Below are 72,089 nucleotides of genomic sequence, written 5' to 3'. Positions count from 1 at the left end.
GCTGAAGGTTCAACTCCAGGAGCTTTTGGATAGGGGATTCATTCGCCCTAGTATTTCTCCATGGGGTTCTCCTGTGTTATTTGTTAAGAAAAAGGACAGCACCGTGAAGTTATGTATTGACTACAAACAGCTGAATGCAGTGACCGTTAGAAATAAATATCCCTTACCACGGATCGAGGATTTGTTTGATCAGCTCAGAGGTACATCAGTGTATTCTAAGATTGATCTGCGATCTGGATATCATCAGCTGAGAGTCAGAGACTCAGATATTCAGAAGACAGCTTTCCGTACTCGATATGGTCATTATGAGTTTTTGGTAATGCCATTTGGGCTTACCAATGCTCCAGCGGTGTTTATGGACTTGATGAACCGCATATTTCTGGAGTATTTGGATCAGTTTGTTATCGTTTTCATTGATGACATATTGGTCTACTCTCATTCCGAGGAGGAGCACGTACAGCATCTTCGCACAGTTTTGGAGATTCTTCGACGACATCAGCTGTACGCGAAGTTCAGCAAGTGTGCGTTTTGGCTATCCTCAGTCGGTTTTCTGGGACACGTGGTTTCTAGTAGAGGTATTTCAGTTGATCCTCAGAAGATCGAGGCTGTCACCAGTTGGGAACAGCCGAAGTCAGTGCAGGAGATCCGCAGTTTTCTGGGATTGGCCGGATATTACCGACGATTTGTCGAGGGTTTCTCGCGTATTGCTATGCCGCTGACACGCCTTACCAGGAAAGGCGTGAAGTTTACGTGGACCGAGGATTGCGAGACCAGCTTTCAGGAGCTGAAGCGGAGATTAGTGTCGGCTCCAGTTTTGGTTTTACCTTCTGGAGAGGACGGATTTGTACTCTACACCGACGCTTCTCTACAGGGTTTGGGTGCTGTTCTGATGCAGCACGGCAGAGTAGTCTCTTATGCTTCTCGTCAGTTGAAGGAGCATGAGAAGAACTACCCAGTTCATGACTTGGAGTTAGCTGCCATCATTTTTTCTCTGAAGCTTTGGCGATATCATTTATATGGTATCACATTTGAGATTCTCACTGATCATAAGAGTCTCAAATATATTTTCACTCAGAAGGAGCTTAATCTCCGACAGAGGAGATGGATGGAGTTCCTGAAGGACTACGATTGTACCATTAGCTACCACCCAGGGAAAGCTAATGTGGTTGCCGATGCACTCAGCAGGAAGTCCAGAGGGACTTTGGCTTGTCACCGGATTTCAGTCACAGACTTGATTCAGAGTTTTTCTGAGTTAGACCTTGAGGAGCAGGGATCTACAGAGCAGGGTATTCTTGTTACTATGATTGCTCAGTCGTCGATCAGGACGAAGATCCGAGAGGCTCAGGCTGGTGATCAGCATTGTCAGTTCATTAGTAGTCAGATAGCTTCCGGGCAGCAGACCGAGTTTACACAAGACGAGGAGGGTGTTATATATTTCCGAGGCAGATTATGCGTACCTCAGTCTCATCCGGTCTTACAGGAGCTACTTCAGGAGGCTCACCGATCTCGATTTGCGATCCATCCAGGCGGAACCCGTATGTATCGAGACTTGAGACGTTCCTACTGGTGGAACGGTATGAAGAAAGACATCGCGGATTTCGTAGGTAGATGTCTTGTCTGTCAGCAGGTGAATCGAGACCTGCAGGATTACTTCAGCGGATTCCTATTCCTGAGTGGAAGTGGGATCACATTACCATGGACTTTGTGGTAGGATTGCCGAGGACACGACGAGGCCATGACGCGATTTGGGTAATCGTTGATCGATTAACCAAATCCGCGCATTTCTTAGCGATTCGGAGGACTGATCCCCTGGATCGATTGGCAGATCTGTATTGTCGGGAGATCATCAGACTACATGGTGTTCCGTTGAGTATCATTTCGGATAGAGATCCACGGTTTACGTCTCGTTTCTGGCAGAGTCTGCAGCAGGCCTTGGGCACACAGCTCCGACTTAGTACAGCTTTCCATCCACAGACAGATGGACAGTCAGAGCGGACTATTCAAACTCTTGAGGACTTGCTGATATCATGTGTTATGGATTTTGGAGGCAGTTGGGAGGACCATCTGCCGTTAGTAGAGTTTGCTTACAACAACAGCTTTCATTCGGCTATTCAGATGGCACCGTTTGAGGCGTTGTATGGTAGACCTTGTCGGACACCCGTCCTCTGGGATGAGGTTGGAGAGGCCCAGTTGTTGGGACCTCAGAGAGTTCAGCAGGATGCAGAGTTGGTCCGTACTATCAGACGGAGGATGTCAGAGGCGCAGGATCGCCAGAAGAGTTACGCTGATCGGAGACGCAGACCACTAGAGTTCTCTGTTGGTGACCATGTATTTCTGCGAGTTTCACCCACGAAAGGGGTGAAGAGATTTGGCATCAGAGGTAAGCTAGCTCCGCGGTACATTGGTCCTTTCGAGATCTTACCGACTGGCACTACCACCGTCCCTGTCAGGCGTCCACGATGTATTTCACGTATCTATGCTGAGGAGATACGTACCTGACCCGACGCATGTACTGGCTGATATTCCAGTTCCAGTTCAGCCTGATATTACATATGAGGAGATTCCGGTACGGATTCTTGACCGGAAAGAGCGTCAGTTGCGGAACAAGACCATCCGGCTGGTTAAAGTCGGATGGCAGCATCATTCAGACGAGGAGGCTACTTGGGAGCTTGAGGATACGATCCGAGCTCGGTATCCCCATCTTTTTACATGAGGTATGTGATTTATTTACCGTTCAGCATTTATACTATATATCTGTTGTTAGTACTTGCTGATGGTAGATAACGAAATTTGGAGAGCAAATTTTTATTAGTGGGGGAGAATGTAAAATACCGGAAATAGGCGAATATTAATAAAAGAATTTTCCGAAATTTTTGGAAATTTTTCGGGAATTTTTCGGAGCTCGTATGGACGAGTTAACGGGGATGAAAACGGGGCCCGGGGAAAAGCCTGTTTAGGCTACCCATTTATGTGAGGAAAAGTTTATTTTCTTTTCTTTTCTAATTCTTTTTCTTTTTATTCCTTTTTCTGAATTCTCTTTCGTTTCCATCTCCTCGCGCGCGCCGAGCCTTCTTCCTCACGCGCGATCTCTGTGCCCTAACCGCCGGCCCGGCGGTTTTCCTCGCCGAAGCCTTAAACCCCTCGGCCACTTCCTCTTCTTGTTCTTCCTTTCCCCGAGTCGAACTTCTCTCCTCTTTGCCCTAGCGTCGGCCCGCTGTCGAGCCGCTCTCTGCCGATTTCCCTACTTTGCCCTAGACGCATCTTGTTGCTGTCGAACGGAGCAGCGCCGACCACGATTTCCTTCCTTCTTCGGCCTCCTATACACGGCAGAGCACCCAGCAGAACGCCCCTCTTCTGATCAGGAAATCGTGTCCTACTCTTCCTTCTCACCGCGAGCCCCGCCGACTACTAGATCTGATTTAGTGCTGCCGCCGCCCGTGCCTTATCATCACCAGCATCTGATCACCAGGTTCTGCCAAGTACTCAGTCGCACCTCCCGTGCCCTAGACTCATCACCGGGACGACCTTTTTGTCTACTGGTTGCCGGCAAAAGGGAACGAGAGGCACCAATTCAGTGCCGACAATAGATTTGTGGCAACAAAATCTTCCGGTTAGCATTGTCCCACATCTGTATCTCCTGGCAGTGTGTCCACAGGGACGACATTGTACTAGGTAAGGGTTGGAAATTTTATTCTGATTTAGCAAAAACAAATTAATGTTGTATGGTATGGGATAATTGACTCAGATTGAGGTAATTAAGGTTAAAATGTGGGATCTAACTTAAGTTCAAGTTAGATCCGACTTATGATGTTAACAAGAGGGATTAGCTAATCAATTAGTTATTATTTTAGAAATAGGATTTCAGTTTAGCTATTTAGTTATAATAGAACTTAGCTAAACTGTATGATTTATTTCAGGACTGTGACTCGAGACGAGCATCTCGACGTTCGAGTTGGACCGGACTGATCTTATTTTCCTATTGGAGGCGGGTACTTTGACTTATGTCTTTTGATATGCATGATAATATGTTTAACATATAACAATAATTGTGTTATCTGTTTGTTTGTTTAGCTACATGATTATACATGTTTGTTTGTTTATTTATGCTGCACTGCATGATATCTACTTGATCACATATGCTTTAGGTAGTGAACCAACCACATGCTATGATATGTTCTGGATCTAGGGTTTATTTGATACCCTATTTGATTGGTGTACCTTCTATTTGATACTTCTTCCAGTGGTACACACTTGTATCTAGTTATATGGACTATGCCATGTTTTTAGTGTCATGCATCATGATTGCATGCTGTGCGATTGTCGGCTCCACTTTGGTTGAGCCCATCGCCAGTTACAAGTACTGCACACACCACCCATGGATTAGTTGTATATCTGGCTGGAGTGTGGCGATTCTGCTGTTTGGCTCCGTTGGTCAGGTGACTCAGCGTAGTAGCCGGCAGTCAGTTCCGCTCTGTTTGGCTCCGTTGGCATTTAGGGTAGCAGCGTGGTAGCCGGCAGATGGTGGACTCTGTTTGGCTCCGTTGGTCAGGAGACTCAGCGTGGTACGTCAGAGATTTTCCTCCCCTCGTTGTCTCTGGGAGATGAGAGCATTGAGCTCCCCATTTATGATTTGGGGCGGAGGGCGGAGTACTTGACGACATTCGTCCACTCGATCCTTTGTCGGGAGCGGTGATGTCCGAGTGCAGTCACTATATGCATTTATTGCATTTTATTGTTGTGATTGCTGCACTTATATGCTGCATTTGTATGGATGCATTTGATTGACATGCATACAGGATTATGATTTCTTCGGTCTGACGACCTGTTACCTTTGTACCTTGATTCCGGTTAGTACAGTTATCTCCTGATTTCATTTCAGTTGCATTTATTCCTTCTCGTATTCAGGAGACTGTACGCATGATTAGTGTTGTCTGTTATTTGTTTTATTATGCATATCAGTTGTACCTGTTGAGTGTTGGACTCACCCCGCCTCCATTGTTGATATTTTCAGGTTGAGGCTGTCCGGAGCAGTTCCAGTCGCTGACCCCCCATCTGCACGTAGAGCTAGTTCTCTATTAGTTCGTTATTTGTTTTATTTTGGTCTTTTTCTATATCAGACGTTGTTTTAGTATTGTCTTTGGATTTTTCCTATGGATATTGTATGGAGTGATACCTTTTGATGGATTTTTTTTTATATGATATTGGATTTCATTCTACTACGTGCCTGCCTGGACGGCAGAAGAGGTGAGTTCGTTGGATTTGAGCTTTACGAGTGTAGTGGAGTAGGGTGGATTTCGAGTCAGAGTCCTATTGTTGTTGTTTACTATTATTAACTGCGTGGTTGTGACAGCCAGAGGCTGAATATCTTTATAAACTGCGTGGTGTTTGTTTTTTTTATTTTTGTTATCATTCCAGCCGCTTGTGGCTGATGTATTTGTGATATGTAGAAAGTTTCATATTGTCCGCCGTACAGGGGAGATGCTGCGGAAATTTCTTCGGACAGAGACTCCTCTGGGGCGTGACATTTCAGAGCTAGCTTGGAAGTTGGATGAGATACTCTTTGGGCATTGTTCTCTTGTACTCATCTATGTAGCATTTCATTATGCCCATGTCTTCCACATTACCTTGCTTTATCTTCCTTATTTCTTCTCTTACATTATCATTTGCTTGATTCATGTTTCTCTTACACAAATAATGCCTTCATTATTTTATTGTGCCCTCTTATGTATATACATTACATAAGCAAAGAAAGTATATGGTAGTGTATGAATCCATGAGTAGCTTGAGTGAGCTCCACTATTACATTTATATAAGAGAAGAGCCACCATTACTTATCTTGTGAGGTTATTTCGTTATCATTTTCAGTTTATCTGGTATGGATTGAAATTATCATGTTTGTCAATTAGTGTATGAATTGAATCTATGAATGATTGAGTCTTTGAGATTTGACAATCCTAGGTAACTATTTTTCACTATGTTCTAAAGCATGATTGAGAATAGCTAGGGGAATGCATTTTAGTTGTTTTCTTTTTTTGTTGATTTGCTCGAGACGAGCAAGAATAAATGTGGGGGAGTTGATAACTAGCATTTTGATGCACTATTTTGGCTTTTATACTTAGCATTTTTACCCTTTCGTATACTTAATTCCGCATTTATATCATGTTTTGTGAGTTGATATCTATTTAGAGTCTTAATATAATTTTTCCTATATTTTCTAAGATTTTATCTAAAAGGTGCATCTTGTTTTCTAGGGAAGCATCTAGGTCATTGATCAGGATCAAATAATCCAAGGGTTCATCCAGAAGTGGAGCTCCAATTCAATGTAATTCCAAGTCCAATTTCAAAAAACCAACCCAATCCTTAAGCCCACTCTTAAAGCCCAATTCCAAAAGCCTAATTTCATCATCTTAATGGATCCAGATCCCATCAAACAAAACCAAAATCCAATAACTCATTCCCCTTACCTCTTCTCTCACGGGGACGAACAACAACCCCTTTCTGTTCGCGACTCTTCCTCGCGTCGGCTAGGGCACGCGACACATCCCCACCGGCACCTCTTCCTCTTCTCTTCTTCCTCACCAACGGTCGGCGACCACTCTTCCCTTACCTTTACTGTCGTCGGTCGACCAACCCTTTCCACCTTCTCTTCTTGATTCTAGCGGCGACGACAGAAGCACACTTGGCAGGCAGCAGCAAGCTTCGACATCAGACTCCGACCATCTTCACCTCACCGGAGGGGTTCTCCGCTGAAATCCTCCACCTTCCAGCTTCTTTCTGGCAGCTTCACCACCTGAGGTTCAGGTAGCAGAGCAAGGAGGTGAGCGGCGGTGGTTCCATCTGCATTTTCGATCAACTTTCATCCGAGGGGGTTCTTCGGTGGAAGATTCATATCATCCTCGTCGTTTTCAAAGTGTGCAACATTCCAGTAGTGAGCTACTGTTCGCCAGAGTTCGGGGTTCGATCTTTAGGACTTCGTATGATGATGAGGGTAGTCCTTGGTATCGAAGTGGATGAACGGATTGTGGTTTAGATTTCGTAGTTTAATTCTATTAATTGTGTCAATTTGCTTGTGTTGATGCTTCTGATTGTGTAACGACCCGGCCCTTTGGCCTCTTGGGCGGCCCTTGCGGCGGCCCACTGGAGGCCCCTTATGTCGTCGGCCCATTTGGCGACCTCTAATGTCGTCGACCGACGACCCTTGGCCGTGCCGTTACTCACTAGGACTTTCCACCCCTGGCCAGTGGATTTTTGCCTCCCCCAGGATTCGAACTCTAGACCTCCAGGCTTAAGTACTAGAGTTTATGAATTTTGGTAGCCAAGTGACGCCTTTTTATTGTAACGACCCGAGGGCCGCCAAATGGGTCGGGTCGTTACACTACGCTTTCTTGGTTATTGGAGCAACAACCACTTTCTTAGACAAAGCCTCATAAGGAAATTAGCTGTTTAATTTTCTTGCTGAAAGTGCTAAGTCTAATTCATAGTTTAGGTTAGTGATGTTTAAATTTCCATTTTAGTTTGTCATAATTTCTCAAATTTAAAGCAGAGAATTTTGAACATGTGAAAAATTATATTTGTTCCTTTAACATGTCATTTTCTCTTGTTAGTTTGTCGAGATTCTTTAATCGGCAATCTGTTACTAGAGTTTCTTTAAACTCACTATTCTTTGTTTTATTTTTAATTTCTAATTCACAAAAATGTTTCGATAATATAATTTTTAACTTGAAAAATCTTTCAACGGTATTTAATCGAATTAGGCAATTGGTCAGGAGGTGGAGACCGTACCTGACTTACCTTGTCGACTTTTGATGCTCCCCCTGTTGAGCTGCTTTCTTCCGAAGACTCTCCTCCTTCATCGATGCTTATCTGGGATGAGTTTTCTGTGCCCTCGGGATGGAATTCGACTGTTAGGGTTGTCCCGACAATTTCCTCCATCTCGGATTCTTCTGATGACGGCTGGATGTCCATCGAGGAGTCGGCTTCAAATGGTTCTTCGTAGAGTTTCAAGAACTTTTCCTAAAGTTATTTTACGCTTCTGTATTTTCTGACTCTTTAGAGATCCTAGATAGGCAGTACACTCAGAAGGCGGGATTCAGCCTTACCGTTTGTCATGAATTCATCGCGCTGCTCGTTAGTCCATTGATGTTCCTCAAGTTCTTCTCCTTTTGTATCCTTTGGAGCTTCATAACTATACGTCATTATTAATAACATATTAAAATCAATTTTAAAATAAACTTGCATTCGTCGCTTCCAAAAAGCGAACTTCCCTCGAATGTTGGTGGGTAGATGTTCGTTCCGACCATCTCGTTGCTTCAGTCGGCGGTTAGTCCTCCTGAGGCGTTCTTGCTCTGATACCACTTATTGGACCGCGTTGGCTAGCTAGAAGGGAATTGCATAGCCCTGTAAAAAAAAACTACCCTTCTCGGACTTTCAAAAGAACACTTGTATAAAGTAAAAGCAATAAATTAAAAGAGTAGAGGCAAGAGAGTTTACTTGGTTACAACCAGGGAGGTTATTAATCCAAGGAGAATGAAGCGCAATTGATATCTCCTTTCGGGCGGAGAAGCCTCTTACAACATTCAAGTATAGAGAAAATAAGAAGCTAAACTAACAATGAAAGCATACAAGTGTTGTAATAAGAATTGCTTGTCTTCTGAGCTTCTTGAACCAAAGTTATATTTATAACCTTGGTCGGGGCGCTTGAAAGGGTTCCAGGCGCCTGGGAGGGGATAAAACTTTATCCCTTCTTGTATAGATCATGTTTGACCGTGATCTTGATAAACTCTAGGTCTAGGCGCCCGGACCAAGAAAGTCAATAGAGTTGACTTCTTTTGGTCCGGGCCCTCTGCTACAGTTCCGTTCACCTCAGTCTAGATCTTCCACTCCGGCTCGCTTGGGTGATTTCAGCCAACCGAAATAAGGCTCACCCGAACCCAATTTCGGCTTTCTCGAGCAGGCTTCCACTCAGGCCTCTTGTCCCTCAGAATCGTAGTGTGCTTCCTTCTCGTCTGCCAGCGTACTCATCCACAGCTCTTCGTCTCTCGATCGTACCCCGTGCCGACCTTCTCTCTAGCTGCGTCTCTTGCTCCCCGAGCAATCTTCCGCTCCGGCTTCTCATTCCTCGGAAACACCACACACTTCCTTCTCGTCCGCCGGTGTACTCTTTCACAGCACCTAGTCCCTCAGACACACTCTCCTATGTCGTCCTTCTCGCTAGCTGCGTCTTCCGCTCGACTCCCTGTGCTCCTAGGCTCCTGCACACTTAGATACAAGGTTAAAACACCACATGACCTAACTTAACTTGTTGATCACATCAAAACAACCTTTGGAGTTCCAACAAGAGCTCCTCGCTCTGGGACTTTAACCTTGTCAAGTCACACTTGGACTTATGTTGTCAAAACTACATGCTTGGACTTATACTGCCAAGACTCACACTTGGACTTTCTTCCTTTGCCAAGATCCCACTTGGACTTTATTGAACCTGCACACTCAAAGGCACATCAAATACAATTATAAATCTAACTTAAATCTTTCCCAAACATCAAAATCTAGGGCACCTAGATTGCTCAAGCATTGTAGTGTCACATCTCACCACATTCAAAGCACTTGATGTGTGATTTCTCGCTCTTCTTGGTAGTTGAGGTTGAGGGTTGGACTTTCAAGACTTGTTCCTCACTTCTCTTGGACTCTTCTTCCTCCCTTAAAGATGTGGACGGTTCCATTCTTCCTTCTCTTCTGATGTTGAGCTCGTCTCCATATCCGATTGGTCCTTCTCCTCCTCTTGGACCAATGAACCCTTCTCCTTGGGCTCCTCCACTTCTTGTTCTTGTGTAAGGTTTTCATGAAGAGCAATCACTTTGATCGATAGCTCATGAGCACACTTGTACTCACCTACACGTGACACAATATTAGGAGGTAATACATTAAACACAATTATGGTTACCTTCATATCTGTCTCCAATTGCTCCATTTTCTTCTTAGTCCAATACCGAGGTCGGAGACGCTTCCCCCTCTTGTCCATCGAAACTTCAAAGGGAACTTCCAGCGAGGTCTAATGGTCCCAATCCATTTGGAACCAAGTCTCCAACCGCTTCCTTCAATACTCGAAATCATCTCGATCGTATGAAAGTAGAATTCGGATATCCCATCCTAATGGTCCTTCTAACTCCATCTTCTTCATCTAGTGTTTTCTCCTTTAGGCAATTAGTCCTTCAAGAGCACTCCTCGCTCTAATATCAATTTTTAGGATCTTGATGCCCAGCTAGAGGGGGGTGAATAGCCAATCACTCATGTCGTTCACTTCCTACACTTGTTAGAATAGAGAAAATACCAAACAACAAGTATGAAAGCTAAAGACTATGAAAAAAAATACAAACAAACTGCTAACATGTTCATTTACGTGGTTCGGATATTAGGGTTCCTACTCCATGACTATCTGTAAGATAAACGATCCTGATCCGTCAGTGGATAACTCCCTGGAAAACTCCAGCTAGCTCAAGTAGCTCCTTATGGGTGGAAAAATCTCGCAACAATTTTACACAAGTACGCTTGATCACACGAGAGTTTGGAAGACTCTAATAGACTTTAACCAAGTATATTTCGTCACCTTAGCCAGCCACTCCGAGCTCTATTAAATAGAGCTCAGGAAGAAAATACCAAGTTATTTTCTCGCCACCAGTCAACTGCTAAAGTCACAATCGACTGGCCTCTATGGAAAAATTGACTGTTACATCCCAACGGCTCGATACTAGTCGACTGTTATATTTAACAGTCGACTGGTCTTCATGAGCTAATTGAATATAAGCATTCTGTTCACTACCAGTCGATTGCTAACTTTAGCAGTAGACTGCACTAGTTGACTGGTAACTTTAGCAGTCGACTGGTAACTCTACGACCACAAATTCTTCATCCTTCTGAGTTGTTGGTTCTCACCCACCAGTCGACTGAGACATATATCAATCGACTGGTAAACCCTAACTTAGGATTTTACTCCCGAGTATAATCACTTATGCACTCGTCCTTGCCCGCACAACTCTCGACCTACATTCAAGTCTCCTCTATCAGTCTTGCGTCCCTTAAATGTCTCCTCATCCTTTAGCTTACATTTAGGAGCTTTCATCGACCTTGTCCTTGTTGTTGGATCTTCCCATGACCTTACCTTCTAGCCTCCTTCGACCTCGGTCTTTTTCCTTGCCAAGTCATTCTTGGACTTACACTGCTAATACTCACTAGAAGAAAAACGCCCATAGACACCAGTGGAACAACAGCAGTTTAAGTAATTTTCGATGTCTTTAAGTATTTTAAGTTATTTTTTTTCAAAAAAATGGTGTCTATGAGCACATATTTTTGCCCATATACATCGATTTTTTAGCCGAGGTATATGAGGGACCTTATTTCGATAATAGACACTGATTTTAATAATATTTTTTAAAATCCGATGTCTATGAGCGCTTCCTTATCCTATCTACGAAATCGTATAGTAAAAAAAGCTAAGAATAGAAGTGATGTTAATTAACAAAAAAATAATTAATTTTTCCCACCTATAAAATTCAACTCTTCCCTCCACTCCGTCGTCTGCTACCCCGCCGCCATCTATCGTCACACCTCTCTCCCTCTCGTCTGCAACCCATTTCTCTCGCTTATTCTTTTGTTTTCTTGCCCTTTCTTCACACTCGCTCGCCGGCGAAGAGATCAAAGAGGGGGTGGAGAGGCAAAACCCTCGTCTGTGTGTTCCGATTCGATGCTATTCCTACTGATCCACCAGCATTTGCTGGAAGATGAGGTAGGGTAGAAAGAAGAAGGGGGGAGGGTGTAGATAGCGACGGCGGCAACGGAGAGATGTTGATACAGGAAGAGAAGTTGCTGAAAGAGGTGAAAAACTTCCATGGGAGGATCGACTCCTTCATAAGAATTGGAAGGTGCAAAACGAAGCCAACATCAATCTGGGTTTCAGGAGTCACAAATATAATACCAAATACCATGATACTTGAATTATTATATTAGATTTTTGTTGGCAACGCAGCGCCCACTACATTATTTGTGTAGCATTTATTCATTATGCACTTGCTAAATCAATGTCAAGAAAACTACTTTTGGAAATGTCATACCCACTGGCATTTGCTCTAATTAGATCTCAGTTGGTTAGCCCATAGAATGGGAGAGTTCATTTCCAGACATTTGGAGCAGAATATTTGGATTGGATTCCTTCTGTTCTGCATGGAAAGAGTATAACATGGGGTTGAGCATGGTAGATTAATAAAAAATCAGATTTTGAGTAGGGAGTAGATCAATTCTGAATTGTGTGAAGTCAGAATACCTTCCTACCCTAATTTGATTCAACATATTCGTATTGTGGCAAGCTAATAATACATTGATGATAGATCATGAGAACATGAATCATTGCGGCTTGTCAAGAAATGTGTCAACATGTAAGTTTTTTAGTTTCTTTTCTTACCTTTGTTGAAACATGGATTTATTTTGATGTGGTAATACAATAAACTCTTATATGCATGAAGGACCTTCAAAATGTATAATGCGGAGGCGGGAAGGAAAGGGGGAAAATAATCAACATTGGAAGTTGTCAAGGTATGTCCTTGTGATTAGCAACTGTTTCACTGTCCTCGAAGGAGTTATTTAAATATTTATTTTCTAACATATGCTCCTTGACAACCAGATGCGGAGCAATGTGATTTTTATATCATGTGATATATGAAAGATATAATTGAAAATTTCAGAGTTGGCCACAAGGATTCACTTCCATCAATGGTAATAATACAATATCTTTCATTTTGCATATTTGATTTGAAAACTAACTCATTAGTATCTTTTTGCAAAGTTATTAGTATCTACTGAATTTTGTTGGACTTTGAGCATTTCTTGGTGTTGGATCGAGAAGTGCTAGAGGGGGAGAGGGGGGTGAATAGCATTCGTGGCTTTCACTTAAAGTATTCGGAAAATGGATCGAGTAACGCAACGGAATAAGAAAATAAACACACAGAAAGACCCAAGTAATTTTACTTGGTTCGGAGCCTTGGGCGACTCTTATTCCAAGGCCCACGCTCCTTGAGCGTTTACTTTGGGCAACAACTATTATAGCGCAAAAGAGTACAATTGAATATTACAATTAATGCAGAAAAAGTTATACCGACAACACTAAATGGAAATCTCGAAGCTTCGGATCATCGGGGACTTGTCGTAGCTCAGCCGGATCGTTTCTTGAGCAGCACACGAAGGATGAATCACTTAGAATTTGATGATACAAGTTGTTGGTCGAATACCCCTTATAAAGCCCACTGAGGGCGCTTTCAACCTCCTTGAAGGCAGATGAGCTCTGAAGATGTCGTCGCTGATCCACTTGAAGGAGCCTCCATACCTCTTGAAGGCGCCTTCAAGGCTGTCTGAGGCGCCTCAAGCTTCCATGAGGGCACCTCCAGCCTTGCGCGCTCCTTTGCACCCGAGGCGCCTCCAAGTTCCATGAGGGCGCCTCGGGTACTGTTCATCCGACGAATACTTTGCTTTTTAGTTCCTGCAAAACATGTTAATTCACAAAATATCAACATATCCTGCAAAACAAAGTTAGCACATAATAAACATAGTAATAAAAATGTTTTGACAGTCTCAGGACTGTCCAGTTCTGACTTCGGATTTTTCACCGGAAACCCTAGGTCGAACCGACGCCTACTATTCCTTCTTCCAGGGAACGCGCCCTCACTTACTCTACTCAGGAGAGTATACCTGATGTCAGTCTGGTCCTCCAGACCGACCGAACTTTTCGTCTAGGGTTACCACCCCCTAAAACCTAGGGTTACCACCCCCTAGGATTTTTTGCCACCTAGAGTTACCTCCCCCTAGGACTTAAGGTTACCCCCTCTTAGGATTTTCCTCCACCTAGGGTTACCAACCCCTAGGACCTAAGGTTGTCACCCCTTAGGTTTTTCACTTGCCTAACCGCAGATAGGACTTTTGCCTAAAACACTTAAGACTTTCTTGCAAAGCTCATTCAAGCACATTAAATAACAAAACAACTTAACTTGAACCCTTTGACATAATCAAAACATAGGTTCAATCATCGAATACTTCCTGCAACAACAATCTCCCCTTTTTTTATTATGACAACACAGTTCAAAGTTAAGTAAAAATATAACAGTAAATACAAAAACTTAAAAAAAATAATAATTTCAAAACAACACCTTACGCACCTTATGCTCCCCCTTTCATTCATTATGTTTAAGTTCTTAATTCTTAATTTTGAAATTTTGACTTCTCTCTCCCCCTTTGACATAAATCAAAAAGAATACTAAGAAGAGAAAAAAAAAAATTTATTCTATTTAACTTTAAGCTCCCCTGAAGAGTAGCACTTAGATGAATGAAGTTTTAAAAATACTTAGCCAATTTAGAAATGCTTAACTTTTTCAACAAAACTTAGATAAGCATAAGTTTTGAAACTTTCATATTTGTTTTTTTTCTCTTTCGAAAAAATAAACTTAGCTAAATTTTTAACTTCAAAATGATTGCATCGAGAAAATACGTTGCTAAATAGCTAAGTTTAGAAAATACTTTCACTTAGCTAAAAACTTAGCTGAAAGAGAGTTTAATAAACTTAGTAAAAAAATCTTGCAAAAACTTAGTCAAATTCTTGCTTTGAATATACTTTTATCAAAGACTTAGCTAAACTTTTGAAAATAATAGTTTTGTCCAGTATTTAGCCTTAAAAAGACTTAGCTTTTCAAAAAAGAATTGTTTTGAAAAACATTTAGCAAAATTTTGAAAATGCTTTGGAAAATACTTAGCTCTTTCAACAAAAACTTAACAACATTTAGCATTTGAAAATAATTGCTTTAAGAAATACTTAGCTAAAATTTAAAAAATGCTTCGAAAAATACTTAGCTAAATATTTAGCTGAATTTGAAAATACTTAGCTAAATTTGAAATGCTTTTGAAAAGTACTTAGATAAATTTGAAAGGCTTTTGAAAAAATATTTAGCTAAATTTGAAAGACTATTGAAAAATATTTTTGAAAATACTTAGCTTAATTTCAACAAAAATTTAGCTAAACTTAAGCTTTTGAAAATAATTGTTGTTTGAAAAACTGAACTCTTAAGATGATTAAAAGTATTGATAAAAACTTGATTTTAAAAAGATTTTCTTGATTTTAGTTTAAGTACTTAACTTAAAAAGGATTTACATAAATAATTTTAATTTTAGCTTCTAGAAAAGTTTTAATTTTAAAGTCAGGTCACAAATAATTTTAATTTTAAAGTCAAGTCAAAAATAATCTGTATTTTTGAAGATAAGTCAAAAATAGTTTTAAATTTAAAAGTTAAGTCAAAAATAATTTTTATTTTAAAGAAAAAATTAACTTGAAAAAAATTTCACTCCCCCATAATTAATGTCTATAGTCCAAGCATGTATTTAAAGCTAATTATTTTCCTAATTTACCATCTCACTCATTCTAGGTTATCAAGCAAGTTCAGCTTATGAGTGAGTGTGGGATGGAGTTATCTTTATTTTAATTTTGAAATTGCTATTTAAAAAGAATATAATTTTAAATTTTCAATGAGTTTGAGTTCCAAATATGTAAACCCTTAAAATTTTTGAATATTTTGAAAATATATTAAAAATTAAGTTTGAAATGATAATTATCATGAAAATTAGTTAAGCTTTTGAAATTTTAAAAATTAATCATCATTAGTATTTTGAATTAGATATAATTTGAAAATTCATCATCATGTGATTCTGAATTAAATATAATTTGAAAATTAATTATCATATGATTCTGAATTAAATATAATTTAGAAATTAAATATCATATGATTTTTTTTAAAAAATTAATGATTTGAAAATTGAAAATTGAAAATTTAATAATTAATAATTTGAATTATGATTTGAAAATTATAATTTTTAGGTAATGAATTTTGAATTTTGAAATTATGATTTGAAAATTATAATGTTGTACATAATGATTTTGAATTTTGAAATTAAAATTAAGTTAAATTTATTAAATTGATTAAATTGAATTAAATTTGGTTAATTTTAATTTGACTAAGTTCATCCTAGGTCCATCTCACCCGATTTTAAGTTATCAATCAGGGAACCTTGTATGTTGTTGTGAGATGGTTATCTTTTAATTTAGATTATTTATAAGGATTAATTTACATTTGAGTTAAACTTAGGTTTTTCAATCAGTCAATTAAATACACATTTCAAAGATTGGCTCCTGGGATGTGGTGAGGCACTAGGCCTTCTTGGTTATAGGATCATCCACCACTTCTAGACAGAGCCGTTCAAAGAAATTATATATTTAATTTTCTTTTTAACCCCCTTAGGTTTAAAATCAAGTGTAAATTATGTCTAGGCCCTTAATCTACCCTAAACTAAACATGCATATCATAACGAAAAGAAAATAAACAATCATCAAGCAATTTTATTTATTTATCAGAATAGTTTTTCTATTAGCTCCCCCTGGATCATAGTCTCGATATGGTCTATCAAGGTAATGGACTTCATCCTTGGGGACCCAATATTGATCAAGTCCAACTTGATTGACCAAGTTGGACTTAGGTACTCATGCTTGGACTACCTTTCTATTCAGTCTGTTAACAAGTGATAAATAAGACCGATATTTTCTTTTAGCTTTAAACCCTAGTCCGAATCGATTGTATACGGTTTCCTGTTTTTCAAGAATCAAGTCAAGATTCTTGGAACCTAGTGTAAACCGTTCCAATGCAATCTTCAAATCCTTGACTTGAGTTTTCAGGCTGGAATTCTCTTCCTCAAGCTTTTGGACTTGAGTTGAGGTTCCAGTCTGGACAGGTTCAGTCAAGGATTTAGAGTTAGTTCCTTCTTTAAGGGATGTTACCTCCTTTAGAAGTGATTTGATCCGAAGGTTGGATTTTGCTAATTTATGCATTAAATAATTAATTAAATTGTATAAGCGAGAAACACTTACAGAGGGGTTAGGCCCTTCGGAAACGGATACGGATCCGTGGCTTCTTTCGGACTCAGCTTCCGATTCATCCTCGAATTCTGAATCAGACTCGAATTCGGACTCAGTTTTGACAATATTTGCTTGAATCGGTAGTGCGAGGAAGCTTGCTTGTTCTTCTTTATCGGACTCGTCTGATGATTCGGACCATGTTGCTTTTAATACCTTCTTTATTCGTTGCTTCTGGTTTGGACAATCCGACTTGTAGTGTCCCTTCTGATTGCAATCGTAACATGTGACTCCAGTCTTGTCCTTCTTGGACTGGATCACCTTCTTGATGTCCTTCTTTTTTTTGCAGAGCTTTCTTACCAAGTTGATGAGTTTCGCGGTGATCTCGTCGTCGTCATCGTAGGAATCCAGTTCTTCTTCTGGCTCTGATTTAGTTCTGCATCTTGGATTTGATTCGCGTGCTCTGCTTGTACCTGTAATCAAAGTTATACCTTTCTCGGTCGATTGAGCGTTAATTTGTTCATGAAATTCAAATTCAGCAAAAAGTTCATCTAGATTAATTAAGGAGAGATCCTTAGAAACCTTGTAAGCATCTACCATGAATGTCCACAAGGTATTCCTCGAAAAGGCGTTTAAGGCACACCTTAGGATGTCACGGTTTTCCACTCTTTGTCCGATCGTGTGAAGCCCGTTGAGTAGATCTTGTATCCGAGCGTGGAGCTGGCTAGTTGTCTCACCTTCCTGCATTTTAATATTGTACAATTTGTTAAGTAGTAAATCACGTTTACTTACCTTTGTGTCGGACGTTCCCTCGTGCAACTCGATCAACTTTTGCCATAGTTCTTTGGCGCTCGAGAACGGGCCAACGTGGTTCAGCTCCTCCTTGGTTAAGCCGCACTGTAGTATACAGGTTGCTTTGACATTTGCTTCTACCTTCTTGATTATGCTTGTATCCCAATTCAAGCAAGAAACTAGTTCTCCAGAGCCGTCGAGTGCAAGCTCGAGTCCGGTTTTGATGATCATCCAGATTTCGAAGTTGGTTTGAAGGTACGCCTCCATCCGTCCTTTCCAGTAACCGAAGTTATCTCCGGTGAAGAGCGGTGGGTGAGCGGTGCTATAGCATTCTTGGAGAGCCATTAAAGATCTAGCACAAAAAAAATGAGAAAACAAAGAACCGAGTCCCAGGACTTGATCCTGGATTAGTAGTACGGTTTAAAAGAGAAAATTAGCAAGCGTTCTCGAGTGGTGTTGCATCAATTTCAAGAAAAATTTGATTACAAAAAATCTGATCGAAAGGCGGTAAAAATACAAACTCCGATCGACTCCGAAAAACTAAAAATCACCACGAAAAGAATGTTTGACTGGTGGTTGTACCAAATTGAAGTGACATCACTCTGATACCAATTGTTGAATCGAGAAGCGCTAGAGGAGGGGGGTGAATAACGCTCGTGGCTTTCACTTAAAGTATTCGGAAAATGGATAGAGTAACGCAGCGGAATAAGAAAACAAACACACAGAAAGACCCAAATATTTTTACTTGGTTCGGAGCCTTGGGCGACTCCTACTCCAAGGTGCACGCTCCTTGAGCGTTTACTTTGGGAAACAACTATTATAGCGCAAAAGAGTACAATTGAATATTACAATTAGTGCAGAAAAAGTTATGCCGACAACACTGAATGGAAATCTCGAAGCTTTGTGTCGTCGGGGACTTGTCGTAGCTTAGCCGAGTTGTTTCTTGAGCAACACACGAAGGATGAATCACTTAGAATTTGATGATACAAGCTGCTAGTCGAACACCCCTTATAAAGCCCACTGAGGGCGCCTTCAACCTCCTTAAAGGCGCCCTCATTCACGCTGATTTCGCAGCGCGGATGAGCTCTGAAGATGTCATGGCTGATCCACTTGAAGGCGCCTCCATACCTCTTGAAAGCGCCTTCAAAACTATCCGAGGCGCCTCAAGCTTCCATGAGGGCGCCTCCAGCCTTGCCGCGGGCACATCTTCTCCTTTGCACCCGAGGCGCCTCCAAGCTCCATGAGGGTGGCTCAGGTACTGTTCATCCGAGGTATACTTTGCTTTTTAGTCCCTACAAAACATGTTAGTTCACAAAATACCAACATATCCTGCAAAACAAAGTTAGCACATAATAAACATAGTAACAGAAATGTTGACAGTCTCCGGACTGTCCGGTTCTGATTTCAGATTTTCCACCGAAAACCCTAGGTCGAACCGACGCCTACTTTTCCCTCTTCCGGGGAACGCGTCATCACCTACTCCACTCAGGAGAGCATACCTGATGTCAGTCCGGTTCTCCAGACTTACTGGACTTTTCGCCTAGGGTCACCACCCCCTAGGACCTAGGGTTACCACCCCCTAGGATTTTTTGCCACCTAAGGTTACCTCTCCCTAGGACCTAAGGTTACCCCCTCCCCTTAGGATTTTCCTCCACCTAGGGTTACCACCCCCTAGGACCTAAGGTTGTCACCCCTTAGGGTTTTCCTCAACCTAGGGTTACCACCCCCTAGGACCTAAGGTTACCGCCCCTTAGGTTTTTCACCTGTCTAATCGCGGTTAGGACTTTTGCCTAAGAACACTTAGGACTTTCCTGCAAAGTTCATTCAAGCACATTAAATAACAAAACGACTTAACTTGAACTCTTTGACATAATCAAAACATAGGTTCAATCGTCCGATGCTTCCTGCACCAACACTTGGGGGGTTCCCTACTGTGTACTATTTTGGTAGTAGTCAATTAGTCATGATCCAGTTGGATAATTCTTACTTTGTCACTCTATGTGTGTGTGTGTGTGTGTGATGAGAAAAAGTTTGAGCTAAAATTTATATGTTTGTGGCTGAATCTTGTTGTTTTACTAATATACTAGTCGTCCTACCAGTTATGCCCTAAGGAAAATTTGTTAAATTTTTCAACAATGTTTTAGTATCAAATTAAAGAAAGTACTTAATCAATAATCTTTTAGTAATTCAAGCACTAAGGTCAGCTAGTACATTCAAAATATCTCTATGCAAAGTGATTAGTACTTGGTTTTACTAATATATTATTTATGTATTTTTATAGTTTACAAATCTCAAACACTCTACGATTGAAATTCATGAAGAGTGATTTGAGTCCGCTAAATGCATGCTATATTACATTTGAGTAGGAAAAGTATTTGATTTTTGAAACCTTTAGAGGATGCATGCATTTTTATGGAATGGAATCTGTGGATATTGACTTGATGTGTATCTCTACAATATCTATTAGCATTTTATGTTGCAAAAAGAATATTTATGTGTTGATTACATCGGTAGATATTGAATTGGTGTGTTTAAATATATCTGTGCATTTTTTTGTGGTTTGCTTGGTGAATTTATATTATTAACTTAATTTTTTACTATTGGGAATCAGATCAATTTTATGCTTTTGCTCGATCACAATTTACAAATAGAGGGGAAAAAATAAGTGTAGTTACAGTAGTGTTAGCTTCGGTGTCGTTAATATTACATCGGTAGAAAATTATTGTCGAAATCGGTGTCATTAACTGATATTACATCGGTCTTACACCGTTGCTGGAATGGGTGTCATTAATATTACATCGGTCGAAAATCGTTGTCAAAACTGGTGTTATTAATAGATATTACATTAGTCTTACACTGTTGTAGAAAACGGTGTCGTTAAGTGATACTACATCGGTTATAAATAACTAATTCAGAAATCGTTGTCGTTAAGTGATACTACACTGATTATAAACCGGTGTCTAAAATGTCAGACCTTTTACATCGCCTTCATAGACACCGATCGATTTTGTCATAGACACTGGTGGAAAATCACTATCTATGAGAATGTTTCTTGTAGTGACTCAAACTTGGACTTACACTGCTAAGACTCCACTTTGACTTTCTCCTTTATTATGATTACACTTGGACTTTCCTTGTTGAACTTGCATCCTGCATACTCACAACGCATATCACATATAACAATAAAGTACAATTTCCAAGTTGGCTAGCAAATATATTCATAGTATCTAAGTCAGGAAATAAATAACAAATTTGCATTGATTTTAGAGATCTCAACAATGCATGCCCCAAAGATTATTATCCCTTGCCGGGGATTGACCACGTGGTGGACTCGACCTTTGACTGTAAACTGATATACACGTTGGATGCATACTAGAGTTACCATCAAGTCTTGCTCACAAAAAAATGATCAAGAAAATGTTAGTTTCATAACTGCTGAAAGAACTTACTGTTACAATGTTATGTCGTTCATACTAAAAAATACAGGAGCAATTAGGGTTGTAAATGAACCAAGCGTTCGTGAACAAACTTGGTGTTCGGCTTGATAAGAACTTGTTTATGTTCATTCAATATACACAAGATTAATTAAACAAACAAGCTTGAACAACTCATTAAGCTAAACAAACAAGCTTGAACACATATGTGTTCAGGTCGTTAACGTTCGTAAACAATGTTCATGAACAATGTTCATGAACAATATTCATCAACTATATTCATTAATAAAACTCTTTTTAATATGCTAAATAAATAATAAAATAAAATAAAATAAATAAATAAATTTAAATTATCAAGCTTAATAATCAATCAAACAACTAAAAGTTTCAAACAATCAAATAACCTTGAATTGAGAACTCGATAACATCTAAACGAACCAAACTCGAACCAAGCTCAAGCCAAGCTCGAACTAAGCTCAAGCCAAGCTTGAATTGAGAGCTCGATAACATCTAAATGAACCAAGCTCAAGAAAAACTTCAAACAAGCTCGAGCTCATAAAAAATAAACCAAGTCATGCTTGAATAATTATTTCAAAAGCTTGGTTCATGCTTGGTTCTGCTCGACTCGGTTACCTTATCAAACAAGCTTGAACATCCTAAAACTTGGCTCAACTTGGCTCAGCTCATTTACAGAGCAACTTACTAACGACTCATGAATAAAGTGTTTTAAAAGCAGATCGAGCGAAATATGGAGCTTTATGTGGGTGGTATTCTCATCAAATATCTCCGTGTGATCGATCTATGTGCTGATATAGAAGAAACTTGTCAGACATTGAGGAAGTACGAACTTAAGCTCAACCCCAGCAAATGTATATTCAAAGCAAAGAGCATGCATTTCCTGGGCTATATAGTGACCAAGCAGGTAGTCGAACTTAATCCAAGCAAAGTGCGAGCATTCCAAGATATAGCTCCCCCTCGCAATCTCAAGGAAGTATAATGACTGAAGGGGTGTATTACGACATTATCTCGCTTCATATAAAGATTGGTCAACCGGAGCCTGCCTGTTTTCAAAATACTTCATCGGGCCATAAAATTCCAATGGGATACTAACTGCAACAGGTCGTTCGAAGAATTAAAAACTTATTTGTCCGCCCTACCCATACTTATTAAACCAATAGTGGGCAAGCCTTTATAGGCATATTTATCTGGTAATGGGAACGTTCTCAGATTAATGTCAGTACTATAAGAGGGAAAGGAATAGCAGTCTGTATATTTTTTAAGTCATTTATTGAAGAATATTGAATGTCGCAACACCATGCTTGAAAAGTTGGCATACGGGCTGGTCCTAGCCGCTCAGAGGTTGTGTCCTTATTTTTTTATCTCATCTCATCATCGTACTAACCAATCGCACTCTGGGCCGAGTACTTATCAATCCGGAGGCCCCAGCGAGGTTGATCAAATGGACCATGAAGCTTAGTGAATACGATATACAATATCATCTCCAAACGACCATCAAGTCTCAAGCCTTAGCTGATTTTATAACGAAGATCCAAAGCCCAGAGCTAGAAGAAACCTAGAAGATATACGTAGATAGGTCATCCACTCGACAAGGCAGTAGAGTGGGAATTCTTATGATCTTGCTCAGGGAGGACAAAATGCAGTTATCCGTCAGGCTAAATTACTGAGCTATCAACAATGAACCAGAATATGAAGCGTTGATAGCTAGCCTACAAGCTGTAAGACATGTAAGAGTCGCCCGGGTCTTAATTTATTCAAACTCTCGATTAGCTGCTCAGCAACTATCGAATAATTTTGAGATCAACAATGAGCAACTCAAACTATATGCAGAGACATTTGACAAGCTGAAAGTTGAATTCCATGAGGTAATTATACAGAAGATTCCTCGGTCAAACAATCAAACGACAGACGATTTAGCTAAGTTAACCTCCTCTATAGCTCCATGGAATTTGGACAAGCCTATAGAGCAAACACTCTTGGTAGCTCATACCGAGAGGCAGACCGACCTAGAATTACAAATCGACTTGAGGATGCCATTAATTTCATTCATTCAGCTAGATGTCTTACCCTCTTATTGTGAATAAGTGTGTATGATCAAGAAAAGAATCGGATGATTCACCTTGATTGGGGATAATCGGTACAAAAGGACTTTTCCCCGCCCTTTGCTTAAATGCGTTGGACCATATGAAGTGCATTATATTTTACAATAAGTACATCAAGGCTCATGCAGAAGTCATTTGGGTGCCCGCTCACTCGCTAAGAAAATCCTGCTAGGTGGGTATTTTTGGCCACTCTGCAGGCAGACTCCGCTTGATTGGTATCAACTTGCTTATCATGTCAGAAGCATCAAAACATCCCTTGCCACCCTACGGAGTTATTAAAGACCTCAATTGTCTCTTGCTCGTTCGATTAATGGGGGATAAACATTATTGAACATTTTCCTATGACACCCGCTCAGATAAAATTCTTACTGGTAGTTATAGACTATTTCTCCAAGTTGATGAAGGCTAAGCCACTGGTCAAAATCACTGAGTGAATGGTTATCAAGTTTCTCTGGTAGAACATTGTTTATCAGTTCGGGATTCCATACAAGCTTGTCTCCGACAATGGAAGGTAGTTCTAGGAACGGAAGATTTAGGAATGGTGTTCGAGTTATGACATAACACAGGCCTTCACATCTATAACATATCCGCAGAGCAACGGCCAAACGGAAGTCACCAACAGGGAGATTATTAGAGGACTCAAAACTAAGCTTGATCATATCAAAGGAAGTTGGGTGGATGAGTTAATTAGCGTGTTGTGGGCTTGTCGCACCACCCCACGAGAGACAACATGTATAACTCCTTTTCACCTTATTTATGGTGGTGAAGTAGTTGTCCCAATGGAAGTGAGGATTGAGTCTAATCAGAGGTAGCTATACGACGAGGATAAAGTCGGTCGGTGTCTTTTGGAGCTCGATCTAATAGAGGAGATCAGAGACAAGCAGCAGCCCGGCTAATGACATATCACTAGAGGATGAAGTAAAACTATAATAAAATAGTTGTTCCGAGATTCTTTCAGGTGGGAGACCTATTTTGGAAGCGAATCAAGCTGATTAGGGAAATCGATAAATTAGAGCCATAGTGGCAGACCATACAAAGTGGTGCAAAAGCTCACGTCGGACTCCTATTACCTCCAAGATGCAGATGGAAAGAACTTAGAATGGTCATGGAGCGCAAATCATCTACAGCCCTATAGGGCTTGAGAGTACACATGTAATGCATTAATATAGTATGTGGAACATTTACACTTAATGAAAATACATGCAATTTTATCTCGAAAGCCCCATGTCCTAGACTTCCGAGCATCCGGTCAGGTTATAAGCGAGCATGCTCTAGCACAATATCCCAGACTCCCGACCATTCTGCTGGGTTATAAGCGAGTATGTTCTTGTGCTATGTCCCGGACGCCTGAGCCATCTGTCCAAGTTATAAGCGAGCATGCTCTCGCGCCTATATACTTAGGGTTGTAAATGAACCAAGTGTTTGTGAACAAGCTTGATGTTCGGCTTGGTAAGAGCTTATTTATGTTCGTTCAATATAATACAATATTAATTAAATAAATAAGCTTGAACAGCTCGTTAAACTAAACAAATTAAACAAGCTTGAATACATATGTGTTAAACTCGTTAACGTTCGTGAATAATGTTCGTGAACAACATTCGTGAATAACATTCGTCAACATTGTTAACGAATCATATTTATTAATAAACTCTTTTCAATATGCTAAATAAATAATAAAATAAAATAAACAAATAAGTTTAAATTATTAAACTCAATAACCAATTAAACAATTAAAAGTTTCAAACAATCAAACAAGCTTCAATTGAGAGCTCGATAATATCTAAACGAACCAAGCTTGAACTAAGCTTAAGCTAAGCTTAAACCAAGCTCAAACCAAGCTAAAGCCAAGCTTTAATTGAGAGCTCGATCAAATCTAAACGAGTCAAGCTCAAGCCAAGTTTCAAACAAGCTTAAGCTCATAAAAAATAAATCAAGCCAAGCTTGAATAATCATTTCAAAAGCTTGGTTCATTTTAATCTCGGCTCGGTTCAATTTCCTTATCAAATAAGTTTGAACACCCAAAAGTCAGATCGGCTCGGCTCATTTACAACCCTATATATACTCCAGACTCCCAAACCGCTCAGGTCGGGTTATAAGCCAGCATGGTCTCGCGCCATGCCCTAGACCCCCGAGCCTCCGGCTGGGTTATAAGTGAGCATGCTCTCGCACCTATATATTCCAGATTCCCGTGCAACCGGTCAGATTATAAGCGAGAATGCTCTCACACCTATATATTCCAGACTCTCATGCAGTCGGTCGAGTTATAAGCGAGCATGATCTCGCACCTATATATTTCAGATTCTCATGCAGTCAGTCGAGTTATAAGCGAGCATGCTCTCGCGCCATGTCCCAGACTCCCGAGCCTCCGGCCGGATTATAAGTGAGCATGCTCTCGTGCTATGTCCTAGACTCCCGAGCCGCTCAGGCCAGGTTATAGGCAAGTATTCTCTTGCGCCATGTCCCAGACTTCTGAGCCTCCGGCCAAGTTATAACCGAGCATGCTCTCGCGTATATATATTCCAAACTCTTATGTAGTCGTCCGGCCGAGTTATAAGTGAGTATGCTTTCGCGCCTATATATTCCAAACTCCCGTGCAGCCGTCTTGTCGGGTCATAAGCCAACATGCTCTCGCGCTTATATATTCTAGAATCCTGAGAATTCGGTCGAGTTATAAGCGAGCATGCTTTCGCGTTATGTCCCAGACTCCCGAGTCATCCGACTGGGTTATAAGTGAGCATGCTCTCACACCTATATATTCCAGACTCCCGTGCAGCTGGCTGGGTTATAAGCGAGTATGCTATCGCTCCATGTCCCAGACTGTCAAGCCATCTAGCCGGATTATAAGCAAGCATGCTCTTATGCCTATATATTCTAAACTCCCGTGTAACCGGTCGTATTATAAGCGGGCATGCTTTCACACCTATATACAACAGATTCTCGTACAACTAGTCAAGTTATAAGTGAACATGTTCTCGCGCTTATATATTCTAGACTCTTGTGCAGTCGACCGGGTTATAAGCGTGCATACTCTCATGTCTATATACTCCAGACTCCCATGCAGTAAGCTAGATTATAAGCTAGCTTGCTCTCGTGCCTATATATTCCAGACTCCCGTACAGTCGACTAGGTTATAAGCGAGCATGCTCTCGCACCTATATATTCCAGACTCCCGTATAGTTGACCGGGTTATAAGCGAGCATGCTCTTACACCTATATATTCCAGACTCTCGTGTAGCCGACCAGGTTATAAACGAGCATTCTCTCACGCTATGGCCTAGACTCCTGAGTCGTCTGATCGGGTTATAAGCGAACATGCTATCGTGCTTATATATTTCAGACTCCCGTGCAGCCGGTCGGGTTATAAGAGGGCATGCTCTCACGCCTATATACTTCAAACTCTCGTGCAATCGTACGAGTTATAAGCGAGCATCCTCTCGTGCCTGTATACTCTAGACTCCTATGTAATCGGTCGGGTTATAACTAAGCATGCTCTCGCGCTTATATAATCTAGACTTCCGATTGGATTATAAGCGAGCTCGTTCTTGCGTATATCTTATTCATATTCCATTCAGCTTAACTTCTTATTCAACGCAGTTGGATCGTTTGGAAAGTGGAGAAATTGTTTCATTCAGCTTAATTTTACATCAATTGATTAAATTATAAGTAGGTTGGTTGACGAGTCTAAATATCGAACTCCTGCTCCGTTCGAAATAATTTTTCCACCCGATCTTGTTATTACTTCTAGCCTAGTTATTCCGCTCGGTGTAACTACCCCGCCTAACCTATTATTCAGCCTGGCCTCATTATAAATATGAATGCTTACACTCCTAACCTCCAAATCTCTGAGTTATTGTACCTTTCTTACGGGGAAGCATTCATACGGATTTCTCCTTACTAAGGAAGTATCAACATGTTGGAACCCCAAGGTAATTTTGATGTGATCAACCAAGTAAGGCTAGTCTTGTTGGTTTTTAAACCTGTGTCTAAGTATGCAGGAACTTAGGAGCACAGGAAGTCGAGCAAAAGATGCAGCTAGCGAGAAGGACGACATGGGAGAGAGCCGACGGGCTTAGTGCATCTAATGGACGAGGTGCTGCGGAAGAGTATGCGGCGGACGAGAAGGAGGCGCGCGACATTTCTGAGGGACGAGAAGCCAAAGCTAAAATTTGCTCAAAGGTTGGAAGTTGGGTTCGGGTGAACGCTATTCCGAGTGGCCGAGATCACTCAAGAGGAGTCGGAGCCAGAGCATAAGATCCGGACCAAGGCGAGTGGAATCGAAGCTGAAGACCGGGATCAAAAGTTAACAAGAGGTTGACCATCATGGTCCGAGCGCCCAGACTCGCCAGACTCCGAGCGCCCAGAACCCTTTCGGGTGCCCGGACCAGGATTCTTATCCCGAACACGTTAAACGTGATCCATTCGATGGAGATAACATTTTATCTCCCTTCAGGCGCCTGGAACTCTTCCAAATACCCCGACCAGAGCTATAAATAAATCCCTAGTCCCAGAAACTTAGATAGAACACTTGTTAACAACTTCTTCTGTCTAGCTTTGATTTTTGAGTGTTGCTATTGCTTTAAAGAGGCTTCTCCATCTGAAAGAGAATTTAGTATGTTTTTCAACTTCCTTGGATTAATAACATCCCCGGTTGTAATCAAGTAAACTCTTTCATGCCTCTTCTTTTCTTTATTTGCTTAATTTATTTCATGCAAGTGTTTAATGAAGCTATAACATCCAAGGAAGATTTAGTTTTATTTTTTTTAGGATCTCCCTGTAGCCGGCCGCCAAGGATCCTAACACAACAAATTATAAAAATACACGAGATAGGTATGATTTAAAAATGATCAATACATATTCTTTTATTTAAAATTCCATTACCTCCCAGCAATCACAAGACATAAGATAAGCATGTTATACATTTAATAAAGTTTACTCAAGAGGTCTTTCGAAAAATCTTTTAAAAGTCATCGACGAACTATAAAGTGTTTGGGTGGTTCTGCTGACAAGTTGCCACCCTCACAGAGTTGTTGGATGGCTTTTCAGCTCCATGATGAGCATCCTTATGGTGCGTGCGATAAATTTCAGGCCGAATTCACAAGATTCAAGATAGGCTTTCCGCCTAATCTCAAAATGATCATCCTCGCCAGCCTTGTAAGTCACCAGTTCGGACTTAGCGCACTCTAATTCGGCCTGCGTTGATTCCAGTCTAGCATCTTATGTATCCAAGTTCCGTTGTTGCTCCAGGATCAGCATATTCTTAGTTGATAATTCCTTAGGTTGCTCAACTGATCTTGAGGCGTGAGAAATTTTCAGTTTTTCCAGCAGGGCAGTTTTTTGTGACAGATCTGCTAGAACTTTAGCTATTATTATAGTTTCTACCCAGAGTTTAGATTCATTAGTACTTAGCAGAATTTCCAATTTCCTTCTATTCTCCTATTGAGAAGCCATCGGCTATTGGGACTCTCTCATAGTCTTCTCCATATCTAAGAGTAGCCCAGCTTGGAAGCTTACTTCTTTCTGCTGATTGACCAACTCAGTGTCAGGATTAAACGTGGAGAGCTCTAGTTCCTCTACACGCTCTCTTAAGATCTTGTTATCCCACTCCAATTCCATGAAGGGTTGAAGGCGCCTTCCAATAGCTTGAAGGTGTCTTCCATGAAGGCTTAAAGGTGCCTTCCATGAAGGCTTAATAGCGCCTTCCATGAAGGCTTAATGGCGCCTTCAGTAGCTACTACCGAGCTCCACTTTCTTTCTCTTGCTCTTACGATGCTCCTCACTTGGGTGATTTGAGCCTACCGGAATAGGGCTTACCCGAACCCATTTTTCGGCCTTCTCCTCAAGCAGACTTCCTCCCGGCTTCTCGTCCCTTAGACAGTCACGCGCGTCCTTCTCGTCTACTAGTGTACTCTTCCGCAGCACCTTGTCCCTCGAATGCACCGAGCCCGTCGACTCCCTTCCCGTGCAATCCTTCTTGCTGGCTGCATCTTCCACTTGACTTCTTGTGTTCCTAATTTCCTGCACACTTAGACACAAGGATTAAACACAACATGACCTAACTTAACTTGGTTGATCACATCAAAACTATCACGGGGTTCCAACAATCTCTCTCTTTTTGATGTGCATCAACACAAGTTCAAGTTAGAGAAAAAATAAACAAATTTCAATAACATAAGTATTATTGCAAAATAAATGAATTTAGACAAGTTAGTCACTTAAACAAGTTAGTTGCAAAATTCAAAATTTGATAAAAATCTTAACTACCCCTAAACTTGTACCTATTCTTCCCCCTTTGATCATATAAAAAAATAAAAAAAAACTACATAAAGAGTCAAGTTGAAGGGGTACATAATAATAATAAACAGAATGTTAACAATTTTTCAAAAAAAAATCATAAAGTCATACTTGGTATTTGACACATAATCATTTCAATACATAGACATTTTGAAAAGAATTAATTTTTTTAAAAAAAATTAACTTGTTAAAAGATTATAACAGTCAACCGTTTAATAGTTAGTCAATTAAATATTTATTTCAATAATTAGCTTCCAAGCTGTGACGAGACACTAGGCCTTCTTCGATATTGGAGCAACAACTACTTTCTAGACAAAGTCTTTTAAAGAAATTAATATTTAATTTCCTTTCTGATATTTAAAATTATAAGCTTTTTAGTCTAAACATGATCTTGGAATCCAATATAAATTCCTACCTACTTGATTAATCAGAAATTTTGGTGGAACATAATTTTTAGGAATTTTCCTAATTTATCCCTGGTGATTTCTAATATACCAGTTGATTCTTCTATAATTTTTAAATCTTGATTTTTGATAGGAATTAGAACATGCATGGTTATCTTTCAATTTCTCTATTTGTATTTTTAATTTCTCATTTTCTAATTTCAAACTATCATACAATTCTAAAGGCATGCATTAGCTAATTATCTTTTTAAATCAATACTTTCTTTTTCTAATTTGCACAAATTTTTAGAATGTATTTTGATAAAATTAAAAGACTACTCGGGAGATAGTGTACGTATCTCACTTACCTCGTGATCTGATGCTCTCCCTTCATCGCAGCTTTCCTCTGATGATCCTCCCCCTTCATCGATGCTAATCTCTGAGCTGCTGTCATCTTCTTCTTCTTGGTGGTCAGTCAGTAAGGCTAGTCCAGAGAAAACTTCGATCTCGGACTCAGAGGACGATGATTCATCCCATGTGACCTTTAAATTCTTGTGCTTGGATCTTGTTGGTCTATTTCCCTTGTCCTTCTCCTTTTTCTTTAATTCTGAGCAATCGTCTTTGATGTACCCTTCCCCTTGGCAATTGTAGTATCGGACCTTTCTCTTGCTTCGAAAGTACTTCTTTGCCTGTAACTTATTAAATTTATTATATTTAATTAATTTACTAAATTTTCTTATCATTAGAGTCATTTTGTCTTCATCAAATGATGCTTCGAAGTCTGGATCATCCATTCATGCCTTCAACACAATGTTCTGACTAGGCTTCCTTTTCGTCTCTGTACATCTAGATTCATGAAATTCAAATATGGAAAAAAGATTTTCTAATGAACTGACTTCGAGGTCTTTAGATATATAAAACGAGTTGACTAAAGAGGTTCACTTAAGTGTCCTAGGAAATGCATTTAAAGCGTACCTTAATGAATCTCGATTCGTTCCTGTTTCTTCGATATTCGTTAGTCTGATAATAAGTTCTTTGATCCTCGAGTGCAGATATATGACTGTTTCACCTACTTCCATCCGAAGGTTTGTTAGCTGGTTCCGAAGTAGGTCTCATCTCGTGAATTTTGCTTTCGAAGTTCCTTCGTATAGCTCCGGGAACTTCTCCTAAAGTTCCTTTATTAATTCGTAATCTCCGATCTGATTTACTTCATGGGGTGGAAGTACACTAAGTAGGTGGAACTCGGCTCGTTCGTTCGTTACAAAGTCTGCTTGCTCCTTCTTGGTTCATTGATAGTCTTCTTTTTCATTTCCTTGGGGGTTTTTGGGAGCTACAAAATCATATTTAATTATTAACAGAATTTCAAAATCAGTTTTGAATAATACCTCCATGCGTTTCTTCCATTACGCAAATTCTCCCTCGAACTTTGGTGGGTAGATTGTCAGTCCGGCCATCGTTTTGGTGCTTTTGTCAGCGGTTAGTCCTTCTGAGACGGTTGGACTCTAATACCACTTATTGGCGCAGTGGGGCCCGCAAGAGGAGGTGAATTGTCTGTAAAAAGAAATGTCTTTCTCGTGCTTTCAACTCAAATTAGTAGCAACAGTATAATTAAAAAAATATATTAAACAACTATAAACTGAAAGAAGAGGCACAGAATTTATTTGGTTACAACCTAGGTAGTTGTTAATCCAAGACAAATAAAAAAGCTCTAAAAGTCTCCTTCTATGAAGGCGGAGAAGCCTCTTATACTCGTTGATTGCTCAACCAGTTACTAGGAAATGAATACAGGAGTTGTTGTCTTTCCTAGGTCCAGGGGTCTTTTTATAGCCACTAGAAAATCTTATCTGAGGCTAGAAGGCGCCTCCAGCGAAGAGAGAAAGGATAAAGCTTTAACCTTTCCTAACGTTCACTTTTGCCCAGTCAAAGACACATTCAAGTACTTGAAGGCGCCTTCCATGAAGAGTTGAAAACACCTTCCAATAACTTGAATGCGCCTTCATGAAAGGCGCCTTCCAATAGCTTGAAGGTGCCTTCAGTAGCTGCTACCAAGCTCCACTTTCTTTCTCTTACTATTTCGCTTCTCCTCTCACTTGGGTGATTTGGGCCAACCGAAATAGAGCTCACCCGAACTCATTTTTCGGCCTTCTTGTCAAGCAGACTTCCTCCCAGCTTCTCGTCCCTCTGACCACCGCACGCGTCCTTCTCGTCCACCAGTGTACTCTTCCACAGCATCACGTCTCTTGGATGCACCAAGTCCGTCGACTCCCTTCCCGTGCAATCCTTCTCGCTAGCTGTGTCTTCCGCTCGACTTCTTGTGTTCTTATGCTCCTACACACTTAGACACAAGGATCAAACACAACAGGACATAACTTAACTTGGTTAATCACATCAAAACTATCACGGGGTTCTAACAGCTGGATCATAACTTAACTCTTGATAAGTTTTGGTAAGCTCCCCGAGGTTAGGTCGCCGATTCATAACTCCACACATACATGAATGTAACCTTGCCACTGACGACTTGCATATATATTAATTATTTATTTAACAGCATACATGAACACATGACATTTTATTATAAGATTCATAACATGCACAAACATAAATTCTGAAAATCCCTACTCATACATGGTTGTTAGCAAGCTCCCCCGGCTCGCCCGATTCATAACTCAACCCATAGTCTTGGCAAGCTCCTCGAGCTCGCCCGGATCATAACTTAATTTTTGATAAGTTTTGGTTAGCTCCTCGAGCTTGGGTCCCCGATTCATAACTCCACCCATACATAAACATAACCTTGCCACCGACAACTTGCGTACATATTAATTATTTACTTAATCGCATACATGCACACCTGACATTTTATCATAAGATCCATAACATGCACAAACATAAATTCTGAACCCCATAGTAATTGTTTACAAGTTCATAAAGACACATGGCATACTAAGTTACCATCACATACATATTCATAAATTCTGAACTAATCTAACATACTAAGTTACCAAGAACATAATTGAATTCATAGCATATTAACTCATACAAATTGAAATTAACTAACATGCTAAGTTATCAAAGGCATGACTGATTTCATGGCATATCAAATCATAAAATTCAAAATTAAACTAACATGCTAAGTTATCAAAAACAAGATTAATTTCATAATATATTAAACCATAAAAAAATCGAGATCAAACTAGTCTACTAAGTTATCAAAGAAAACACGACTGATTTCATAGCATACTAAAACATATAACTGAAACTAACATACACACTAAATTATCATAACATGGTTGAGTTTATAACATCCAAAAACATAGAACCAAAACTAACATAACATACTAAATTATCTTAAACATTGTTGAATTTATAGCATACAAAAACATAGAATCAAAACTAACATAACATACTAAATTATCTTAAACATGGTTGAATTTATAGCATACAAAAACATAGAATCAAAACTAACATAACATACTAAATTATCTTAAACATGGTTGAATTCGGAGTATACAAAAACATAGAACCGAAACTAACATAACATTATCTTAAACACGATTGAATTCGTAGCATAAAAAAGTATGGAACCGAAGCTAACATAACACACTAAATTATCTTAAACATGGTTTGTAACAACCCAGCTCCTGGGTACTAATCTGTGAGCCGGATCGCTACATTAACTACTGAAGCTACTGTGCGAAAAATTGGGTAAAATAAAATTTCACTAACTGACTCGGTTAAACTGACAACTGATACACCCATGCTGTTATAAGGAAGGATTCAAGACCCTTTCCGGTTGGTGTACATGTGCTAAGGAGGATACTTGACCTCCCATCTGAGCTAGGAACTCAGAACTAACTTCCCAGCTAGCTGCTGATCGATCCACGGATCGATCAAACTTGCTACGATTTGTTCTCGCCGATCGGCGGACCAACCAGAAGGTCGGATCGGCCGGCACCGATCCAGTGTGTCTGAATCGATCGTCTGACCGATCCGTGCACCGGAAACGCCGGATGCTCTGTTGGCCGGATCGGTCGGACGATCGATCAAATTGCATACAGTAGCAGTATGCCTCTCGATCGGTCTACCGACCGATCCAGATCTGACATCGCAACGGATCGGTGCACCAATCTAACTCGATACGAAATCGAGTTTCGATTTCGAACTTTCGAGCCGAACGTACCACAACTCACGACATATAGGTTCTAGATACATGAAAAACAATCTAACATTAACCTACATGCGTCCTAAACTGAACAAACTGAATAGTGCATAGTTTTACTGGATTAAAACATTTAACCAGCTAAGGATTTAAACCACAAACAAACTAACAACGTAAATACTGGAATTAAGCTGTTTCGACTCCTAGGATCTTTATTCCAAACCCCTTGCACACACACACCTCCATAGCATTGTCCTCCAGCCTCCGTTAGTCCACTTTTCTTTTACCTATATCTGCAGTATAAGAAAAGTAGTACCTGTAAGCTAAAGAGCTTAGTAAGAAACCATCTACCTCACAAAAACATGCAACGATGCGAGTATGGTTTCAAAACATGCTATTTGAAAACTGAACTGAGCATGGCAACATGGCATGGCATACAAACATGTACTGAACTGATCATGGCATACAAACAAGCTGAGCATAGCATACTGTATCTGAAACTAAGTATACATACTGAACTGGTCATGCATATACATCTAACTGGTCATGAACTCAAATCATGAAACTTAACTGAGATAATCAATTGAAACGAAACTAAGTTAGTGTTTCCATCATCGATTACATATTTGGAAAACTATATATAATAATAGATGAAAATACTAAACATGATGTTGGGCCCGGCAACTGTACTGTGCGCGATCCCTACGAGACCCGGGATTGCAAGTTCCGAATAGCAGAGTTACTAGGTTATCTGAACCTAGGACGACTGTGGGAGTCCAACCCATGGATATCTGATCCAAGCATGAATCTGAATAAAAGTAAAATACTGAATACTGTTTTATTTTACTTTGCTGTTCTAGGTTATCTGAACCTAGAGCTAGGTTATCTGAACCTAGAGGCTACTGTGGGAGCCTACCCAATGGATATCTGATCCATATAGCTGTAATAACTGATAAATAACTGAATAAAATGTTTCTAATATATTTACATGCTGTTAGGACGCCTACTAGTGCATCCTTCTGAACTGGGCATTCTACCGAATGCTTGGTGTGCACTAAAAGCACACCCTAAAACTGAAAACTGTAAAATTACTGAACTAACGCCAAAACTAACAAGCGAGAGCAATTATACTGCAGGTGAGGGGTTTCTTACCTCAATCGCAAGGTTTTCTTACGATTCTAACCGCTAGGTTTTCCGGAAAACTGCTCCGTTCGACGAACCGCTTATGTCCTCGCGTTCCTCTCGCGGAGAAGAACCTTTTTCGTGTTGGAGTCGTCGCCCTTGACCCTTAGCTTGGTGTGTGCCGTGCATGAGGAAGAGGGGAAGAGGAGAGGTGCGGCGGTGGTGTTAGGTCTCGGTGGAAAAGATGTTGCCGAACCAAGTTCCCCAAATAAACCAATTCCAACTTAAGTTCATTATTCATATCAAGTGGTTTAATGAACCCAACTCTAATATAAATATATTTGGTTCTTCTTTCTTTCAGCACGGCCCTGCTGGGTTCACCGGTTACTAGCATTATCCCTTACACCATAGGTCTCGGGTTCGATTCCCGCCTAAGCTATTTTGGGGTTCTAATTATTTTTGCTACTTCCGCTACTCGGAAAATTCCGGAAAAATACCTAAAAATTCCAGAAAAAATCATAGAATAATTCTAAAATAAATTCGGGAATTTTTCGGGCTTTACAATCCCCCATACCTTATAAAAAGTTTGTCCCCGAACTTAAAACAATTCTGGGTACTTCTGTCTCATGCTGGCCTCTGTCTCCCAAGTCGCCTCTGCTGCTGTGTGATTTTGCCAGCTGACTTTGACTAATGGTACTTCCTTATTCCGTAATTTCTTTACTGCTCGGTCTATTATCTGAATAGGCCGATTGTCATAGCTGAGATCATGCACTGCACTAACCTGGGCTCAATCACCGGTGGCGTCGAATATGCTTCTTCAAGATGGAGACATGAAATACGTTGGACTAACATCTCGAGGTAGCTCTAGCTCATTTGCTACCTTGCCCACTCTCTTCGTGATATGTTATGGTCCCACATATCGGTGAGCTATCTTTCCCTTCTTCCCAAAACGCATGACTCCCTTCATGGGAGCTACTCTGAGGAAAACTGTATCCCCAACTTAAAACTCTAGGGGTCTGCGTCGTGTATCGGCATAGCTCTTCCGACGGCCTCAGGTCGCTCTATCCTCCGCGAATCATGGGCTGTGGTATCCGCTATTAGATCCGTCTCAAGCTCTAGTTCCTTCTGCTCACCACTCTCATACCAGCAGATTGGTGATCTGCACCTCCGCCCATAGAGTGCCTCATAAGGTGTCATGCCGATAGTGGCACGATAACTGTTGTTGTATGTAAATTCTGCTAGACTCGGATATTTGCACCAACTTCCCTTGAAATCTAGGGCACAAGCTCGGAGCATATCTTGAGTACGATTTACTCGCTCCGTCGACCATCGGTTCGAATCGGATCGGATTATATTAGTCGGGTGCCATTGATCGGGTTGGTCGCATTCGAGTGTGAGTTTAAATGTTTCGGATATAAACTGGGTTTAGTTGGACTACAAAACAACTTAATCCGATCTAATTCATCCGAATTGACACCCCTATAGTAGAGGTTCATTAATGCTAAAATTGGATTTGACGCCTTGTTCGACTGTTAATCAGGAAGCAGAATCAAACTCAATAATTAAACTAAGTTACTCGAAAAGTATATAAGAAAGAAATAACAATGAGAAAATCATAATTTGATTGCCCAGTTAGATAACGTCGACGATTTGGCTCTATGAAAATCTTTCTTAGATCCTGATACATTTGAAAGTACGTACAATAGAGAGTCCTGTGAGCCTCGTCTAGAATCTGTTTTCGTAGTTCCTCCTGATCTGGAACACAAAGTCTGTCACCACAGTACACTATCCCACTGGTGGACACTCTGAACTCTCCATTTTCTGATTCTGCTAACCCTTGCTTGATTTTCTGGATTCCAGGATCCTGCTCCTGAGCTGTCTGGATATCATCAAGCAAGGTAGATGCTAAGGACATAGTGGAAAGCTGCCCGACTATAAGCTCGAGACTAAAGGCTGTAATCTCCTTCCTTAGGGGTGGTGACATAGCTGCTAAAGATAATAAGGTGGCACTGGACTTCCTGCTGAGTGCGTCTGCTTCTGCTACCTTATTAGCTTTCCCTAAATGGTAGAGGATATCTATGTCATAATCCTTGACCAGCTCTAACCATCTGCGTTGTCGCATATTCAAATCCTTCTGAGTAAAGAAATACTTCAGACTTTGATGATCTGTATATACTCTGCACTGAGCTCCGTACAAAGAATGTCTCCAAATCTTGAGAGCGAACACCACTGCTGCAAGCTCAAGGTCGTGAGTAGGATAGTTCCTCTCATAATCCTTGAGTTGTCTGGAGGCATAGGCGATCACCCTGCCCTGCTGCATCAGTACTGCTCCTAATCCCAATTTAGAGGCGTCACTGTAGATGTCGAAGCTGTCTGTGTTTTCTGGTATAGTTAAAATAGGAGCACTGGTCAATCTCCGTTTCAGTTCGCTGAAGCTGTTCTCGCAGTCCTCTGTCCACTGAAATTTCTTGTTCTTCCTGGTGAGAGCTGTCAGTGGGGAGGCTATTCTGGAGAAGTCCTCTACGAATTTCCTGTAGTAGCCCGCTAATCCCAGAAAGCTTCTGATTTCACTGGTGTTCCTGGGTCTCTTCCAGTTACTTACTGCTTCTATCTTGTTGGGATCTACCATAACACCATCCTTGGAGATGATGTGACCTAGGAAGGCTACCTGGTCCAGCCAAAATTCACATTTCGTGAATTTGGCGTACAGCTGGTTCTGCTGAAGGATCTGCAAAACTGTCTTCAGATGCTCTGCATGGTCCTCCTGAGTGCCTGAATAGATAAGAATGTCATCGATGAACACGATGACAAACTTGTCTAAGTATTCTCTGAATACTCTATTCATGAGGTCCATGAAAGTAGCTGGAGCATTTGTCACGCCGAAAGGCATGACTACGAACTCGTAATGTCCGTATCTGGTCCTGAAAGCTGTTTTAGGTATATCACCTTTCTTGACTCTAACCTGGTGATATCCTGATCTGAGGTCAATTTTAGAGAACACCGTGGCTCCCTTTAGTGGTCAAACAGGTCATCTATTCGGGAGAGGGTACTGTTTTTAATTGTGACTGGTTCAAGGCACGATAGTCTATGCATAGGCGATGCTTCCATCCTTCTTCTTCACGAACAACACAGTGCTCCCATGGTGAGTGACTAGGGCGATGAAACCCTTGTCAAGAAGCTCCTGTAATTGCTCCCGAAGTTCCTTGATTCTCTGGAGCCATGCGGTATGGTGCCTTGGAAATTGGATTTGTGCCGGAAAGCTCAGAAATTCAATCTCCTCCGTCTGTGCTAAGCCCTAGTAACTCTTCAGGGAAAACTGCTGGTAGTCACAAACGACTCGAACCTCCGATAGTTGTTCTTGTCCTGGCCGGTGTTGACTACATTTGCTAAAAATCCCATGCATCCCGAATCCATTAGCTGCCGTGCTTTCAGTCTGAGAGAAACTTCGGCTTTTCTCTTTGGTTTTCCTATGAACTCAAACTGTACAGTTGGAATATGATCTTCTGTTTACGGCACTCTATCGAGCGTCGTATCGATCGAAAATCCATTCCAAAGATGACATCGTAGTCCGTCATTTCTAGCACTATCGGATCACCAAAAGTTCTCTATAATGACCGGCACTGCTCTGAGCCAGCGTGTAGATGCCATAATGTCTCCCGAGGTAGTGTTGTCGAAACCGACTATTGAGTACCTCGAGGCGCTAATTCTCGCAAATGCCCGGATACATAAGAGTGGGTTGCCCCGATCGAATAAGCAGCATTATCAAAATATTGATCGACTGTGACAAGCCGAGGCATTTGCTACGTCCTCTCGGTCGTGAGAAAACTCGCATTTGTGTTAGCTGGGGCTTTAATCTGCCTCGATCGATCTGTGGACCATCTAAGGTCGATACATCTCGTGTAGCTGGCCGAGCTCCATACTATATCTACCGAGGTCGAGGAAGATCGTTTTGTTCTGACATCTGCTTAGCCATGTGCCCTTCCTGTCCACATTCAAACACTCGTGCCCTTGCGGCAAACTCTCGGATGATGTTTCCCACAAGTAGTACATTTGGGATGTCTGGAATGTTTTCCACTGGTCCTCCTTTTGGGTCACCGCTTGCCTTGCGTTTCCCCTTCCGGTTGGAGCTATGTCCCTGTTGTTTCTGCTGAGTACCGAGCTAGCTTGTCCCTTGGGCTCTGTGGAAACGCTCTGCTGGGTGATATTGTGGTGCTCGGTGATCGGAGCACTACTCACTAGCTCCTCCGTGGTTTGTGGCCTATGAACGCCACCAGCCTATTTCAGGTCTGAGCATCTTCAACATCAGCGTACTCGTTCCTTCTCTAAGTTGACTAGTTCGGACACAGACGGGCTAACCTATTGAATTTCTTCACGGCCTCCCGAACCGATAGGTTGCCCCGACGAAATTCTGTAAACTCGTCATAGTGTCGGTTCGTGACTGCATGTGAAAGAATTCTCAAGAATTCTTTCTCAAGTTGCCCATGTCATCCGGTTTATCGCCACTCGATTTAATCCGCTCCACCACACGCGTGCATCTCTGTTAAATGTATGAGGCACACTTCACCTTTCGTGCTCGCCGCCTAGAAGCTCCATCGTGCTTTCCAGTGTTTTAAACCATGCCCGAGCATCCCATGGTTCGTCGGTGCCCGAGAAGTTCTCGCTTAATTCTCTGCCACCGGATAAGGTAAGCTTCTCTCTAGCCCCGCCATCGGGCCACTGAACTGCATGCAGTCGAGCCTGGTACTACCTCGTGATTACCGGAGTCGTGAGGTTCTGATTAGAGTGACTGGGAGTAGTCTCGGTTAGCCTTTAAGGAGGCTATCTCTTGTTGCTGTTCAGCCCCACTAGTGCTGTAAGGTCTGGGGGAGGCACTGAACTGCCTGCCTCATGCTGGGGCTCAGCCGCTGATGCTTTCTTAGCTGGACGTCCTCGTACCATTTTCTAAATAACAGAGAACACATATATATAAGTAGGCTATCATGTTATAGTTAACTACTGGTAACATGTTAAATACTATCACTGTAAACATGAATTAATTAACTACCAACATGAGAGCAAACATGAAAGCACTTATCACTGATATGAAAGCTGGAAACAAAATTGAGTGAGAGATGTTCTTACTTGGAAGCTGTAGGCACAATGTTGATGTGTGTGTAGGAAGTAAGGAACCTGACTCTGATACCACTCTGTAACAACCCAGCTCCTGGGTACTAATCTGTGAGTCGGATCGCTACATTAACTATTGAAGCTACTGTGCGAAAAACTGGGTAAAATAAAATTTCACTAACTGACTCGGTTAAACTGACAACTGATACACCCATGCTGTTATAAGGAAGGATTCAAGACCCTTTCCGGTTGGTGTACATGTGCTAAGGAGGATACTTGACCTCCCATCTGAGCTAGAACTCGAACTAACCTGCCGATCGATCCACGGATCGATCAAACTTGCTACGATTACGTGCCCTGCTGGATCGGTCTAAAGAAGGTCGGATCGGCAGATCGATCCGGTGTCTCGATCGTCCGCACCGATCCATGCTCGTTTCGGCGGTCGGATCGGCGACGATCGACGATAGCATACTGAGCATATCAGATGCTCGATCGGTCCGACCGATCCGTGATCCTCGATATCAGAACGGATCGGTCAGCATCGATCCAACTCTCGATACGAAATCGAGTTTCGATTTCGTAACTTTCGTGCACCGGATCGTACCACAACTCACAGACATAGGTTCTAGATACATGAAAAACAATCTAACATTAATCTACATGCGTCCTAAACTGAACAAACTGAATAGTGCATAGTTTTACTGGATTAAAACATTTAACCAGCTAAGGATTTAAACCACAAACAAACTAACAACGTAAATACTGGAATTAAGCTGTTTCGACCCCTAGGATCTTTATTCCAAACCCCTTGCACACACACACCTCCATAGCATTGTCCTCCAACCTCCGTTAGTCCACTTTTCTTTATCTGCAGTATAAGAAAAGTAGTACCTGTAAGCTAAAGAGCTTAGTAAGAAACCATCTACCTCACAAAAACATGCAACGATGCGAGTATGGTTTCAAAACATGCTATTTGAAAACTGAACTGAGCATGGCAACATGGCATGGCATACAAACATGTACTGAACTGATCATGGCATACAAACAAGCTGAGCATAGCATACTGTATCTGAAACTAAGTATGCATACTGAACTGGTCATGCATATACATCTAACTGGTCATGAACTCAAATCATGAAACTGTGTCCTAGTAATCTAGGTTGATGATGTACCCAAGAGGAGCTCATAAGGATTGTCATGTAAACCCTGCAAGTGGACTTAGTCCGACATGATAATGAAGTTGAGTAGTACTACTCTTGGAGCTAGATATTAATTAAGTGAGTTGTCAGTAACTCATTTAATTAGTGGACATTTTATATCTTAAACACAGGGAGACTAATACACTCATAATAAGAAGAAGTCCAAAATGTAATTTGGGATTGGTGCGGTAGTTCAATAATAATTCTTTATTGGTATGAATTATTATTGATGAAATTAAGTTGGGTGTTCGGGGCGAACACGGAAAGCTTAATTTCATCGGGAGACCAAAACCAATTCCTCCTCTCGGTCCCTATCGTAGCCTCTTATTTATAAAGTATTATACTCACTCATACCCACCTTCTTACCCATCCTTATGTGGTCGACCAAGCCAAGCTTGGAGCCCAAGCAAGGGTCGACCAAGACATGGCTTGGATGGGTTGAAGTGTGGCCAACCCTAGCTTGAGTCCAAGCTTAAGTGACCGGCCACAATAAAATTAAAAGAATTTTATTTTTTAAAATTTTTCTTATGTGAATTCCATGGTTTTAAAAGAGAATTTAAAATTTAAATCTTTCCTTTTATAGCTTTCTACAAAAGATTAAGTGAAAGGTTTGATATCTTTCCTTATTTGTAATTGAAAGAAATATTTTAATTTTTGATAAAACTTTCCTTTTTTAACCATCCTCATGATTTAAAAGAGAGTTTTAAAATTAAATCTTTCCTTTTATAGTTTCTACAAAAGATTAAGAATAGATTTGATATCTTTCCTTATTTGTAGATTGAGAGGAAATTTTTAATTTTAAAGATAACTTTCCTTTTTGAAAATCATCCATATGTTTTAATAGAGAGATTTTAATTTATTTCCTTTTAATTTAAATTATCTTAAACATGGTTGAATTCGTAGCATACAAAAGCATGGAACTGAAGCTAACATAACATACTAAATTATCTTAAACATAGTTGAATTCGTAACATACAAAAACATAAAACTGAAACTAATATAATATACTAAATTATTTAAACTTGATTGAATTGGTAGCATACAAAAATATAGAACTAAAACTAATATAACATACTAAATTATCTTAAACATGGTTGATTTCGTAGCATACAAAAGCATGGAACTGAAGCTAACATAACATACTAAATTATCTTAAACATAGTTGAATTTGTAGCATACAAAAACATAAAATCGAAACTAACATAACATACTAAATTATCTTAAACATGGTTGAATCTATAGCATACGAAAGCATAGAACCGAAACTAACATAATATTATCTCAAACATAGTTGAATTCGTAGTCTACCAAAGCCCTAAAACCGAAACCTATGGACCATGGTTTCTAGTTCATAAGTTGTGACAACCCTAATTTGCTTTGTATTTCCATTTTCTATCAAGGGAAATCAAAAAGTCATGGTAGCAACTTACTACATGAACATAGATTACCCAAGTCTTATTCACATATGCATGTAACATTTTTATATAACAAAAATCCCTAACATTCTAATAAAACAAGGTTGTCGGTAATCAACATGGTGGAGTTTACCATACCTAAACATCATTATATAAACTGAATACTACATAAAATAGTTTAGAGAATGGCTTTGATTCCTTGCTACCGAACTTCCTCTTCTTTTCCTGCCGTTAAGGCTTGGGCTGGCGGGACTCAAGACTAGGATAACAGAAATTCTAACTTTCTCCTCCCAACTCCTCCCTCTCTCCCAAATCTCATAGGGGTATATATATATATATATATATGTTGCATCAAGTCTAGACCTAATAATTGAATGGTTCAATAATAAATATTAGATCATATAAATTTATATACCTATTCGAATTTTATATATATTTGAATGGTTCATCAACAAATATTATATTATATAAATTTATATACATATGCTAATTTTATGTAACATTTGAATGGTTCAACAACAAATATTAAATCATATAATTTTTTATATACATACTTGGATTTCATGTACCTTAAACAAATTTTATTCATAATTTAGAAATGTATAAAATTTTTGCATATTTGGAATTGAATCCTTAATCACCAAATATTTATATAAATTTTATACACCTTCGGATTTTAGGGAGGTATTATAAATTTTATACACTTATTGAGTAGTTCAATATTAATTATTAAATTATATAAATTTTATACAAATTCAGAATTTATTCTAAAATTTTCTAAACGTGGATGTCCTGAGATTTAAATCACATAATCTATCAGTATAGTTAATAAACCTATATTATTTAAATTAGACATTGTAACTTACTCTAATCGTGTATGGAGTTAGCGGGAATTAGTTTCGGGCACTACATGAGCCATGGGGAAATGTAATGAAAGAGAAAAAGAAACAGAGGAAGATCAAGAGAGGAACTTACTAGCACATGTTGCAAGAAGAAGGTTGTTGATGAAAATCGTCGAGAAAAGGTCAGAGAAGATGAAACGGAAGTGATTGGTTTCCTCATCACTTAGGGTTTTTAAATAGAGGCCATGAGATACTTTATAATTTTAGACGTTTGATTAAAACAGTCTGATCATTGGCAATTGTTGGATTGCAAAGAAGGAAGTATCGTTGGTCCATATAAAAAAATCGTGCATCAGCTGTCTCTTCAAAGAATGAGGTAGTGGAACATATGACGCTTACCCATAAATAGGTACTTATGATGGACAAGACAGCAATATTATTAAGTTGAAAAATCCTTCCCATCTATCATTGGCACATTACTTGGCATGCTAAAATTAATAAAGATTGATGTAACTCATTTGCATGTCACTAGGCACTTCAAAATTAATAAAGATTGGAACATATTGAAACTAAAGATAATAGTTGTAGTAAGGAATCCCAAGTCATATTTTTTTCTCGAGGATAGCTAACAAATGTGTGAGTACTCTAGACTCAAGTGATTTTTTTGGGTTTTCTAAATGAAATTGAGTATTTTGGTTTTGATCATTTAAAAGGTAGTTATCCGGAAATTAAACCAGCAATGAATTCATCTAATTCTCAATAGTGCATTAGTACAATCAAAAATAGGATCAAAGAAAGGCGGTTCTCAATTCAACATGATCGTAATCGGTACTTGCTACCCCGATCGATTGATCTTATCGATTCAAGAGTCGCGGGTGAAATGACTGTCGGAATGGAATCGGAAATGTCAGGAAAACTCCGCTGTCGTCTCCGTTGGAAAGTGAAAATCGAAGATTGAAGAAACTGCCACTGATCTGCGGCAAAGTGGAGAAACGCAAGGAACAAGATCGCGATCAGATAAACTCTGCCTGATGCGCTCAAACCTTCGGACGATGGTAGTCGGTAGCTCAACGTTCGCCAGAGATGAAGAAGACCGATTCTTAGATCTGGGAGTGGAGCGGAGCTCGCGATCATGCTCTCAAGAAGAAACTAGCATAGTGAACAGTGGCGAAGCATGCCAAAGCTCTGCTTTTAAATCTCTGTTCGAACCCAGTGCAACAGTAGCTAGCTTCGGTTGAGTTGCACAGTGATTGGGTTAGCGCAAGCTGAGTTCAACTTCCAGGCTAGCTGAGCTTAAGTGAACCCAAATGTGGCAATGCATCCAACTCTTAGCCTACAAAAACCAAATTAAAACACACTAAGCACAAATTAATAGCAATGAATTAGATAAACTCGAAATATTTCTTGCTTAGTAAAAATCAACTCTCAAATTGATTTCTCATTCAAAATAGTCTTCATAACTAAACAATTCCAGCAAAATAAAATGACACATGAAAACATCATCAAAATCACCGAGAAAAGGTCAGAGAAGATGAAGCGGAAGTGATTGGTTTCCTTATTACTTAGGGTTTTTAAACAGAGGCCATGAGATACTTTATAATTTCAGATGTTTGATTAAAACAGCTTGATCATTGGCAATCGTTGGATTGCAAAGAAGGGAGTATCGTTGGTTCGTATAAAAAAAGTGTGCATCACCTGTCTCTTCAAAGAATGAGGTAGTGGGTCATATGATGCTTACAAATAGGTACTTATGATGGGCAAGACAGCAATATTATTAAGCTGAAAAATCCTTCCCATCTATCATTGGCATTACTTGGCTTGCCAAAAGCCTGACAAGTATCTTTCCAACATAAAAGTTGGTCGCGATATTTAACGTGCGAGTGGGAACATGGCTAGACGATTGGACCAAAAGAACATTCAGCCAGTCGGGCCAATAAGGTGGGTGATCGGGCGAAGATAAGACTTGAGTCTAGTTAGTCGGCTACAAACCTCCTTCAACTAGATTTAAAGGGGAGGCTAGTGATACGAGATGTTATTAGCAAACCCAGATATGACGTGGTAGCCAAAGTCAAGGTGAGAGGACAATCAAAGTCAAAGTGAGGTGGCATACAGCGCATCACTCTCATCAGGGCTTTGCCCCTCACTTGACGCTAAGACCTTCGGTATAAGGACGACCGACTTAAAAATCGATCGTAATTGAAGGGTCCAATACTCCATTTATAAACAATTGGTCGGCACAAACGTCGATCGAAATCATGGCTTGCATCGCATAACTTTGTTATATACTAGCCCGGCTCAAAGGTCGTCTGGACGTATTTAAGCCTAGTATTCGCTCTCAATTTATAGATGAATGTCTCTATAGTCGGGTAGGATTAATAGACATATCTCTCCATTCAGCACCAAAACATACAAACTAAATCCGAACGACCTTGAAGTCGATTGAGCATATGGGATTTAGTTCTCCACTTCTGCAATATTACTTTCAGCTTACAAATGTTATATTTCAGTATAAATCAGATCGTCACAAGGTCAGTCATACCTACGAGTCTGAGCACCTTGTTATCCAATAGTTAATCTCTCATCATATGGTTGGTCAGTCCTAGAACTGACCAGACACACGAGACTTGACTCCTCATTACTTATTAAATCTCCAGCATGAGCCTACGAGCATATTGCTGACCATACTTATGGCGGTCAAACTTATGGGGTTTAACTCTCTTCAAATGGTAAAATACATAAGGTTATGCCCATTACAAAGTCGATCGGATATAGAGACGGTCGGGATATCCCGTTCGTCCAAATATCCACCCAGATTATATTCCAAGAGATAACATTGTCAGAGAATCCCAATATATTATCAAAATAACAACTATCTGTCAAAGAATATTCTTCGATTACAACATATACATTCAGTAGAACCTCCTCACAAAGATGACTATACAATTTCTATCATTATTGTGGAGATTACACAAGATTATTCATATATATATAACAGAAGTTTCCTCGGAAGATAACTGTACAAATGTCAGACTATACACCTTCCATTATCTGACATCTTCTGATACTGAATATTCCTTGTCACCTCATCATTACGAAATTATCAAAGGTGATATAAAAGAGGGGTTATCTCCACTGGAGGTACATTTTTTACCCACTTTACTTAGCAAAGTACAAGATTTCTCTCTACTACGCTCACCCAATTTTATCGTAGTCTTTCTTCAAATTTCACTTGGTTATCTACTAATTTGAGCATCAAAAGACATATGCCAGGAACCTCTTTTCTTATTTTTGCTCTAATGTTCTATTGGCTTGTTTGAGTATGTGCGAAGAGAAGAGAGGTACCTGGAGCCCTTTTCCTGCTCCAACTCATCATCTTTTTTCTTCCATGCAAAGTCTTCTTCCGGTTAATAATATCGTCACCTACCCAGCGCATCATCTCCTCCTATTTCAAATAGGATCAATAAGTGAAAAGATAATGAAAAAAAATGATAAATCAAATAATATTGAATCTGTAATGATTAATTTAGTTCCATAGAAATTTTTTATTGATCATCTAAATAAATAAAAATATTAAAAGCACTCGCAACTGACAATTTAAAAATCCAATATCCCATAATTATGAGTTCCATTTTTTTTTAAAAAAAATCCTCTAAATATATTATAACAAGTGATCCAACCATAAATACTTGCATAATAATTGGACACTCTGTTGTACGGTAGCGGGAAAAAAATTAAAAATAAAAAATAATGGGAAAGAATCGATAGGAGGGGATCGATTGGTCGTGGATGGGACGCGTGCCGTGGATGATGGAGCATGTGACGGGTAGAGGAACTAACCTGCACCAGTCGTTACCCAACGCTCCATCGGGTGCCGTTCGCCCAGTTCGGTAGGTCCACCTCAGCCGACGCGGGGCCCTCGTTATTGTGGCCACGTGACCTCGCGTGAAGGCCACGTGCCCCCATCCGTCGCGTCGGCCCCCCTCGTAAAGTCGCTGTGGAAGGCGAAGGAGAGGACGACACGTAGAGTGAAAGTCGGACTGGTCCCTGTAGACCACCCATTCAGTGATTTTTTCTGAGATATTTCTTTCTTTATAAAAAAAAAAATCTGAAAATTACGGAAGCACCACCAGTCAACAATGACAATTGTGTTTTCATAATACTATAAAAAAAAAAAAAAAAAAACAGATGATTTTACCATTATTGATTTTCACAGGCTAAATAATTAGATTTACTTTTTAACAAATTAAAAGACAGTATATTTAAAAAATGAAATAGAAAGCAGTCACTACCTTCTAAGCAAAGATAGTATACGAGTAGAAGAGTTAAGCAAAACCGAGCTACAAATTAAAGAAGCTAAATGAATAAACATATACGATGAGTCAACTGAAACTTAAGCTACTTAAGATTGAGTCAGGTAAAGGTAATAAGAATAAACTAACAAGAACAAGCAAATTCTTTGGTAAAGGTCATTATTTTAGCAAGCAAGCATTGTTCCTTTATAAAGATCAACTATTTTGAAGTCTACAAGGTTCAGGAGAACCCATGCTCAAGTAGTAACATTATTTGTCTTCTTTATATTTTAGCCAGACAGTTACATTAATTATCACCAGCTAATAGACAGCACTTATATTATTTCTTCCTGTTTCCCTGCGCCAACTTGGTGAGTTGGTTCAGACACAATATAATGCATCATACATAATTTAGACTACTAGAAAGATCAATAGTGATAGGTTCATGGATGATTGAATTTGAACACTAAAGTGATTAAAAATGATAACTTGGCAGAAAAACTATTGGGGGAGTTATGTGATCTGATTGACTGCCTCTCTACCAGAATGGTAGTGGTGACTCAATTGAAGATACTCCCATGCCCAAGTAGTTTTGTCACAGTAGGCATCCATTGATGAACAACTTGTTCAGTAATGAATCCCATTAAATGTGTGATGACTCATCACATTTAATGCTCCTTGGTGGATCTCCACTGACTGTGCATATAATGCATCAGTTGCTCCGTCAGTTAACCCATCACATTTAATGTCTCCATTGATCATAGACATAATCAGTTAGAAGATCTCCCGTTCATGGAGATTCTATTGGCCAATGCTCTTGTGAGAAGTGGAGAACTTCTATTAGTCAAGATTATTTTACCTCTTCTCTATATGAAATTATTCCAGTCACCCTCTGACCCGATCCCACAAATCCAATAAATTTCTAGTGGATAAGGATCAGGCATCACAACTTTAATATCCGTGTATTCACAAGATAAATAGCTGAATTGCTTAGGCTACTACTTTCCAAAATCTTATCAAAGCAAGGGACAAAATAGATAAAACCAAATGATTTGAGAGAAAAGTCGGTGACCTCCATTTTCCTTCTGTAGCAGTCTTATTCCATCACAGTCCCCATCACACGTCCTTTCAGTCTCTTCTCATTGCAGCCCCAGAAGCAGCCCTCGCTGAAAGAATGAGCCATTGCCACGTCTACAAAAGAAAGATGTAACGAGTCGTTTTGGTGAAATGTTTCAAAAGATTTAACTTTGAAAACTTAACCTTGCCGAGATGACAAACATTACAAATCTAGGGAGGTTAGTATAAGATTTCAACTAAGTGAAAGTCAAATCTCTTTAATGATTATCACAGTATCAGGCCCAGCAGAGGTGATAAGGATGTCAGACCATTGATTCGTGGTCGATATTTCCTCCACAATGCGAGCTGACACCATCATGGGCGAGGGAGAAACATGACAATGTGTCCCTCTCACTGCCTCCTTCCTCTCCGGGTGAATACGAAGTCAATCTATCACACGCTCAATATAAAATGTAGTGGACCTAAGATCGGACCGGTAGATGAACCGGGTGGACAATGGGTTCCTGGTTTGGTTTTTATGCAAACGATTAAACCGGCCGGTTCAGTATAGACTTGATTTTTTTTCCCCTCCCTGTTGTGCATATTTGGATATTAAAATGCACTACTTGCGGTGATGAAGTAAAACACTCAAAGTTGAGCAATAAAAAGATTAATATTTAAATTTCAAATAGGATAAATATTTTAGAAACTGAATTATGAGTATGCATTAAGTGAACTAAAAAGATTAATTGAACGACAACTGGATGCTTAAATTATAAATAAAAATAAAACTCTGATCTTTGAGTCTGTTCTCAATTGAACTTGTTAAATTAGGTTGTTGGTTAACAGAAAAAGGTAAAAAGCATAGGGTATGCAATAACTACCTGCCCATCCAGGTACACCACTACGTTGCTTTCAGTGTTAACAGCAGGCGTAATCTTCAGTTCTAGAATTCAGTTGTCACACACACTTTCATGCTAGGATAAGAACTGGGAGTTGGTACCTTGAGTACTATACGCGCTATGTGCTAGAAACCAAGACAAGACGTTTACCTCGCTTTGTGCCTTTGTGCTCTGCTCTGCCTGTTGATGGTGTTGTCGTCGAGATCCAGCTGCCGAGCACTCAGAATATATCAACATTTGAAAAGAATTTTTTCGGGAATTGGTAGTACTTGAGGTCGCTTCCTGTTCCCTTTAGCCACTTTTGCAGGGTTGAAGCTTTTTTTTTTTTTTACCATTTTAAACTTTTTGAAGGAATTGGTTTCTTGTTGTATGGATCAAGAGTCTTAACTTGCTGTTAGTGCTTTTGAGTGTGCTCGGTTTCGTCCTTTGGGTAATATTTGTGATCCATTTTCTGTTTTCTGGCAAGAAATTTTGGATCTTTCTTCTGTTCTAGTAAGAAAATTTGAATCTTTGGCTGAAGCATCTCTGTGTTTCTGCAGGTCTCAGTGTGAGATCTGGAAGCTGAGCTGAAACATTGTATCTCTGGAGACGTAAAAATAGATTCCGTTTATATCATGAACTCCTTCCCTGGACGATGAGGCAAAAGCAAGAAACCATACAATCAAGGATGATAAATGGCACATCTGACCTGTTCTCTATGTAAGTGTACAACTTATCCAAGTTGACTGCTAGATGCCTTGGTTCATTTCTGTTCTTGTTTATTGCTGTCTCTCATTGCATGCTCCGGAATGATATCTTACCTTGTTTTTACATGGATTTGTGATAAGACCTGATGATGAATTCGCCGAGTTAGCATGGGAGAATGGTCAGATTGTGATGCAGAACCAGAACAGTAAGGCGAGAAAGGGCTCATTCCCAAGCGGTGCCTTCTCCTCCCGGTATGGCACTGTTCAAGAAAAGGATACCAGGGAAAAAGTTGGTAAATTTCCTCATCCTGGTGCAGTTGATGACCATCAGCTGTCAAGAAATTCCGCTGACAACGGAGAGAATGCTCAAGATGATGATATTGTGCCGTGGATCAGTTATCCAATTGAGGAAGTTTTGCCAAGTGAGACTCTCCAGAATGATTATTGCGCTGAGTTCTTGAATGAGTTCTCTGCATTTGATGTGAATCCTCTATCAACCCACAGGAGTAATGTTGTTGGAACTGGTCGAACCGTGGGGTTAAATCAAGAAATTAGAAGGTCAAACAATGTGGAACATAGCCATGTTCCAAAAACACCTACATGGAGCAGTTTGGGTTCGAGCAGAATAAGAACCAGCCATCCACAGCAATTCCAAGCTTCAGCTCTCAATTCCAAGTCAACAGTAGTTGACATCAGGAGTAGCGATAATAATGTAGCTCAAGAACTCAACAGAAGGCTGCAGAATCAGGGACCAGCGAGTTCCAAGCAGAAGCAGCAACAAGGCGGTATGGGAACTCTGATGAACTTCTCACATTTTGCAAGACCCACCGCACTTGCTAAAGCAAACCCCCATAGTTATGCTGGATCGCGAAGCAATGAGAAGGCATTTACTCCAAGCAGCAATCCTGTCACTTTGAGACCAGTTGAAAGTAATAGTGGCAGTAAGGATATTAACAAGGTACCAGGGCAATCAGGCTCTGGTCCACTCAGGTTGGAATTGGGATCATCCATGAAGAATCTTCAAGGAGGAGGCTCAGCTGAATTTTCCAATAAAATCAGTGGGGAAGATACTCTGAGGAGCAGTAAGAATTGTACTAACTTGCCAGATGGTCTTCCAAGTTCAAGCTTCGCAGCCAGTGTGGCTCTTTGTAGGCATGACAACAGAAAAGATGCTGAAGCAGTTATGCCATCTTCGTCTATGTGTTCAGGGAATATCAATGTAGCTGCATCTAATGAACCCAAACATGGTGAAAAGAGAAAAGAATATGATGCAGAAGACTCTGATTACCTCAGCCACAGCGAAGTAAGTCAGTGATAACGACACTAGTTTTGCCAAAAAAAAAAAAAAAGAACGGACTATTGGATTTCCATTTCTAAATTGGCCAAGGCAAATACGTGTAGGATCTCCAAGATGAGTATGCCGACATAAGGAAGCCGCCAACTGGACGTGGTGAAAGAACAAAGCGAGGTCGGGCTGCAGAAGTTCATAACTTGTCAGAAAGAGTGAGTACACAAGCATATTTCATCACAAGTGTTCTAAAAAATTCTATTAATAAATGAAAAAACTAGCTAAGATGCTTTCTATTTCTTTTGTTGGGTTGATCACAAAGTGAATGTTTACACTGTCCATATGCAGCGGAGGAGGAACAGGATTAATGAAAAAATGCGTGCACTACAAGAGCTTATACCGAACTGTAACAAGGTAATCTATATTTCAATCTTTGTAGAAAGCAATGCTATTGGTGTTTCGTACCTAAATGTAAAATATCAATGGTATTAAAGGCCTACTTGTAGTATTTATGTTGATTAATAAAATATATGTAGAAAAATAATCTGATTTTATCCTTATAACCTGATGTCGGGGCTAACCCTTTACCTGCAACAATGTTGAGCCCCTTGGTTCCATATAAAGCAAATAGAAAGTTAGAAAGAGAAAACAAAATGCCGAAATGAGTGTATATTTAAAATGTCAAAAGATTTCCCACCTAAGGTTGAGCTTGGTACACATGAATGAAATATCGGAATGCTTTGTTCCCTCTAGAATTCCATTTTAATGTTTGGATGGATACTTTGAGTGGAATTGATGTATTCAAAGAAATGACTCATTCTACAAATTGTATTTCATACTTTAAAAGGGAAAAGTTTCGTTCCACTTCAATGGAATATAGTTTTTATTAACAAACTATCATCTCAAAAGTTAAAAATAGTTAAATAAAATGGGTGAATTGGGCAGGCCAGTTGAGCTAGCCAAGCCATGTGATCAGTGAGAGCAAATTGGTTGTGCCAAGTAAATGGTTGGTTCAGTTAAACCGAACAAGATGGGTGGATAGATCAGGCCAATCAAGTTGGTTGAGCTAATGATGTCTAATGAACCAGGCAAGTTGAGCAAGTTAGCCGATTTAGTGGATCAACTAAGTCATGAATGTCATGTAGATCAATGAAACTAGATGTGTCAAATGGATGAGGATAATTGGGAACTCCGAAACAGATGGACCATCTAAGTTAAATTGGTTGGAAGAATTAGATGAATACAAGGGTAAAACTTAGATTGAAGCATCCAACTAGCTATATATCATTCTAAATTACAACCAAACAAAGAAATGTATTGGATGTTTCCCTTTCATTTCATCCATTAATTGCACACCATTCCATTCATGTATGAATTTGTGTTGGATTGTGTTTTTGCTTGAGCCTTAACTGTCTACGGAGGTAACCTTATTTTCTTAAATAGCAAAGTGGACTATCAGGTTATGTACAGAAGTAGAGTATAGAATCATGATGCTAATAATAACATGAGAACTTATTTGGGTGAAACAATTGATGACCAAAGTGAGACATGATCCCATTAGAGCTAATGGAACTCTGCTCTGGGAACTAAATTATCGTGCACATAGCTTCTAATTCGGTATTGTCATTGGACATAGTTGTAATATTTATGCAGATTAATAGCATACATAAGTACAAGGGGACTACCAAGGAAAATAACCAAAGTTTGTTCCAGTAACAGTGTCAGTGACTAAAATAAGTATGATCTAATTCAAATATACCATTTTTTGAAGGTGGACAAAGCTTCAATGCTTGAAGAGGCCATTGAATATCTTAAAACTCTTCAGATGCAAGTTCAGGTAAATACTTTATTAGATGGATTTGTCAAGTTTGATTTGCAACTCAGCAATTCTATCATATAAAACAGATCATGTCCATGGGGAGTAGGCTGTACATGCCACCTCCTATGATGTTCCCCCCTGCAATGCAACACTTGCGCGGACCAATGGTGGCTCATTTCCCCTCGGTAGGTGTTGGAGTGGGCACCAGCATGGGATTAACCCCAGGTTGTCCAATGATTCCAATTCCACCGATGCATGCACCACAGTTTCCTTGCACTCCAAGTTCAGGGCTATCCTGCATGAACGGAATACCAGGACCTATAAATCCTTCAATGTTTGGAGTCCACGGTCAGGGATTTCCAGTTCTGATGCCCAGGCCTCCGCAATTTGGTACATTAGCAGGACTTTCTCTGAATATGAATGCTGAGCCCGATGGACATACAAACAATGCTGTTGGAATTACCAGTGATCATCAACAGCAGCAGAACTTAAATGGAGAACCAAACGCAAGTACAGATAAAGCACATATTCAGGTATCCACCCACATTCTTGATCACCAAGTTTACCAGTTATTCGATGCTCTAGAGGTTTCATCTCACTCAGTGTCGCATTATTGAACTTCATTAAGCAATCACGCTTAGTTCTTCTTTCCTTTATCAACTATTTTAATTTGTCTGCATTCATTGTTGCAACCAGATAACAAAAGATTGCCTATGATGATCAGTAGTGGCAGAGAGAAAAAGCTCCACATCTCGATCCAAGTAGATAGATGGAGTATTCAGGCCGTGCAAAAGGTGCGTCTTTGTAGAAACTTGGAATAAGAGATTTTGAGCAACTTACTAGCAAATAAGGATATAAATCATATGTATTGATTGTCCAACAGTGGTTAACAGGTTCCAGTTATTAGTCATTTGCAATTAACAGTGCTTGCGGATGGACACTCCATGGAAAAGATGGTGCATTAAATTGCCAGACCTAATCTCAAACAAGTTAGCATTGCTGCTCTGGCAAATGTAACTAGTGAAAACATCATTATGCACCCAACATAATGATTTGTCGCTGTCATCGTCTACAAATCCTTCTCTAGCAATATACCCTTATTTTTGGTTATTGAATGCTTGCGTTTGTGTGGCTAACAGATAAGCATGTTAGTTTATTTGCCAAATGAATAGTGTGATGAATGAGAGAGTAGATACATAATCAATCACAGAGTTCCATAAGGGTTATTGATGCATGTACGATTGCTAAAAATATTATGCGTAAGAGGCAGAAAGGAAGGCTAACAGATGAATATGTTAGTTCATTAGCCAAATGGATAATGTGATGTTGGAGGGGTCATGACAGGAAAATCAAGAGCTTGTACAAAGGTTCCTGGTGTATCTACTACTATTGCTACGCTCTGTGCAAAGATTCGACAGTGGCCAAGGATTAAGGACAGAGAAAGGAAATGAAAATACCGGTGTAATTTGATGGACAACTGCATTGCTTGGAGAAATCCTAGACTACGATCTATTCAAGAACACTCAACAAGGAGCGTAAACCATACGTTGAAACTCAGAAATGTTGCGGATGGACCAAAACTCAAAAGGAGGTACTCACAGATCACGGAGCGGAAAACCGCCGTCGGTGTTCTTGGATTTCTCTTCTACTTCTACAGCTCTGCTAAGGATCGGCATGAGGCATTGGAATCCATCAACGACGCGATGCAGATCCATGGACTTCGACCAATGCCGTCGTCCATTAGCGATCGACGTCGGAGAGGGGGAGGGACGAGGAGGCATGGATGAAGGCTCGCAACAGTGATTGAATAGACCCCAAAAATGAGCATTTAGGGTTTTTTTGTTTACCATTATACTCTGTTTATAAGGTGCGCCCAAAGTTCCAATCTTTCATCATCCAACCAACCAGATAAATGATCTAACCAGCCCCGGGGTGGTGCAGCTGCAGGGACATTCAGTTATTTCTTAGATATTCATAATTTAATCCTCAGTTATGATGTATTTATAAAAAAAAAAATATCTCCAAACTAAACTTACAATTAAGGGATTGGGCTTCTGTGTCGCCCACCACATGTACTTCCTGATTTATCTTGATAATTGATGAAAAATTTTCATGAGACTGAGTCATGTGCTTCCCGATTTATCTTGGTGGCCTATAAGAAATTTTCATGGGATCGGATCAATTACGCGAGGTTTGATGTTACCAACATGGTTAATTATTTTTTAAAAAATGATCTAACCAACCAGATAAATGACATTTTATGAGTAAAGAGAAATTATTTACTCTTTTGGATAATTCTTATGGTAAAAAGGTGATGCGCACACTTGAGACACCCCTCCACGCCCGTCCAAGACACTTAGAAGGGAAATAAATTATAGTGGCAAAGTTGCGTCTCTTTAGATGGGAGAAATCTTATTCCCTAAGAACCTCTACATCGTTAGCCTATCTAAAGATTTTACTTAAAATTTTAGATAGAGTAGTTAAAAAACTTTTACATTAGTTACCTTAATCATTTCCTAAATTTAGTATTTATGAATAGTACTTCTCTAAATTTAGAGAACGGATTACATTCCCTAAATATTATAGAAGAGAGAGAAAAAAAGAGGAAATTGATATTCAGTGCAGTTGAAAGTGGATATCTAAATTTAATAAAATAACTTCTTTACCCTAAATTATATATTTTGGATAAATAAGTTGGTATGGATGCTCTAAAAAATTGTTCAAAAAAATTTGATCTATATTCTTTTGTGATAATCTATGTACCAACTCAGTTATATCCATATCCATGGAAGCCCCTTTTGGATAATTGTTCTCAAGTAAACAATGGGTAATATCTTTATTTTTTTTATAATCCTCCTTTTTAATGATTTATCCTTCGTAATAAATTGAGCATTAGCCTTTTTATCATTAGCTTGAAATGAAAAAAAGGAATTAGTTAAACTTGTATGTTGAGTTTATTTCAAAGGGAGGAATTGAATCCTATAGACAGGGGGATTTAAAATGATTTTGCGTAAAGAACTTGAGTTGTTCTCCCTTACATTCAAATATGGATTAAAGTTATTTTCACAAATGTGATATAGTGGTAAAATACTTGGGAACAAATAAGAGGATCAAAATTCAAATTTCAATAACAACGGATATTGAAGGCAAAAGAATATCACGATGAAAATCAAAGAAAAGTTTAATATTGAAGGTAAAATTGATATAAAATACTAATAGTAGTAATAAACAAGAAAGACTCAAGTGGACTATGAACCTAAGGCAAAGAGTTCAGTGGAGAATAGGAAGAAAATGTATCTATAGCTTAATTTTTTTATTAGCTTTGCATCTATTCTTAGTCAATTATATTATTTTTTTCTCTTCATTCCGCCACTACGTGATATATTCTTCGATATGTCTATTTGGTCACAGATGATCGATATTCATATATTTTCTTTATTAAACTACTTGAATTGGACCAATGAATCTACTAGTAATAATGAAACTTTGTAAATTTTACAATAACTACATTTAGTTTAAGTAAACAAGAATTTTTTTACCTCAACGAGCGATTCCCAGCGTGTACGAAAAGCATCTCAAGTCGCCTGACCCTATGCAAAGGATTATTATGCTAGACGAAACTCCCCATAATTTACTTCTCTTCTAAGTCACATGGTGTGGTCCTAGAGGGACCCCGAGGTGAGTGTTACCATTTTTTTACTTCAAATAAGTAAAACAAGAATTTTGGTTCCCACAAATGTGGTACACGAAATCCTAACGATCTTTTTTTATCTAATGAATGAGAAGTTCATTTAGAAATTGTGTCCCCCACTCACCTCTCTAGTATATGATTTAAGAGGAATCACACAAGGGTCAATGGTAAAATACTCAAAAAAGTAATAAGAGGACCAAGATTCAAATTTCAAATACCTTCACATGCTGGCACAATTGATACTTACATGTGATGTTGCTACAATAGGTCATGGGATCAATTCCTAGAGTGTTCGAAATGTATCATAGGTCTACCTCCCTTCTAGATCGTATGGGCAATCTTGAAGGGGCCCTTAGGGTGAGAGTTATCTCATTAGTAACTAAATCAATTTAGCATAGTGAAAATAATAATTAATTAACTTAAATTAATTCAATCAAGTAAAACTAAGACAATAATGAAGTCTAATAGTTCAAGCATGCAACCATGCAAGTTGATCCACCAAGCCATAAGTATAGACATGCAACAATTTTTAAAATTAATTTTATTTCTAATTTCTCCTAGGTGGAGAAACCTTAATTTCAAATACCTTCACAGGCTGGCACAGTTGAAACTTACATGTAGTGTTGCTACAATATATCATGGGATCAATTCCTAGAGTGTTTGAAATGCATCATAGGTCTACCTCCCTTCTAGATCGTATGGGCAATCTTGAGGGGGCCCTTAGGGTGAGAGTTATCACATTAGTAACTAAATCAATTTAGCATAGCGAAAATAATAATAAATTAACTTAAATTAATTCAATCAAGTAAAACTAAGACAATAATGAAGTCTAATAGTACAAGCATGCAAACATGCAAGTTGATCCACCAAGTCATAAGTATAGACATGCAACAATTTTTAAAATTAATTTTATTTCTAATTTCTCCTAGGTGGAGAAACCTTAATTTCAAATACCTTCACAGGCTGGCACAGTTGAAATTTACATGTAGCGTTGCTACAATATATCATGGGATCAATTCCTAGAGTGTTTGAAATGCATCATAGGTCTATCTCCCTTCTAAATCCTATGGGCAATCTTGAAGGGGCCCTTAGGGTGAGAGTTATCACATTAGTAACTAAATCAATTTAGCATGGCGAAAATATTAATAAATTAACTTAAATTAATTCAATCAAGTAAAACTAAGACAATAATGAAGTCTAATAGTTCAAGGATGCAAGTTGATCCACCGAGACATAAGTATAGACATGCAACAATTTTTAAAATTAATTTTATTTCTAATTTCTCCTAGGTGGAGAAATCTTATAAAAAAAAATCTAAAAATTTAAGCACAATAAAAAAATTAAGGCAATACTAAAACAAAAGAAAATGTTACTCTAGTTATTATCGAAATGAAATGAAACGCAAGTCACAACATATCGCCGCACAGAAGGCGAAAGAGTACTAAGAGCACAGAAACATAACTAAATGATTGAATTAGGGATTATTCTCAAACTTTTCAACTGGAGCATTCCGATCGATTGTGTAGATGCTGACATGGCTACAATTTCTATCTGGTAGATAATGTTAACTTTGACTTCCTAGTCGATTGGACTCTTCTCAATTGCTTAATCTCATCTTGACCGAACTCGTTCGGGTTGCCAATAACTTCATCTTTCCAAATGCCTGAAAGTCGCTCCGGTCACCCATATACTTTGGTCTTTTATACCCTATATGGTCGCTTGGACCCTTTAAAATTCCTTTGTTGAGAGTAGGGATGGCAATTTTGTTGGTGCAACCTTAGGTCAAGGTTGACCTGGTTGACCCGACTCGAGTTGACTTGACTCGAGTTGTATTTTGATGTTTGACTTGGGAAGATTGTCGGTGCAACCTTAGGTCAAGGTTGACCTAGTTGTGTTGCATGTTGATGTTTGACACTCGTGAGAGAGTTCTATTCTTGATATGGGACAAGAATAGATGTTTGGGAGATTATTGGTGCAACCGTAGGTCAAGGTTGACCTGGTTGCCCTGATTCGGGAAAAAGTCCAAGTATGGAGACTTGGCAAAGGAAAAGTCCAAGCAGGGAGCTTGGCACTGGAAAAGTCCAAGTATGGAGACTTGGCACTGGAAAAGTCCAAGCAGGGAGCTTGGCACGCGAAAAGTCCAAGTATGGAGACTTGCATGGAAAAGTCCAAGCAGGAGCTTGGCACGGAAAAGTCCAAGTATGGAGACTTGGAACGGAAAAGTCAGGGAGCTTAGCACGGGAAAAGTCCAAGTATGGAGACTTGGGAAAAGTCCAAGCAGGAGCTTGGCACGGAAAAGTCCAAGTATGGAGACTTGGCTGGAAAAGTCCAAGCGAGGAGCTTGGCACGGAAAAGTCCAAGTATGGAGACTTGCACGGAAAAGTCCAAGTATGAAGACTTGGCACGGAGAAGTCCCAGTGAGTGAAGCCAGGGGGAAAGTCCTAACGGGATGTTAGGCGGTTGGAAAGTCCCGTGAGTGAAGCCGGGGAAAGTCCTAACCGAGATGTTAGGCGGTTGGGAAGTCCTGGTGAGGCAGGCAAGGAAAGTCCTGGTGAGTGAAGCAGACAGTTGAAAGTCAGTGAAGCCAGGCAGATTGGAAATCTGGTGAGTGAAGCCGGTGAAAATCTAGTGAGTGAAGCTAGGTGAATGAGAAAGTCCTAAGCGGGATGTTAGGCGGTGTGAAATCCTGGTGAGGTCAGAGGAGTGACCGGAGTTGGCGCAAGGAAAATCCAGATGGATCAAGGGTGATCGGACATCTGGTGTTGAGAAGTCCAAGTGAGTGAAGCTTGGCATATGGAGTCGGAGAGGGCTCGGTAGCTCGTTCTCCGAACTAGGTTAGAGAGGGCACTCTAAACCGAGGAGTTGGATCGGTCTGGTGACCGATCCAGTGATACTGCGTTTGCCCTGATCGGTCTGGTGACCGATCGTGATCGATCGAGCTCTGATGGTAATCTGATCGGACTGGAGACCGATCAGAACCGAACAGAAGCTCGCTGTTCGGTTACTGATCGGTCGGCAGACCGATCAGGAATAGATCAGTGGCGTGAGGAGCCGAAGCCTGATCGGTCTATGGACCGATCAGGAGGTTCCCTGATCGGTCCACAGACCGATCAGGGCTTCGATCGCGACACCTGATCGGTCTGGGGACCGATCAGGTGACAAACAGAAGCCTCATGCGCCTAGGCTGATCGGTCTGTAGACCGATCAGGGTTCTAGCCGTTGCGACACAACGGTTAGTTTCTTCGTTGTTTCTTCTTCGCAGGTATAAAGGATCGAGGCATCTTCTGTGCGAATAGATCTCCTTCTTCCTTCTTGCTGTTCTAAGTGCTGCTGTGCTTGAGCTTTGTTGAGCTCCTCCAAAGCTTCGCGTGAGCTTCCGGCTGGGTTCCTGCTGTTGTAGGCGTCGCGTGAAGTTGCTGCTTCACCTCCAGTCGACAAGAAAGCAAGCAATTGGTAGAGTGCGATTGTATTCATATTGTATTGCTTTTCTTACTGCTCTTGTACTCTTTGTTTGCTGTTGCAAACGTTTGTGGCGAGGTTTCTCCACCCACAAGGAGTATATTGTATTAGCCGGTTCTCCGGGGACTCATCCACCGACGGATTGACCGGACTCGTCCACCTTACGGACACGCCGAGGAGTAGGAGCCCTAATCTCCGAACCTCGTTACATCCTCGTGTTAAGGTTTGGTTTTCTTCTCTTTCGTTTCTTTGTATTTTCCGCTGCGACTAACCTAATTGTAGGAAGAAACGAGAGCGATTTGGGGCGGCTATTCACACCCCCCTCTCTAGCCGTACGAAAGGATCCTAACAAGTGGTATCAGAGCGAGGTCGCTCTTCATCGGATTCACACCCGTGGGAGCACAAGCGCTAGAGATGGATCAATTCGGAGAAGACATCACCATTCCACCCTTCTACAACGACAACTTCGCATATTGGAAGGTAAGGATGATGTATTTTCTTAGGACTAATATGTGGAATTGGTTTTGTGTACAAGAAGGGTTTACTCCTCCAATGGATAAAGAAGGAGAGCCTCTAGAGAAGAACAAGTGGACAAAGGAACAAGTCCATCAATCAACGATCAACAATGAGGTAACTAAAACAATTGAATTTTCATTACCTACTAATATTTTGCGTAAGATAGGTGAATACAACAATGCCAAGGAGTTGTGGGATAACTTGGCCAAGTACCATGAGGAGAGTTCCACTTCAAGCCATGAAGAGGAGCCTAGTGAGCCAAGTAGCTCACATCATGGAGGGAGCGAATTGGGAATTGAGGGCTACTCAACATCCAAGGAAGAAGAGGAGGAGAGTTCCTCTTGCTCAAGTTCGGAGCAAGAAGAAGAAGTTTCCACCTCCGGAAGGGTTGTAGAAGAAAGCTCATCTCCATCCACAACCCTAGGTAACTCAAACACTGTGATTTCAAGCAAATTACACATAATGTGTTTTGAGTGTAGGAAACATGGACATTACAAGAGTAAGTGTCCAAAGAGGGTAAGAAAGACTCCACCGGCGCCAAAGGTCAAGGAAGCCGGAGTCCCGAAACGCAAGGGCAAGGAGCACATCGTGTGTTTCCAATGCAAGCAAAGGGGACACTATAGGAGCCATTGTCCGAGGGGGAGGCAACCTCACAAGGGCAAGAGACCGGGCACATCGATAGGGGGAGCTAAGGCAAACCCTAAGGTAACCTCTAAGGTTCATTTTTGCAACTCTAATAAAATGCATGCTAGGAATTTTATTGCACTTGTCGATAATAACAAGCATGATAACCTTAGGAATCAATACATGTGCTTAGGTGCAAAACATGTGAGCCTAGATAAAGATAACACTAGGAAAGCCAACCCTAGGATTAACTCATCTAAGGTTAAGGAGAACCTAGGTAGAAATCCCAAATCATCTAGACATATGCCTAGAAATACCTCAAGGAATAATGATAAATTAAAGATTGAGGTATTAGAGAAGGAGAATCAAGTCTTGAAGTCAAGACTTGATACTTTGGAAAAGACTCTTGAGAACATGGAGAAGTCATCTCTAGGGTTTAAGAGTCAAAAACCCAAGTCCAAGGACAAGAAAGGTTTGGGTCACAAACCTAAGTCCCAAGTGGTCAAGCCCACCTATCATAATGTTCCATTCGATTATGGAACAAAACCTAGGGCTAGGAAGACTACTACCAAGGTCACAAGGGGAGTCACCCCTAGAGTTGATTTTGATGAGACCCAAATGACCAAGGCTTTAAAGCCTAAGAGGGTCATTAGGAGGGTTGCTAGGGAAGCTATCCCTAGTGAATATTTAGTGAACCCAATGAGCTCTAATAGGTATTGGGTTCCTAGGAGCATCTTCTCTACCCCATAGATGGGTTAGAGAGTGTCAACTCCAATAAGAAGGGTAGTTAACCCAACTTTGAGGAAATTGACACTCAAGGAGCATTTTCAAGGTTTTGTGAACCTTTGAAAATGAAATGAATTATCATTTACTCCTTTGAAGAGTTAAATGTGCCTAAAGATTGGAAATCTCATTTTTAATCTCAATTGGCACAATTTGGGAAAATCTAGAGAACTCTCGAGGAAAAATGAAACATGCCAAGTTTTGAGGATAAATTTGATCTTTAAGTGGCATGAATTAATCTAGAGTTCAAGAAGTGTCAAAATTAGGATTTTGGCATTTTGGGGCAATCTAGGATTAAATTTGAAGTTAGCCAAGTGGTTAAGGATACTTAGATAGGGAATTTAGGTATTTTATTTGTGCTAACTTGCCATGATTGGTTGCCATATGCCATGCCATGACATCATATTTATTTTATTATCATTTGAAATGTCATGATAATGCTTAGGTTATCTATATGTCATGTGTTAGTTTAGTTTCAAACTTTATGCCATGACATCATGACATTGGCACATGTTTTCATATCATTATATGCCATGTCATCATCTCTTGCATTATAATCAATGAAATTGATTTAAGGACAAACATATAATTTGATATTGAGATCAAATTGGTGTTTAGAGAATGCATGAGACCTTAGTCTAAGATACCTAAACTCATATCTCACATCAAATTTGACTTGGATGTGTTTGATACACTTTAGATGTGTGTGAGATATTAGGATCATGAGTTAGGATCAAGGTGCATAATTCTTGTACCTAGATGACCCTAATTCAAGAAATGGAGGATCATAGGGAAAGCTTATGTACAAGTCATGTACATTTAGTCCTAAGATTATGGTCCTAAATTCAAATGGTTTTAAAAGCATTTTAAAATTGATTTGAAAAACCTTGATGAAGCTTTCCTAGTGATAGCATTCATCATTGAACATTGTGATACAAAGTTGAGTTAAAACTTGAACTATTTCAAAGTTTTTGAACTTTGTATCAAGATTTGAAAATGGAAACTATTTTCATAGAAAATTATTTTTCCATGGTAGTGTATGATATGAGGAATGTATCCTCAAAATTTCACAATTTTTCGAATTTTCTGGAATTTATTAGGGGTTTCTGAATTTCGGGAGAGGAAAAATCAGAAATCCCTGTGATCAGTGTCTGGATCGGTCGCTGGACCGATCCAGGGAGGGCTGGATCGGTCACTGGACCGATCCAGAGTGTTGTGGATCGGTCTGGTGACCGATCCAGTGAGGTCTGATAGCGTGCCAATGTGCTGAAATTCGACTGCATGTCTGAAATTTGGCTGAAAGTTGGTTTTAGATTTCTAAAGGTTTGAAACTCTCCAAGACATTGTTGGTGCAATGGTCAAGGGGAGTTGGCCTTTAGGGGAGTTTTAACTATTAGTCAAGGGAGTTGACTTTTAGGGGAGTTTTACTCCTTGAGGATTAGTGATATGGGATTATCACTAAGTGGATTGTTGAGCTTAGTATCGAGGGAAAATAAGAGTTTCAATGAAAGGTATGGGACTTTCATTAGGAAGAAACTCTTGACCTTGATACCCTCTTTATTCTTTTGATGTGTGTCAAAAAGGGGAGAGTGTTCATTGGAGAATTATTGGAGAACCCAAGTTAGGTTATCGGTTTAACCTAAGCTAGGGGAAGATTGTCAAGGAATGTTCGAGGAAGAACATTGGAATACTTTTTGATGTGTGTCAAAAAGGGGGAGAATTATTAGAGAACCCAAGTTAGGTTATCAGGTTAACCTAAGGGGAGAATGTCTAGAGAATGTTCAAGGAAAGAACATTGGACATTGGAAGATGGTTAGAAAACCTAAGTTAGGTTATCGGGTTAACCTAACTTGATTATGGTTTTGTCAAACATCAAAAAGGGGGAGATTGTTGGTGCAACCTTAGGTCAAGGTTGACCTGGTTGACCCGACTCGAGTTGACTTGACTCGAGTTGTATTTTGATGTTTGACTTGGGAAGTTTGTGCAACCTTAGGTCAAGGTTGACCTAGTTGTGTTGCATGTTGATGTTTGACACTCGTGAGAGAGTTCTATTCTTGATATGGGACAAGAATAGATGTTTGGGAGATTATTGGTGCAACCGTAGGTCAAGGTTGACTTGGTTGACCTGATTCGGGAAAAGTCCAAGTATGGAGACTTGGCAAGGAAAAGTCCAAGCAGGGAGCTTGGCGAAAAGTCCAAGTATGGAGACTTGGCATGGAAAAGTCCAAGTATGGAGACTTGGCACGGAAAAGTCCAAGTATGGAGACTTGGCACGGGAAAAGTCCAAGTATGAAGACTTGGCACGGAGAAGTCCCGGTGAGTGAAGGACTGGGAAAGTCCTAACGGGATGTTAGGCGGTTGGAAAGTCCCGTGAGTGAAGCCAGGGAAAGTCCTAACGGGATGTTAGGCGGTTGGGAAGTCCCGTGAGTGAAGCCAGACCCTAGTGAGTGAGGCCAGGCAGTGGAAAAGTCACAGTGAGTGAAGCCGCAGATTGGAAATCCGTGAGTAAGCGGTGAAAATCCTAGTGAGTGAAGCTAGGTGAATGAGAAAGTCCTAACGGGATGTTAGGCGGTGTGAAATCTGGTGGAGGCAGGTGGAAAGTCCGGTGAGTGAAGCCGGGCGGAAAATCCAGATGGATCAAGGGTGATCGGACATCCGGTGTTGAGAAGTCCAAGTGAGTGAAGCTTGGCATATGGAGTCGGAGAGGGCTCGGTAGCTCGTTCTCCGAACTAGGTTAGAGAGGGCACTCTAAATCGAGGAGTTGGATCGGTCCGGTGACCGATCCAGTGATACTGCGTTTGCCCTGATCGGTCCGGTGACCGATCGGAATCAGATCGATGGCTCATTGAAGATCGATCAGGAGACATCGGAACCTCGCGAGAAGAAAACCGTGGATCGGTCTGCCGACCGATCCACCCATGGCCTGATCGGTCCGGCAGACCGATCGGGAATAGATCGGTGGCGGAGGAGCCGAAGCCCGATCGGTCTATGGACCGATCAGGAGGTTCCCTGATCGGTCCACAAGACCGATCGGAGGTTCACCTGATCGGTCCGGGGACCGATCAGGAATGTAGCCGTTAGGCTGATCGGTCTGTAGACCGATCAGGGTTCTAGCCGTTGCGACACAACGGTTAGTTTCTTCGCTGTTTCTTCTTCGCAGGTATAAAGGATCGAGGCATCTTCTGTGCGAATAGATCTCCTTCTTCCTTCTTGCTGTTCTAAGTGCTGCTGTGCTTGAGCTTTGTTGAGCTCCTCCAAAGCTTCGCGTGAGCTTCCTACTGGGTCTCTGCTGTTGTAGGTGTCGCGTGAAGTTGCTGCTTCACCTCCAGTCGACAAGAAAGCAAGCAATTGGTAGAGTGCGATTGTATTCATATTGTATTGCTTTTCTTACTGCTCTTGTACTCTTTGTTTGCTGTTGCAAACGTTTGTGGCGAGGTTTCTCCACCCACAAGGAGTATATTGTATTAGCCGGTTCTCCGGGGACTCATCCACCGACGGATTGACCGGACTCGTCCACCTTACGGACACGCCGAGGAGTAGGAGCCCTAATCTCCGAACCTCGTTACATCCTCGTGTTAAGGTTTGGTTTTCTTCTCTTTCGTTTCTTTGTATTTTCCGCTGCGACTAACCTAATTGTAGGAAGAAACGAGAGCGATTTGGGGCGGCTATTCACACCCCCCTCTCTAGCCGTACGAAAGGATCCTAACAAATTTCACCCAAACCCGATGGAGGATTTGAGACCCGATCCGAATGGAAGAGGGTATGAAAGGACTATTAATATCCAATACCCGACCCGAATCCTGATTAAATAATATATATACAAATATTAAATAAAATTTTCTTTTTCCAAAATAACTTGTTATTTTTGTTGATATTAGGAGGAGACTATATAGATGTTTAATCTATTATTTTAATTATATATATATTTTAATAGGATGTTAATTTTAATATATTTTTTTGAATGATAATAGTTAGATAGAAAGAAGAAAAATTAAAATTATAGAAGATATCCGATCATTTAATGGGTATGGGTATACCCATCGGAGATCCTATACCCGATGGGTATGGAGACGGAGGATATATAATTCAATCCGAACCCGACCCATTGTCATCCCTAGTTGAGAGTTAACACCAGCCAATCGCCCTTGTACTCCATCCAGTTGTCTGGAATTGTCAAGCATGCTTTTCTACAATTGTTGCATGTAATGAATATGATATAGAGTATAAAGTTACTCACATTTATTTGACTAGATTAATCCGTCTAATTCGATTTTGCTAAACAATCAGCCTCTAACTAATTTCACATACTTAGATTTGTGTCAAGCAATCAACCTCTAACTAATTTCACACACTTGAACTTGAGTCACTTAGCCTCTGGTTAGGAATTTGTCTACCAAACTTTAATCATTTAGACTTGATTCACCTAACCTCCAATTAAGAATTTTGTCCGCTTGGTCCCAACCAAGACTTAACTAGCCTAGATTCACTAAGACTTAACTATTGTCTGGTTCACAACCAAGACTTTATCTATATATAAATACATGGGGTGAGTTCAGGATGGATTCATTGAAATCCATAACCTACTCCGAACCCGTTTCTAAACTTGATCAACAAGTTTAGACCTACACCATAACCAATTTGATCAGGTTCAAACCCGTCCTAAACAACACAGATTTAATACGGGTCAATTTTAAATCCAACTCATTGACATCTCTATTTAAACTTAACATACCTGATTATATCACAACTAATCTAATTTTAGCCTTAGTTATATTTCAAAATCCTAAGTTATATGTTATGCATTCAACACCAATAATTTCAAATAGAATAAATATTTTAGAGACCTATTTTTAGATTATAATATGAATATATTCAGTAAATGAATATGAGGAAAATTATTTACCTCCAGAATTAATTAAGGTATGGACACTAGATTATAAAAAATAATAAGCAGAAGAATTTGGTCTTATATTTTTTTACATATGCAAACAAAAATCTCTAAATTTATGTACATTTTGTATCTTGTAGATCCGACATGGTAAATAAAATGGGCAAAAATGAAAATGTACCTCTATTTTTGTTTTTTAGTCATCAATGGGTGCTCCTTTTTGTGATTTGGTATGAAAAGGGCGTTCCACCCTAGCAACTCCTATAAAATGACACAAGCTCCTGCCACACTCATTAAATTCGGAATTGGTCAGGTTTATTATAGTAGCTATTAGTCAAGCCGCTCATGAATCGCTCGTGAGTCGTTCGCGAGTGACTCAGTCAAAGTTTGACTCAAATTTAAATTTAATTGAGCTCAAGTTGAGCTTGAGTCGACTCGTTTAACATTCGAGTCGAGCTCGAGCTCATTTAACATTAGCTCGAGAGTTCGTCGAGTTTTATCGAGTCATGTTAATTTAATATTTTAATAATTAAAATTATTATTATTTTTAAAATAAAGAATAAGTTAAAGAGGAATTTGTGGTTACATCATGTCATTTGGTGGTGTAGACCGATTCATGATTTAACACGTGTGGTGAAAGAAAATAATATTTATAGTATATTTGAATATAATTATATGATTTTATTAGGATAGTGGAGTGGGATATCCATTTGATAAAAAAATAAAATAAAGACATCTCTTTAATTATTCCAAAAACTAAGGGTGCTCTATCGATTATTGCCCAAATAAAATTTATGTTGGAATGAACTGTAAAAATGATGCTACGATAACTTATAATTAATCGTCAAGTAACTAAGGGAGGAGAAGGGTACATTAACTAATTACAGGTTGTTAAACTGTGGCATCACAATGTGATGGACGCCCGCCATCGCACCATTCATCCAACGGACGCTCAGGATTTCGTTTGGATCGTAGTAAGTAATAAAACCCTCTCGGACCCAAACGACCGCATCAACCTTCCACTCCCGCCTCCGCTCTCAGCTCTCAGCTCCGCCTCCGCCTCCGCCTCCGCCTCCATGGGAATCAAGGTGAAGTCGTCTCCCTCCACGGCCCACCCTTCGATCTCTGTCTACGGTTCCTTCCTCCTGATCTCCTCTTCTCTAACTCCCTTTGGTTGCTAGGGTTTAACGAAGCTCATCGCTGAGAACGCCCCGGGCGCCATCCGGGAGCAGACATTCGAGAGCTACTCTGGCCGGTGGATCGCCTTGGACGCCAGCATGAGCATCTACCAGTTCCTCGTCGGTTCACTTCCCTAATGGCCTTCTCAGAAGTAGTTACTACTAGTATCGTTCGTTCTGCTCTTCTGGCTTTATTGGGCACGGATAATCTCTTTGGATTTCACTTTCGAATCAAATTCTGTTGTCGTGGCTTTCTTGTTTCCGAACAGTCTTCTCGATTTTAGCTTGGCGTATTGAAATGGAATCTCCTTTTTTTTTCCTTGAAGGATTTGTAGGTTCCTCGTGATTACCGACGGTCTATACTATATCTGTAAGAGTTGCGTCCCCCATATTTCATTATTGAACAACAATCTGAGAATATTAATAAACAAATTAAATTTGATGAGTGTAATTTTAGTATTATTATTAGATTTCTGATAGAATCAGGAAGGGTTTAATGTGAATAAGATCACATCTGTTCTTAAAAAATGGTAGCGAAGAAATACTTCTATTCTAGTGAATCTGGTCTGATTTCCCTAGTTGCGTCTCACAGAACTAGTAATGACTTATGGGCATGGCTAATATCTTTAGATGTGACTTTTTGAATCAAATTTTGTTGTATAATTATCATTTCTCAGGCGGTTGTTCGAAGGAATGGGGTTGAGACCCTCACTAATGAGGCTGGTGAAGTGACCAGGTGAAATAAGGGTTTACATTACATACTGAGTTGGATAGTTTATCTCATTTTTGTTCCCAATCCTGTGATAATGTATAGTTACGTAAATTATTGATTTATGTATAGCCATTTGCAAGGAATGCTTAACCGAACAACAAGATTGCTGCAGGCGGAAATAATGCCAGCGTAACAACTCATATATCACTTATCAGTGATCATCACTTTTCTAATTTCAATGTTTAAGTTCATATAATTCTCATTGATCCCTCATGTGTCTTAATTCTAGATATATTTTTGATGGCCAACCACCAGAATTAAAGAAGAGAGAGCTGGTAAAAAGGCATGCATCAGAAACAGATTGTTGACACCCCTTCAAATATAATGATCTTTTATTGATACTTGTTTTATCTCATCTAATTCTGTAGGCATGTGAAGAGATTGGATGCAATGAAAGATCTAACAACAGCAATGGAGGTAAAGTCAGACACTCAGTCAAGATTTATTCTTACATTAAGCTTCTTGTGAATTCTTGTCGACCCTTCTCCTTCCTATTGCATTTTTGCAAATATTGTGAAATGAAAAAATTTCCTTTCTTTTAGAATGGGAATGATGACGAAATTAAAAAGTTTAGCAAAAGGACCATCAAGGTAACATCCAGTGTTTTTTATGTTCTAGCAGAAATGCATCAGTTGTTGACTGATTAAGCTATGTTGCTTGTAGAAATCTAGTATCCTATAGGTGATCTAAATTAATTACAATGGGATTAATTTTTTTTTCTTACTAAAATTTCCTCCTTTACTAATGGAATTGGAAACCAAAGAAACTTTTAGGATTAGTATCTCAAATAAAAGGGAATGGCATTTGATGGATGATTTTTTCTGCCTTTTTGATCATTTTAACAGATGACCAAGAGGCACAATGAAGATTGTAAAAGGCTATTAAGACTGATGGGCGTTCCAGTGATTGAGGTGATGTTATTAAATATTTGTGATTTGTACTAAGGAAATGCATTTTTAAATTTGACCTTTCCTTAATTAAAGCTATTTCTCTTTGCCATTGCAATTATTACCAAAAACACTGATTAGAAATTTAGCAAGCTGCCGCTTTTTAGATATCTGGTTCTGTTCCACGTCAACTGAAATTTCATGTTTATGCTAAGGCACCTTGTGAAGCAGAAGCTCAGTGTGCAGCTCTTTGCAAAGCCGGGAAGGTATGTAAATCAAATTCTTCATTTGCTTTTTCTTTAAAATTCTAATTATACCATTCCATAAGAAAGTTCATATACCATTTCATTTTTGCTCTTCAGGTCTATGCTGTAGCATCAGAAGATATGGATTCGTTAACCTTTGGAGCACCTAGGTTTGTTCGCCATTTAACGGACCCAAGCTCTAGAAGGATACCTGTGATAGAGTTCCAAATGTCTAAGGTCCTCTAATTTTCAAGCTAAAATACTGAGTTCTTGTTCTGAAATTCTTTTATTTTCACAGTATTCAACGCATTAATCCTGCAAAGCCTATCCCTTGTTCTGAAATCATTCTATCATTTTTAATCTCTCAGACTCTTGAGGAGCTGAAACTCACAATGGAACAATTCATCGACTTATGTATTCTCTCTGGATGTGACTACTGTGACAGCATTAGAGGTAGCTTTTTAACATGCATCATGCATTTTTAATTAAGCCTCTAATACCTTTGGCTGTGGCATGCCAAGTTGTGGTTATGCTATCTTGTACTTCGTACACTTGACTCAATCATTTATAAATGTTTTATTTTTCTTTATAGACAAATTCAATTTCTATCAATTTTTACATTTCCCTGGCTTTGGCATAATCCATAACCAAGTTCTCCATTCACAAAAATGTAGTTTTACATTCTTCAAGTGTAGGTGTATGGATGCTTGCCTAATCCACATTCATATGTTTGCATAAACAAGATTTTATCATTCCTCTTTGTTGGTCTTGTATGCCTTTGAAACAGGTATAGGGGGGCAAACAGCTTTAAAGCTTATTCGTCGACATGGTTGCCTGGAGAACATTTTGCAGAACATAAACAAGGAAAGGTACTGGCATTGTCATTCCTAAACAAAGCACAATGATGTCTGTTCTAGACTATTTGATATAAATTTCTGATACTGAACACTTTAATGCTCATCTTGATCTAATTCTCGGGAATCTGAAAAACCAGTGAGAATAGGTTTTGCAGTAATAAATTTTAACCCATCTTGAGATCTGATTGTTTGCGTAATTGAAATTGCTGCTTCTCTTCCTTCACCGACTGTCTATGCTTTCATTATGTTTCATGGTGTACATATCTGCTTTGTTGCTTTTTCTAACCTCGTTAGAGTCGGTGTTGCATGTTGCAAATCTTCAGTATCTTTTTTCAAATTGTCTTTCATCACCAATCACA

General features: G+C 39.8%; 2 protein-coding genes and 1 long non-coding RNA gene across 7 annotated transcripts in view; 2 read left to right on the top strand and 1 right to left on the bottom strand.

Annotated features, from left to right (window-relative positions):
* Positions 1–44,558: 44,558 nt before the first annotated feature.
* Positions 44,559–50,146, bottom strand: LOC122033685. Of its 2 annotated transcripts, XR_006126621.1 has the most exons (5): positions 50,020–50,146; positions 49,152–49,270; positions 47,628–47,834; positions 47,133–47,232; positions 44,559–45,123 (listed from the first exon to the last, which is right to left on the bottom strand). It is a non-coding gene; the product is annotated as an uncharacterized LOC122033685 (long non-coding RNA). The 2 variants fall into 2 exon arrangements; XR_006126620.1 differs by lacking the exon at positions 44,559–45,123 and having other exon boundaries at positions 46,799–47,232.
* A 24-nt stretch (positions 50,147–50,170) lies between these two features.
* Positions 50,171–54,945, top strand: LOC122033684 (transcription factor PIF3-like). 3 transcript variants are annotated; one of them, XM_042592803.1, is made up of 9 exons: positions 50,171–50,311; positions 50,577–50,736; positions 50,865–52,026; positions 52,125–52,226; positions 52,360–52,425; positions 53,783–53,848; positions 53,917–54,363; positions 54,527–54,624; positions 54,714–54,945. In XM_042592803.1, exons 2-8 carry the CDS (start codon positions 50,672–50,674, stop codon positions 54,545–54,547), a joined length of 1,929 nt encoding a protein of 642 aa, XP_042448737.1. In that variant the 5' UTR covers positions 50,171–50,311; positions 50,577–50,671; the 3' UTR covers positions 54,548–54,624; positions 54,714–54,945. The 3 variants fall into 3 exon arrangements, with proteins under 3 accessions (XP_042448737.1, XP_042448736.1, XP_042448738.1); XM_042592802.1 differs by lacking the exon at positions 50,171–50,311 and adding an exon at positions 50,326–50,467; XM_042592804.1 differs by lacking the exon at positions 50,171–50,311 and having other exon boundaries at positions 50,594–50,736; positions 54,724–54,945.
* A 13,856-nt stretch (positions 54,946–68,801) lies between these two features.
* Positions 68,802–72,089, top strand: part of LOC122033730 (flap endonuclease 1-A-like) — a 7,850-nt gene continuing 4,562 nt past the window's right edge. For both annotated transcript variants that reach the window (XM_042592892.1, XM_042592893.1), the window contains exons 1-12: positions 68,802–68,879; positions 68,973–69,089; positions 69,647–69,705; positions 69,811–69,870; positions 69,971–70,024; positions 70,110–70,158; positions 70,284–70,331; positions 70,587–70,652; positions 70,844–70,894; positions 70,991–71,110; positions 71,242–71,326; positions 71,661–71,742. In XM_042592892.1, coding sequence (XP_042448826.1) covers positions 68,868–68,879; positions 68,973–69,089; positions 69,647–69,705; positions 69,811–69,870; positions 69,971–70,024; positions 70,110–70,158; positions 70,284–70,331; positions 70,587–70,652; positions 70,844–70,894; positions 70,991–71,110; positions 71,242–71,326; positions 71,661–71,742 — 803 coding nt within the window. In that variant the 5' untranslated portion in view covers positions 68,802–68,867. The remainder of the gene's footprint in view (positions 68,880–68,972; positions 69,090–69,646; positions 69,706–69,810; positions 69,871–69,970; positions 70,025–70,109; positions 70,159–70,283; positions 70,332–70,586; positions 70,653–70,843; positions 70,895–70,990; positions 71,111–71,241; positions 71,327–71,660; positions 71,743–72,089) is intronic.

This window comes from Zingiber officinale, chromosome 11B (assembly GCF_018446385.1).
Source record: "Zingiber officinale cultivar Zhangliang chromosome 11B, Zo_v1.1, whole genome shotgun sequence".
Classification (NCBI taxonomy): Eukaryota; Viridiplantae; Streptophyta; class Magnoliopsida; order Zingiberales; family Zingiberaceae; genus Zingiber; species Zingiber officinale.
Note: the sequence above shows the minus strand (reverse complement) of the source record. Positions and strands in the feature narration are given on the sequence as shown.

Coding starts and splice junctions, on each gene's coding strand:
- LOC122033684 (XM_042592803.1), top strand. CDS start 50,672: ATGAGGCAAAAGCAAGAAACCATACAATCAAGGATGATAAATGGCACA. Junction 52,227..52,359: donor TTCATAACTTGTCAGAAAGA/GTGAGTACACAA, acceptor GTCCATATGCAG/CGGAGGAGGAACAGGATTAA. Junction 54,364..54,526: donor CAGATAAAGCACATATTCAG/GTATCCACCCAC, acceptor TGTTGCAACCAG/ATAACAAAAGATTGCCTATG.